Source organism: Triticum aestivum, chromosome 6B (assembly GCF_018294505.1).
Source record: "Triticum aestivum cultivar Chinese Spring chromosome 6B, IWGSC CS RefSeq v2.1, whole genome shotgun sequence".
NCBI lineage: Eukaryota > Viridiplantae > Streptophyta > Magnoliopsida > Poales > Poaceae > Triticum > Triticum aestivum.
In genome coordinates this window covers 698519947-698592035 of record NC_057810.1, presented here as the reverse complement: position 1 = coordinate 698592035, position 72089 = coordinate 698519947, and the positions used below count along the sequence as shown (strand labels likewise).

At 44.5% G+C, this 72089-nt stretch overlaps 2 protein-coding genes and 1 pseudogene across 2 annotated transcripts; 2 read left to right on the top strand and 1 right to left on the bottom strand.

Annotated features, from left to right (window-relative positions):
• The first annotated feature begins 12177 nt into the window (after window positions 1-12177).
• LOC123139668 (cysteine-rich receptor-like protein kinase 15) lies at window positions 12178-40490 on the top strand (annotated as a pseudogene).
• Window positions 40491-46633: 6143 nt separating this feature from the next.
• On the bottom strand, window positions 46634-53797 carry LOC123139667 (uncharacterized). Its single transcript, XM_044559401.1, has 5 exons — window positions 53722-53797; window positions 53573-53634; window positions 48495-48975; window positions 46933-47817; window positions 46634-46825 (listed from the first exon to the last, which is right to left on the bottom strand). Exons 1-5 carry the CDS (start codon window positions 53795-53797, stop codon window positions 46779-46781), a joined length of 1551 nt encoding a protein of 516 aa, XP_044415336.1. The 3' UTR covers window positions 46634-46778.
• Window positions 53798-59524: 5727 nt separating this feature from the next.
• Window positions 59525-65785, top strand: LOC123139666 (cysteine-rich receptor-like protein kinase 15). The gene is made up of 9 exons (XM_044559400.1): window positions 59525-59593; window positions 59706-59776; window positions 60223-60917; window positions 61025-61129; window positions 63101-63261; window positions 63672-63882; window positions 64053-64284; window positions 65024-65177; window positions 65444-65785. The coding sequence occupies exons 1-9, from the start codon at window positions 59525-59527 to the stop codon at window positions 65693-65695; spliced, it is 1950 nt and encodes a 649-aa protein (XP_044415335.1). The 3' UTR covers window positions 65696-65785.
• Window positions 65786-72089: the final 6304 nt, after the last annotated feature.

Sequence of the window (72089 nt, the reverse complement as noted above, 5' to 3'; positions counted from 1 at the left end):
ATATCCAATGAGATCAAAAGTAGAGCCCTTGGGGTACCATAATCCTAGTGTTGGTGTGTGAGCTAGATATCGAAGAATATGCTTCACAGCCTTATGGTGTGATTCCTTCGGTGCAGCTTGAAATCGGGCACACATGCAAACACTAAGCATTATATCTGGCCTAGATGCACATAAGTACAATAAAGAGCCAATCATGGAGCGGTATACCTTGTGATCGAAGTCAATACCATTTTCATCAGTGCATAGATGGCCATTTGTGGGCATAGGAATTTTGACGCCTTTGCAGTCTTGCATGCCGAATTTCCTCAGAACTTCCTTGAGGTATTTCTCCTGAGATATGAATATACCATTGTGCTGTTGACGAATTTGAAGACCTAAAAAGAATTTCAACTCTCCCATCATAGACATTTGATATTCTTCACTCATCATATAGGCAAATTCATCACTATAACGTTGGTCAGTACAGCCAAAGATAATATCATCAACGTATATTTGGCACACAAACAGTTCACCATCATAAGATTTAGTAAAGAGAGTAGGGTCGAGTGAACCGGGTGTGAAGCCATTCTTCATGAAGAATTCCTTCAAAGTGTCATACCACGCCCGAGGGGCCTGCTTGAGGCCATACAGGGCCTTGTTAAGTCTGAAGACTTTGTCAGGATTCTTTGGATCTTCAAAACCTGGGGGTTGAGCAACATATACTTCTTCCTCAAGCTTACCATTGAGGAATGCACTTTTCACATCCATTTGTTGTAAGATAATATTATGATGGTTAGCATAAGCAAGTAATATGCGAATAGCCTCAAGTCTAGCAACAGGTGCAAAAGTTTCATCAAAATCAATTCCTTCAACCTGTGTGTAGCCTTGAGCTACAAGTCGTGCCTTATTCCTCACCACAAGGCCATTTTCATCTTGCTTGTTGCGGTAGATCCACTTTGTGCCGATGATATTATGCTTGCGAGGATCTGGACGTTTGACCAGTTCCCAGACATTGTTGAGCTCGAACTGATGTAATTCTTCTTGCATGGCCTGAATCCACTCAGGCTCCAGAAATGCTTCATCTACCTTAGTGGGCTCTGTAATAGAGACAAAAGCATAGTGCCCACAAAAGTTAGATAAATGTGAAGCTTTTGAGCGTGTGAGAGGACCTGGTGCTCGAATGTCATCGATGATCTTTTCCACTTGCACTTCAATGCGGGGATGAGCTGGTTGTCGTTGAGGAATTTGATCAGCATTTTCTTCAACACCATTTTCTTCAGCATTTTCATTAGGTGCACCAGCTCGATTTTCTTCACGTTCTGGAATGAATTCTTCAACAGATTCTTCGGTAGGAATGACATCCTCAGTAGCCTTGAACTTGATAGAATCCTCAGGTTCTGGTTCATCTATCACAGAAGGTAGGTGCTCTCTTTGCGAGCCATTAGTTTCATCAAACCGCACATCTACAGTTTCAACAACCTTGTGAAGAACGTTGTTGAAGACTCTGTAGGTGTGCGAGTCCTTTCCGCAACCAAGCATAAAACCTTCATGTGCTTTCGGTGCAAATTTAGCATTGTGATGAGGATCTCTAATCCAACATTTAGCACCGAAGACTTTGAAGTAACTCACATTGGGTTTCTTGTCAGTGAGGAGTTCATAGGCAGTCTTCTTGAAGAATTTGTGAAGATATACCCGATTGATGATGTGGCACGCAGTATCAATTGCATCAATCCAAAAACGACGAGGCGTTTTGTATTCATCAAGCATAGTGCGAGCCATTTCAGCGAGGGTTCTGTTCTTGCGCTCCACGACGCCATTCTGCTGAGGAGTATAAGGAGCAGATAACTCATGAGTAATACCAAGTTCATCAAGATAGCCATCAAGACCGGAATTCTTGAACTCGGTCCCATTGTCAGTTCTGATGTGCTTGATCTTCACACCAAAGTTGGTTGAAGCCCTCGAGGAAAATCGTTTGAAGATTTCCTGCACTTCATGTTTGTAAGTGACAATGTGTACCCATGTGTAACGAGAATAGTCATCAAAAATAACAAAGCCATATAGAGATGCATCATTCGAAACAGCAGAATAATGATTAGGACCAAAGAGATCCATGTGAAGTAATTCGAATGGACGAGTAGTGGTCATGATAGTCTTCGCTGGATGCTTGGCCTTGGTCATCTTTCCAGCTTCACAAGCTCCACATAAGTGATCCTTGAGGAATTTGACATTCTCAATGCCAATGACATGCTTCTTCTTTGCAAGCGTGTTCAGATTCCTCATGCCAGCATGACCAAGTCGTCGATGCCATAGCCAGCCTTCTGAAGCTTTTGCAAGTAAGCACATTGCTGGTTGTGGTCCTGTAGAGAAATCAACAATATACAGATCTCCTCTCCTAAAGCCTTCGAAGACTTTGGAATAGTCAGCTTCCATGATCACAACACATCGATATCTTCCAAAGACAACAACCATATCAAGATCACAAAGCATTGAGACAGACATGAGGTTGTATCCTAAGGACTCGACAAGCATGACTTTGTCCATGTGTCGATCCTTTGAGATCGCAACCTTACCTAGACCCAATACCTGACTTTTGCCTTTGTCAGCGAAGATGATGTGCTTCAGATGCGACGGTGTTAAGGGAGCATCCATCAATAGACTCTTGTCACCCGTCATGTGATTTGTACATCCACTATCTAGAACCCACTCGTTGGCTTTGGGCTGATCATCCTGCAGATGAATTAGTGCAACTTACGATCTCATATACTTCATCAGTGAAGAATATGATATCAAGTTCATCAGATGAATTTCATCAAACAGTAAAACAGATATTTCAGTATGAGGACGTGTGAAATGAAAGTTCATTTCATCATGATTCGCCTGCGTCCTTTCAGGCACTTTGTCAGGCCTCCAGCAAATTCTTCAGACGTTAAGGCACGTCTGGAGACCTGACCCTGCATAAAAGATTAGTTCTTTTTCTTCACCACCCACATCTGAAGGGGTGGCAAAGAGTTCATCACTCTGCGAGCACCATATGAGAAAGGTGGCATAGAGGCCAATCCATTGCATTTCACATAAGAGGGATTAGGGTAAGCATATGAATAAGCAGAGAAGTTCTTCGAGGACTTATGAACATAATGATTTGAAGAATAATGCGCATATTCATAGCCCTTAGCTCTACCCTGCGAAACAGAAGGGTTAGCACGATGATGATCATATGAGACTTGACCATTGAGGATTGATCCATGTGAAGAATTAGGTCCATATGAAGAATTTGATCTGAGGTTCCTGTTCTTCACAGGTGGTGTCATGAGAACATTCACCTGAAGACTTTCAACATAACTTTTGGGAACCCAGATTTTCTTCATAGGGGAACCGTTCCTGCAGTTAGTCCCAACATATCTAGCAAATACTTCACCATTCTGCTTTTTGAACAGTTTATAGTTGGAGTCAAATGACTCATCAGAAGAATGAGAAGATTCACATGTAAAGCCAGATAAGTTAGATGGATCAACTGGAGGTCCCTTTGCAGCAACCCATGAGGTTTTGGGGTACTGCTCAGGCTTCCAATATGTTCCATCAGCATTGAGTTTCCTCTCAAAGGCAATACCCTCTTTCCTAGGGTTTCTGTTGAGGATCTGCTTTTTGAGCACATCACAAAGAATCTGATGCCCTTTGAGGCTTTTGTACATGCCTGTCGTGTACAATTCCTTCAGCCCTGCATCATTAGTAGTACTAGCAATGTCCTCAGATGAGGAATTAGTGATAGCAGAGGCAGGTGAAGAATTTGTAACAGTTGAAGCATTTGAACATTCAGGTGAAGAATTAGCAGATTCACGTTCAATGCACTTTAAGCATGGAGGAACAAATTCTTCTTGAGTAGCGCTGATTTGTTGAGCAAGTAATGAATCGCGATCCTTCTGAAGATCTTCATAACTCACTCTTAGCTTCTCAAGATCTTGCTTTCTTTGAAGAAATTCATAAGAAAGCTTCTCGTGATCAGATAAGAGAGTGTTATGATGACTTTGAAGATTGTCAAACTTAGACTGAAGTCTCTGAAGATTTTCAGTTAAGTCTTTAGTGCGGTCCATTTCATCACCCAACATATCATCACTTTTGTCTAGCATGTTTTGAAGTTTTTCAATAGCCTTTTGTTGTTTCACAGCAATCTTAGCAAGTTTAGAGTAACTGGGCTTAAGATTTTCATCAGATTCATCCTCACTAGATTCAGAGGAGGGGTATTTTGTTACCTTGGCACCTTTTGCCATGAAGCAATAGGTGGGAGCGTAGTCATCATTGTCTTTGTCAGCCTTGTTGGTGTGGTCAATTTCTTCAGAGTTGAAGATAGACTTGCTGACGAAAGCAGTAGCGAGAGCCAGACTCGCCACACCAGACTCTGACTCCTCAGATGCCTCCTCTTCTTCATGTTCCTCAGATTCAGCTTCAGAGTCCATTTCCTTGCCAATGAATGCCCGAGCCTTCTTGGAGCTGCTCTTCTTGTGAGATGAAGACTTCGAGGATTTTGATGATGAAGATTTTGAAGATTTCTTCTTCTTCTTAGCGTCATCAGAACTGTAATCCTTGTATTTCTTCTTCTTTAATTCCTTTTCCCATTGAGGACAATCCTGAATATAGTGACCAGGTTTCTTGCATTTGTGGCAGAGTCTTCTTTTATAGTCACTTGATGAGGAATCACTGCTTCTTGAGGATTTTTCAAAGCGACCATGTCTTGAGAACTTCTGGAACTTCTTCACGAGCAGTGCTAGCTCCTGGCTCAATTCTTCAGGATCACCAAGGCTACTACTAGAGTCTTCACATTCAGATTCAGACACAGCCTTGGCCTTCAGGGCACGTGGTTTGCCATAGCTTGAACCATAGAGATCTCTCTTTTCAGCAAGCTGGAACTCATGAGTATTTAGCCTCTCGAGGATATCAGCGGGATCTAGTGACTTGTAATCAGCTCGCTCTTGAATCATCAGTGCCAGAGTATCAAATGAGGAATCTAGCGATCTCAGCAATTTCTTCACCACCTCATGGTCGGTGATGTCAGTGGCGCCAAGCGCTTGAAGCTCATTTGAGATGTCAGTGAGGCGATCGAAGGTTTGCTGAACATTTTCATTGTCGAGTCTTTTGAAGCGGTTGAAGAGATTGCGAAGAACGTCAACACGAGAGTCACGTTGAGTTGAGACTCCTTCGTTTACTTTGGAGAGCCTATCCCAGATAAGCTTAGCAGTTTCCAAAGCACTCACTCTACCATACTGTCCTTTACTCAGATGACCACATATGATATTCTTCACTTGAGAATCGAGTTGCTTGAATCTCTTCACATCAGCAGCATTCAAAGAAGGTGTGACTGAGGGAACACCATTTTCCACAGCATACCAGAGATCGTTATCAATTGCTTCAAGATGCATTCGCATCTTATTCTTCCAGTAGGGGTAGTCCGTGCCATCGAAGGTAGGACACCCAGCGGAGACCTTGATCATACCTGCGGTCGACATAACTAGAACTCCAGGTGGTTAAACCAAAATCACACAGAACAAGGGAGTACCTTGCTCTGATACCAATTGAAAGTGCGTTATATCGACTAGAGGGGGGGTGAATAGGCGATTTTTATGAATTCTTCACTGAGGAATTTGCCGGTGAGGAAATTCCTTAGCGAAGAACTACTAGCAGCGGAATAAGTACTCAGAAGTAAGCATAACAGGATACAGACTTAGTCATCATGATGAAATGAAGACAAGCACAGAGTACAGAAAGCGTAAACACAGGATAACACAAGATGAAGACAAACAGACTGAAGAAATTGAACTGAGGAAATTGAGAAAGTCTTCAGTCAAAGTCTTCAAACACAGATATGAACAATCACTCAACACAGTAATGAGGAAATGAAAGAGTTGAGGAAATAGAACCAGTAAGGTTGGTGAAGACAATGATTTTGTTAGACCAGTTCCAACTGCTGTCTCAGATGTACGTCTAGTTGGAGCGGCTGAGTATTTAAACTCGAGGACACGCAGTCCCGGACACCCAGTCGCTGACACGCAGCTCAGGACACCAAGTCCTCACCGTATTCTCCTTGAACTAAGATCACACAGATCTCGTCCAATCACTCGTGGTAAGTCTTCAGGCGACTTCCAAACCTTCACAGACTCGGTCACTCGGCGATCCACAATTCCTCTTGGATGCTCTAGACCATGACGCCTAATCGTCTGGAAGAAGCACAGTCTTCAAAGGTAACAAGCGTCGGATCCACGCAGGATCAATCTCTTCAGTGATGCTCAATCACTTTGGGGTTTGTAGGTGTTTGGGTTTTGGGATTTTCCTCACTCGATGATTTTCGCTCAAAGTCCTCGGAGGATGGGTTGCTCTCAAATGACAAGTGTCAGTTTCTCTCGGAGCAGCCAACCAGCTAGTGGTTGTAGGGGGCGGCTATTTATAGCCTAGGGAGCAGCCCGACATGATAAGACATAAATGCCCTTGTCTGATATGACCGTTAGGTGGATAAGATATTTTGGGACAGCTGGCGCGCAGCACAGCAACGGTCGGAAATTTGACTCTCAAATTCCTCAGGGCTATCATGTTCCTCACTGTGTAGGCAATCCGCACTGGCGAATTCCTAACTCCTCAGTCAGAACAAATTCCTCAGCGACCAGAAGAACTTCGTCTCTGTCACTGAAGAAATGACTGAACTGTATGAGATTTCCAAAGGCTTCACTCGAAGGGTTTGGTAGGTGTAGGATTTTGAGTTGAGCATCACATGGAAATTTTTCCTTAGTATTTCCTCGACCCCCTTTAACAGTACGGTGTTTCCTATGACTCAAGAAAGAGAAAAACAAAACTATGAAAACGAAAGTCTTCAAGCTTCATATTCCTCGCATGAATATCAAGTCTTCACGAACACATCAATTTCTTCACTTTCAAAGTCTTCATGAAAGTCTTCAGAAATACCAAAGTCTTCAGTCGAAGATATACATTTTTAGGGGTCGACTTTCTCTGTAAATATCAAACTCCTCATAGACTTATAGACCTGTGTACACTCACAAACGCATTAGTCCCTTAACCTATAAGTCTCCAATACACCAAAATCACCAAGGGGCACTAGATGCACTTACATTTTGTAAATTTAGTCATGAATTAGGAGCTCCAATTTTGAGGCTCACAATTTATCGAAGCATGCACTTCCTGTAGGGCTTGGCCGCCGTGTCTGGTTAGGTCACCCTGAAAATCTTCCACCTGCCCCTGTAAACATTATGACGACTTAATAAAAGCTTCGTGAGATTGTCTCAAAAAAGAAAAAGCTATGCACGAGAGGGCCACGAGGCCCCGAAACTTTTATTTGTGGGTAGGAGTTCTTCTCGGCCATGACTTGACTGCACCCTCAACTCCTTAATAAATAGCAGCTAAATTTAGGCTTTAGACTCGGGTTTGTATTGTCTAGTCATCGCTACAATTTGCATCTACGAGACGTGTAGGACTACCGCCTTGTCAGATCCACAGTGGAACCCAACTTTTCATCGATTTCATGTGCTCAATTTTTCATATGCAATTTCAGATTGCAATTCACCTTTGTTCTCGCCGGTTCTTTGGTTGTTTGCAGGAACTCCAACCTCATTGTTCAGGTTGACCGTGCCTACGGCAAGATCAATAACCATCGGAGATTGGTTTAGCGATTGTCGAGACGTATCATCGGTTATGGTATAGCCGAATTGTCAAGGTCAAAATCCACCAAATTGATAGTTATCCCCACTCTCATCGAAAGATCGGCCGCCGTCACATCAAGTGGTATCAGTTTTCATGTTCATCGGTGAGAGAATTACAATTTTCATAGCTTAGTTTATTTTCTGTCCTATAACCCACAAAAAGCCAAAAAAAAAAGTTCATCCATTACACCTATCTTTTTAGCCTTTATCAATTCTTGCATCTAGTACTTGCGTAGTTGAGTTTTTGGTTGCATCCATCCTAGAATTAGTGCTGGTTTAGATTAGCTTGAGAAAAAAAATCCTACTAGATCCAACTTGTTTTTGTCCGTATAAGAAAATCTGTCGCAAGTTCTTCGGTGCTCTCGTCGTTGTGCGCCGCTTTTCACAAATACAAAATCTGATCCAGTTGCACATATCTTTTCGTCACGCAGTACCAAACACAGACAAAATAGCAGTAGATTTCCAGCGGTTAGAGCATCTCCAGCCGTTCGGCCCCCCAGGGTGCCGAAAAAGAGCGTCCTGGGGGTGCGCCGGTGACAAACTTGGCGCGGGGGCGGTTCGGTACCCAGCCATCGGCCCCGGGTCGTCCCCAGGCGCCGAATTCAGCCCAGCTATAGGCCTAAATATGTCCAAAAAACGGCCCGATAACTGCGTGAATAGACCCATTTTCGGCGCGGTTCGGCGGGTTTCGGCGTGAATTTTCACATACAAAAAGAAATCAATTAGTTCGTCACATAGTTCGGCCTGTTTCGGCGCGCTTCATCATATAAAACAAATAGTTCACAAATTATATAGTTTAACAAATAAAAACTCAAGTTTCATCACATGTCATTCTCGGCCTCGCCCTTGAGCCTCCATAGGTGCTCCACCGGATCGTGTTGCAGTTCTTGATGCACCTGTGGGTCTCGGATCTCCTGACGCATATTGAGGTAGTCAGTCCAGTTTGCCGGTATTTGATGATCAACTTGGACAAGAAGACCCCACGCGTAATATGGTTCAGTGTCAAACACTGGCTCTTCCTGCTCGCTCTCAATGATCATGTTGTGCAAGATGACACAGCAAGTCATGAACTCCCACATTTGATCTTTCGACCAGGTCTGAGCGGGGTACCGGACAACAGCAAATCGAGATTGGAGCACACCAAATACCCGCTCGACATCCTTCCTGCAAGCCTCCTGAATCTTCGCAAACCAGACGTTCTTGCCTCCTGGCACAGGGTTTGAGATGGTCTTCACAAATGTCGACCATCTCAGATAGATGCCATCAGCTAGATAGTACCCCTTATTGTACTGCCGTCCATTGACCTCGAAGTACACCGGAGGAGAATGACCTTCAACAAGCTTGGCAAAGACTGGGGAGCACTGCAGGACGTTGATGTCATTGTGAGTTCCTAACATCCCAAAGAAAGAGTGCCAAATCCAGAGGTCCTGTGTGACCACTACCTCAAGCACCACACTGCAACCGCCTTTGGCGCCTTTGTACAACCCCTGCCAAGCAAATGGACAGTTCTTTCATTTTCAATGCATGCAGTCGATGCTTCCAAGCATCCCAGGAAATACTCTTGCTTCATTTTGTGCTAGGATCCAAGTAGTGTCTTCTGCATTGGGTGTTCGCAAGTACTGCGGCCCAAACACTGCCACCAGTGCCCTGCAGAACTTGTAGAAACACTCAATGGTGGTGGACTCGGCCATGCGCCCATAGTCGTCGAGTGAATCACCGGGAGCTCCGTATGCAAGCATCCTCATAGCTGTCGTGCACTTCTGGATCGAGGTGAATCCAAGTGTGCCGGTGCAATCGTTCTTGCACTTGAAGTAGCTGTCGAAACTCCCGGATGGAATTCACAATCCGGAGGAAAAGCTTTCGGTTCATCCGATAACGGCGCCGAAATGTTTTCTCACCGTGCAATGGACCGTCGGCAAAGTAGTCCGAGTAGAGCATGCAATAGCCTTCCAGACGATGCCGGTTCTTTGTTTTCACCCGCCCAAGCGCCGAGCCACCTCGCCGCGGCTTCTCACTGCTCGCGAGCAGGCCGGCGAGGGCGGTGAGCACCATGAGATGCTCCTGCTCCTGGACGACGGCTTCGGCTTCCTCATCCAGCAACGCCGCGAGCGCCTCCTCATCTTCGGAGTCCATCGCCAGGCCGGGCAATTCACCGAACACCTTGTAGGCGAGGTGGGCGCAAGCCCACCGGCGTACATCCCTGTGCGCGGCAGGAGTTCTGGAAAAGGTGCCAGAGACGGCGGCGAAGAGGCTGCCTCGGCCAAACCCCTTCTTTTTTCCGGCGGGAGATGGTCTACCTAGCTGCTGCGGGTGGTGGTCGGCGCCGGGATCGGCTATGTGGCGACCGAGCGCGGGGAGGGGGGGGGGGGGGGGGGGCGAGGCGAATCCGGGCGGGCGGCTTGACTTTTTGCCTATCAATGCGGGCCCAGGAGCGCTTTTCCATTGCGCCGGAGCCCCCGAGCGCCCCCCAGTGCGCCGGGTTCGGCCTGTGAGCGCCGAACGCAAAAACGGGTCGAGCCGGTGAAATTCGGCGTCCTGGGGCATGACTGGGCCGTTTTTTTGGCACCAACGTAAATAAATCGCCAGGGAAGGCCGTCCTGGGGGCGCGGCTGGAGATGCTCTTAGAGTCCACCCAATCCATCTGTATGCCGTCTGTCCGCCTCACGCGTCTGCCTCGCGCGAGTCACCAGACATCTCATCATCTGTGTATGCCTTCACGCGCCACACATTCCATCATGCTGATCTTGTGCGCTCGTAGTACTAGCTAATCTCAACAACGGAAGCATATCTATCTTTCGGTGCCCGGGTGCATCTGCACCCGGTCAAAAAAAAATTCGTAAAAAATACAGAAAAATTCAAAAAAATTTAAAAAAAAATTAGGCGGTAGACAATTTGATGCGTGAAGTACGCTTCAATTTTCAAAACATTTGGACTTCTGTGCAGCTCTCAGCAAAAAAAGAGAAATCAGACTTCTGATTTCTCTTTTTTTGCTGAGAGCTGCACAGAAGTCCAAATGTTTTGAAAATTGGAGCGTACCTCACGCATCAAATTTTCCACCACCCAAAGTTTTTTTGAATTTTTTTGAATTTTTCTAGTATTTATTTTGATTTTTTTCGTGAGCGCAGGTGCAGATGAGCTCGGGCTCAGATTGGAATTTTCGATCTAGCTATAGCTTTCGTAGTACCATCTTTTATAATAGCTTTGCATTTTATATTTTTTATTCAGTTTTTTAACTTGTTCCGCGATTTCTGCTAGTAACCAGCCTAAAACCAAAAAGAAAAAAAAGAAAAAAAGGAAAAAGGAAAAAAAGAAAAATAAAAAATAACAATTTATTACCATCACTATAAATCACCTGAAAAGTATGTATTGGCACAATATAATTGGTCGTCTTCGAGGTAGCCATGTCCGCATCACATCTCCACGGATAGATCTTGCGTGTGCGTAATTTTTTTTTTTTGATTTTCCATGCAACGTTCCCAGTTCACATGAAGGTGATTTTGGCTAAGGATAACTTGGCAAAGCGTAGTTGGAAGGGTTGTCAATGATGCTGCTTTTGTGATCAGGATGAAACCATTAAACACCTCGTCCTCAATTGTCAGATAACCAAACTATTATGAGGTTCTATTCACATAGCCTTTAATCTCAAAATAGTATTCACACGTTATTTGAGACGCGGTTAAATGGAGTAGAGATGTATACAACTAGATATATTCGGATACAAGTATGCGCATTACTTTGGGCTATATGGAACGACAGAAATGAATTGATCTTTAACAGACAAAGTTGTATTAATTTTTAGCGGATTATCTACAGGGCCCACTACTTGGTTCGTACGTGGTCATTACTCACTCCTACGGATGTCAGGGAGTCTTTGTTTACCGGATCTACCCGATGGGAGATGGTAGTTCGGGATATCTACAACCGATTTGGATGGTTGTTCATTAATAGGCTAGGTGTTTAATTATCTCTCCCTATTTTTAGCCAGTTGTGGCAACTTTTATCTCTTTTCCGATACATTTTTTTTAGCTCTGAGTGAGCTTGTATCAGTCTTTTTGAAGACTTTGATTAATAAAATGGCTACATGCATCACTCAGATGCAGAGGCCGGGGTAATCATTTTTCTAAAAAAGTGAAAAAAAGAAGAGCCGACGCGTGAACGTCAGTTAGCTCCTTATAATTATGTACCTGCTCCCATCTTCTTCAGAAAGTCGTTCATCCTTTCAATATAAAGAGCTAAAGGTCGGAGTCACAGAACCTCAGGCCCTTGGAATACTCGCGGCAAATTCCGAACTGCCAAATGTCCATCACTAAACTGATAATCTAAGGAAATCAAGCTAGGTACAGCGCATCAAGCAACTTATATTGACTATCCTTTTCTGTTGGTTGGTAATGGTATTACACTATATATTGGACTGTTCTGTACGGAAGCTCCCGCGCGCTTCTTCAAACGCTCGAAGCTAGCTAACCAACTAATCGAACCTCAAACGAGGTATCTCACCACCATGCCCACTTGCCTCCTCCTACTAGCCTTGTGGCCAACAGCGGCGAGCGTTGTCACCGCCACGGTGAGCCCGCTGTACACGGACTGCAACCGGACCGCGGGCGGCAGCACCTATGCGGCGAACAGCACCTACGGGTCCAACCTGCGCCAGCTAGGAGCTATCCTCGCCGCCGGCGCCAGCGAGTCGGGCTTCGGGAAGGGCAGCTCCGCCGAGGCGCCTGACAAGGTGTACGCCGTCGTGCTCTGCCGAGGAGACTACACCCGCAAGATGCACCGAGGGCCTCGGAGCTGCTTTCCAAGACGTGACTGGCCGCGTCTTCTGCCGGAGCGCCGTCCTCTACTACGACCAGTACATGCTCCGCTTCACCGACGACGAGCAGTCCCTCTCGAGCACTAGCAACGAGCCGGAATGGCTCGCGAATAATATGAACTCCATTTTGGGTATAGAGGCGGCGCTGCGGTTGATGGAGAGGGTGGTGACGCTGATGAACAGTATGGCCGACTTGGCCACTTCCAGCTCCAGCTCCAGGTCGTACGCGACCGGCGAGGTGGTGTTCGGTGACCAGGGTATTGGCACTGTGTACGGGATGCTGCAGTGCACGCTGGACCTCACCGGGCCACAGTGCAAGAGCTGCCTTGGCGACATCACCAGGAAGATAGTGAAGCTGTTCAGCAATATCAGCGACCAAGCCCAGATCGGTGGGAGGATTATTGGAGTTCGCTGTAATCTGCGATTCGAGAAGAAACTATTCTTCGAGGAGACAAATGATACTATCAAGATCGACATGCCGAATAGTACGTACTGCTCTACTGTTTGCAGTGTCAATGTACTGTTTTCTTTAAGGAAAGACATTGGTATCGTACCTAAAATCGAAATAATCATAATTGGTTACAGTATGCAGATAAACCTGGACAAAATTAACCACGCGTAGTTTTCTACTGCATCATTTATTTACTTTTAGAGAAAAACATCATTTATTTTCTATAGAAGGACAAGTTATGGGCTGTGCAATCTCGATGTATTGATCGGTGCACCAGACACGTATATATAAATATAGAGGTGTGCCACAACCTCAACTATACAAAGGAAACAGGAGGTGGGCCCTACACACAAATATACACGTACACAATATACTCAACACCCCCTCGCAGTCGAAGCGGCGCCAGTGACGCAAAGACTGGAATGAAACTCCTCGAAGGTAGAAGTCGGCAGTCCCTTCGTCATCACATCGGCGAACTGTTGGGCAGTTGGCACATGGAGAACCCGAATGCGTCCAAGAGCCACCTGCTCGCGCATAAAATGAATGTCCAGCTCAATGTGTTTAGTCCGGCGATGATGAACGGGGTTGGCCGAGAGGTACACCGCAGAAACGTTGTCACAGTAGACAACCGTAGCCTGAGATACATCGTGATGCAGCTCCTGAAGTAACTGTCGTAGCCGGGTGCACTCAGCAACAGCGTTGGCCACAGCTCGGTACTCAGCCTCCGCGCTGGAGCGCGAAACTGTGGGTTGTCGCTTAGACGACCACGAGACGAGTGAAGGACCGAGGTAGACGCAGTAGCCAGAGGTGGACCGACGAGTATCGGGGCAGCCGGCCCAGTCTGCATCGGAGTAGGCCACCATCTCCAGAGAACTAGACGCCATAAGTGTCAACCCAAGTGTCATCGTGCCGCGGATGTAACGAAGGATCCGCTTCACGAGAGTCCAATGAGAGTCACGAGGGGCGTGCATGTGGAGACTCACCTGCTGAACAACATACTAAAGATCCGGTCTGGTGAGAGTCAAATACTGAAGAGCGCCGACAATGGACCGGTAGAAAGGAGCATCCGACGCAGGCGAGCCCTCAAGAGCAGAGACCTTGGCCTTCGTGTCAATAGGAGTAACAACAGGGTGACAGTTGAGCATGCCAGCACGCTCAAGAAGCTCATGTGCATACTTCTGCCGATGAAGGAAGAAACCGTCCGGACGCCGAACGACCTCAATGCCAAGGAAATAATGTAGAGCACCCAGGTCCTTGATAACAAACTCGTCACGCAGCCGGAGAGTAATCTGCTGAAGAACAGCTGTGGAGGAGGCCGTCAGGATGATGTCATCGACGTAAAGCAGCAAATATGCAGTCGTGTTACCGTGGCGATAGACAAACAGTGAGGTGTCCGAGCGAGTAACGCTGAAGCCCAGTGACGGTGTCCTGGACTAGGGGGTACTCAACGCGTCGTCTCTCGATCAGTTGGATTGGGCCGAGGACCCCCATGGCTGTATACTCATGGGCCAGTCCGGACAGCTGCCGCATACAAGAAACAATCCACAAGACTTGGCGATCAAGACAAGGACTCCTCCCCCACCGGCGTATTCGGCTAGGACTCTTGTTATCCTAGGCCTCTGGTGCATTATATAAACCGGGGCCAGGCTAGTCGATAGACATATACAACAACAATCATACCATAGGCTAGCTTCTAGGGTTTAGCCTCTATGATCTCGTGGTAGATCAACTCTTGTACTACCCATATCATCAATATTAATCAAGCAGGAGTAGGGTTTTACCTCCATCGAGAGGGCCCGAACCTGGGTAAACATTGTGTCCCTTGCCTCCTGTTATCATTGATTCTAAGACCCACTGCTTGGGACCCCCTACCCGAGATCCGCCGGTTTTGACACTGACATTGGTGCTTTCATTGAGAGTTCCGCTGTGTGTTTGGCAAAGGGTCGATGGATCGCCTGCAGATCAACTGCGACTTCGGCATCTTCGTCACCAGCTCGACTGGTCACCTTGGTTCGATCAAGGACTGTGCCCTGCCTCCGACCGTCATGTTCGGATGAGGGCCTTCATCAACATCAACTCCGATCTCTATCAAGATCGTGGAGGAATCATCCAAGGAGCCCGGGGGCTCGACGTCAACATTGCCCTTGGACGACCGTGCTGTTTTTCTGGACAGTGAACTTGTGTCCGCCGGCACCGCCTCCTCGAGCGTCGGTTCGAAGATTGCTTAGGTGGAATAGTGCGAAATTAAGTCTACAACAACCCTGCAAAAATTTTGTCGAGTTCCGATGGAGGAATCTCCGGCAATCTCCGATATACCGGAGCCCTGTTGAATCTGGACGAGAATCCGGACGAGTTTAGGGCGTGGTATCCAGCATCTAGCTCGGATGTCCTTTGGAGAATCCAACCGTTGATTTTTTGCAGAATTCCCATATCTACCACCTGCCAAAAATTCAGCTCGATCCGACCGTCCAAACTCCGGAAAACTTCCGATTAGTGCATCACTTTTTGGATCTGTTTTCTGCGCGAGAACGAATCCGACCCAAATTCATCTTCTTTATGAACGGGATCTTAGACATCCCTTTTGAAGGAGGTTTTCATATAGGGTGTTGTGTTTTATTCTCAAACACATCCCAGTAGTATTAAAACTATTCTTGCAATACGAACTTCACCGTCGCGCCGGTGTCAAACCAGCCCGACAACATCACTCCACGGCGACCGACCCGCGTTAGACACATCGTCGCTTTGTTGAGCCGAGCTCAATTTCTTCGGATCATCAACTCGGCCAGCCGAATAATAGTTCGGCATCGTCACTTCATCAAGCCGGCATCGACCACGTCACGACCTGCATCGCTGGACCGGGGGCTTCATCATCTCTTCATCAACCTACTCCGGAGACTTCGGCGTCGCTGGCCGACCAGCTCCGTCACGTTAGCTGGACCGAGGGCTTTGCCTCGGCGAGCCAACCTTTGCCAGCATCCCCATGTCGTTGCTTTATCGCCCATCAGGCGATAGGTGTGCGGATCGAGTCCCAATTTTGGGAATCACCTTTATTCGGATTGCTACAACAAATAAGCCAGGTGCTATTAATCCTAGTATTTTTTGCTTGTTAGGGTTCATTTTTCCTAATGAATTATTACTCTGGTTTGTCCGTCATATGTACGCAGGTCTATCAAATGATGGCCGCATTAACAACGATCGCATGGTGGTTCGGTCAGTTTCCGTACATAGTCCGGCGAACGCCGCATCCGGAACTCGAACCAACCTGTGAATTCAGGCCTTGCCATGCCTTTACCGCATCACGCTGCCGCCCTGCATCAACATTGACTTCGGCGTCAGGCCATATTTCTTTTATTACTCACTTTGCATAAATTATTTGTTATGCAACAATTTTTTTTATTTTTTTATTATTATTATTATCTCCGGTTTGCACTATTTTTTGTGCACAGGAAAATGATCCAGCCGGACTATATCCTTTGGCGTCACCTTGGCTGGACGGGGGGCTTCGTCAACACATCATTACCCCATGCCGGGGACTTCGGCATCACCCTGCCGTCCTGCATTGACCGTGCTATGTCACCACTTCGGAGTGCCGAGCTCTTTTCTCTGCCACCTCGGGACCGGCTCGGGGATGGAACCTTGTCCCGCATCAAGCTCGGACAGCGTCATCAATACCAAACACATTAACCAGCTAAGTTGTCTTCATGCTCAAAGTTTTAAATTTTTAACTTGCGTTCGGCTCGGCCAAGCATTATACTTTTTTGGAAAAAAGTTGCTTGTAAAAATTTCCTTGTCCAAACTTTGTTTGTGACGCGTTCAAATACGCCGTTTACTTGGGGGCTTCCTTCATGAAGCTTTTTCCTCTTGCATATGGTTATACTTGTACGGCTTCGTTCCTTGTTCGTGTATTACGCCACAATATGCATCATATTGACTTAAGCGATTTGTAAGCTGGGTTGCCTGGCTCCTGTGCTTACCCCTACGTTCCCGATTGTTCGGCTAGGGAGTAAAGGGAGCACCTCTGCGATTGCCACGATCGGGTCACCCGAGCCGGACCTTAGACTGGGTGAAGCCGAAAGCTAGCGCTCTTATTGTTTTCAATCATGGTCGGCACACAACGGAACTCATGAGTACAAAAAATCTATTGCACAAGTCTCATAATAACAATGAGCACCGAAGAAAGGTATCGGTGGGGGTACTATTTTCTTCGAAGATGCTTCTTACACTTCGCAGTAATATAGCATAAGTTCCCTGAGCGCGCTTTGTCTGTTACAGCCTTATGGCCTGATTGCCTGGTTATTGGAAACACCATCGATATTCTCGACAGATGGAGTACATAACACTTTTCGGTCCTTGACCGAAGAGGGAGAAGCCGATGGTCGGTTAAGACACGTTTAAAGTTCGGTTGAACATAGATATGATATAAGTACTTCGGTACATGCAATCATTCTTTTACCCAAGTCAGTTGGGGGCTCTTAAATTTATATGAGCCGTTTTATGATAAGTGTTTTTCTTCTTAGTCGTTGCAAAGCTTTTATTATTATTTATCACTCCTTTTTTCGACACAAGTGTGCGGTCACTAGCCGGGGAGCCTAATTTCTCTCTCAAAGCCGCTAGAGTTTAGTTTGCTAAACTGGCCTAGTAAGAAGTACTCCGCCTTCGGGATAGGAGGTTGAAGCCGTAGGCTGACCCGCTTGAAGTTTTGAGATAGGATGTGTCATGTTAAAGCACGGCAGAAGCACCTTTTTTTTTCTAAAGTCCAATTTTCGGGTTGCCAGCGAACACTTGATCTAGTTCAGACATTAACCTTTTGAATAAGTTTTTTGGCTTTTCCAGCCCATGGCACTTTTAGACTATTTGTGTGTTTTCGGCACAAGTCTCGCAGTGCAACGCCGGACACCTTTAGAGATTCGGCAAAAACATTCTCGGATATTGCTATATATGCATCTGTTTCGAATTGTGTCTTCGGTCAATAGTTGGGTTGCCCGGCTCCTGCACTTGCCTCCTATGTTCCGCTTTATTCGGCTAGGTGTGCAAAGGGAGAACCACTGCGATTGTGCTTCCAGCTCACATGGTTAAGCACCTCACTAGAGAAAGCCAAAAACTGACTGTTACAATAAGCGTAAACTGGTCGGCGATCTGATGACGGCGTTAAACGACGGGCCATTCATAACAATGGCCGAAGTGTTTACGGCTTGACCTCGACTGTCGCCGAACACTACCGGGGGCTATTAACTGGCCTCCCAAACTAAATCCTCGATATTTTGCTCTTACATTGGAGCTGAGGTTTCATGATCATGCTTAGCATGACAACCCAAAGAAAGGAACCGATAGCGGGACTATTTTGTTTGGAAGACATTTCTTCTGTTAAACAGTAATATAACATGTCTCTCCGCGTACCTTTGTTTATAAAACCGTATGGCCAGATTGCCTTGTTTGTTGTAAATCTTTGCCCTCATAAAGTCTTTATAAAGTAGGACAAACACTCCTCGGCTATTGGCCGAGGAGGTGGAAGCCGATGGTCGGTCAGCAAAGTTTTGTACAATGCGGATCCTAGCGTTAATGACGTAAAGTACTTGGATACATAGAGTCATTACACATAATTTGTGATTTTACTATGGATATCGATCCTTAATTTGGCCTCCCGTGCCCGCATTAAGGCTCGGGGGCTACTGGGCTTCGGGCTTATTATTTACAAATATTAAAGGGGCACATCGATCCACTGATCTGGTGTTGCCACCCGACCAGTGTCTCAGGGGCTACTACATTGCATGTTCTATGCAGAAAATTTTAAGTGCAATACAGTTTTCGAGGAGATTTTGATCCTCAGGTTGGTCGGCCGCACCCAACCTAAGTCTCGAGGACTGAGCACGCCGCTTTTTGTGTACCGAAGTATTCTGCCGAGATAGGACTTGATCCTCAGACCGATTTTGCAAATCAACCTAAGTCTCAGCGGCTACGGGGATCAGCGGTCTTATGTCATCCTTCATGTGCATCTCGGGTTTTAGACTGATACCCACCTTGAGGGCTACTGGCTATGTATCTCGGCAGAGAATAAATTGCACCAATCAAAAATATTGACAAAAACCGGCCCACATTCGGGGAGGTGCACCACCTCGGAAGCAGTCCAGCATAAAGCTCGAGCACTAGTGGCTGGCTCCATAGAGGGCATTTCCGGCATTAAGCTCGGCTAAACTCCTTCAAACTTCTTTGAACCAAGGTGATTTACGACACCTCGGATACAGTCCGGCGTTGGAGCTCGGATACATAGTCCGGTGTTGGAGCTCGGATACATAGTCCGGTGTTGGAGCTCGGATACAGTCCGGCGTTGGAGCTCGGATACATAGTCCGGTGTTGGAGCTCAGATACATTCCGGCGTTAGAGCCGGGAAGCAGTCCGGTATTGGTGCTCGGCTGCAAGAGATACCTTGAATGTAGTCCGGCGTTAGAGCTCGGATGCAAGAGGACACTGCCTCCCGGGAACAACTCCGAACCCGAGGTGTGGCATAAAAATAACAAGGCATTGATAAAGGCCGGAAACTTAAAGGGGCTCCTCGGATACCCGACGTGTAAACTCGTCGAATGCATTTCGGCGATCCTCAAGATAGAAGATGAGAAGATTTGTTGAACCAGTTTTCAAGACCGGCAACCAAAGATGAAGAACAGTTCGGAAGAATCGAGGAGCGTCCCTAACTTGAAGACCGGTTCAGGGGGCTACTAACGGTGTCCTGGACTAGGGGGTACTCAACGCGTCATCTCCCAATCAGTTGGATTGGGCCGAGGATCCCCATGGCCGTATACTCATGGGCCAGTCCGGACAGCTGCCGCATGCAAGGAAGAATCCACAAGACTTGGCGATCAAGACAAGGACTCCTCCCCCACCGGCGTATTCGGCTAGGACTCTTGTTATCCTAGGCCTCTGGTGCATTATATAAACCGGGGCCAGGCTAGTCGATAGACATATACAACAACAATCATACCATAGGCTAGCTTCTAGGGTTTAGCCTCTCTGATCTCGTGGTAGATCAACTCTTGTACTACCCATATCATCAATATTAATCAAGAAGGAGTAGGGTTTTACCTCCATCGAGAGGGCCCGAACCTGGGTAAACATTGTGCCTCTTGCCTCCTGTTACCATTGATCCTAAGACGCACTGCTTGGGACCCCCTACCCGAGATCCGCCGGTTTTGACACCGACACCCAGTGTCTGAAGAAACCCGGTGATCCACTGGTAGCAGGCACGGGGTGCCTGCTTGTGCCCGTACAGAGAGCGGGACAGCAGACACACATGGCCGGGAAGTGAGGCATCGACGAAACCGGTGGGTTGCTCACAACACACCTGCTCCTCAAGATGGTCATGGAGAAAGGCGTTGGAGACATCCATCTGGTGAACAGGCCAGCCGCGGGATACGGTGAGCTGGAGGATGGTGCGGATCATGACCGGTTTGACAACCGGGGCAAACGTCTCAGTGATGTCCACTCCAGCGCGCTGGCGGAAACCGCGGACCACCCAACGAGCCTTGTAGCGCTCGAGAGTACCATCCGAGCGGGTCTTATGGCAAAAGACCCACTTGCCGGTGATGACGTTGGCGCGAGGAGGCTAGGGAACCAGGGTCCAGGTGCGGTTCCGTTGAAGAGCATCGAACTCTTCCTACATCGCGGCAAGCCAATGAGGATCACGGAGGGCGACGCGAGCGGATGCGGGAATGGGCGACGGCTCCGCGGTGGAGGCGGCGAGGACGTACTTGTCGCTCGAGTACCGGAGGCTCGGACGATGAACGCCGGTACGAGCGCGGGTGACTGGGCCGGGCGGCGCCGCCGAAGCCACCGGCAAGGCAGCCGGCGAGGCGGCCGGCGTCGGGGCCGGCGAAGCGGCCGACGTCGGGGCCGGCGAGGTAGCCGGCGTCGGGGCCGGCGAAATGGCGGCGTTAGGGCCGTCGAGGTAGCCGGCGTCGGAGCCGGCGAGGGGGCCGGCGTCAGGGCCGGCGAGGTGGCTGGCGTTGAGGCCGCGGAAGAGGCAGCCGAGCCTACAACTCCCGATCCCGCGGTGCCCGAGTTGGGGGCGGTGGGTGAAGGCAGGGCGCCGGCTGCATCGTCAGAGCCGGCCGAGGAGGCCGAGGGGGCGGGTGCCGGCGTGAGGGCGCGAGGACCGCCAAAGCCCGAAGGCGGTCCACGAGCCAGACGGGACCGTCCACCTGACAAAGTCGTCGAAGGGCCGCCGGTGGCCGGCGGTGACGAGACGACAAGGGTACCTGCTGCTGAAACGGAAACACCATCTCATCAAAGTAAACGTGTCGGGAGGTGAAAACACGATGTGAGACGGGATCATAGCAGCGATAGCCCTTGGTGTTAGGTGGGTAGCCGAGAAAGATGCAGGTGACGGAGCGGGGTGCAAGCTTATGAGGCGCAGTAGCGGCGATGCTAGGGTAGCAAAGGCAGCCGAAGATGCGAAGCCCATCATAAGAGGGGGGTGCACCGAAGAGAAGATGATGAGGTGTAAAGTTCCCGCGAGTACGACATGGGCGTATGTTGATGAGGAGAGAAGCGGTGGCAAGCGCGTCAGGACAAAAGCGCGGAAGCACATTGGCATGAAAGAGAAGAGTCCTAACGCAGTCATTGAGAGTGCGAAGGATGCGCTCAGCACGGCCATTCTGCTGTGAGGTGTACGGGCAAGTGAGACGAAAAATCGTGCCATGTGTGGTGAGAAGATTACGAACAGCGAGGTTGTCAAACTCCTTCCCGTTGTTTGTCTGCAACGCAAGAATGGGACGACCAAACTGCGTGAGAACATAAGAATAGAAAGTGGCGAGAGTGGATATAACATCCGACTTGCGGCGCAACGGGAAGGTCCACACATAATGCGAAAAATCGTCAAGTATGACAAGATAATAAAGAAAGCCCGTATTACTGGCAACATGAGATGTCCAAACATCACTATGAATTAACTCAAATGGGTACGATGCAACAAAATAAGAAGCCCTAAACGAAAGACGAGCATGTTTGCCGAGGTGACATGCATGACACGAGTGATCCTCGTTCTTATTACATGTGAAAGAAAAACTCCGAAGTATGTGGCGAAGGGTGGTAGGATTAGGATGACCCAAGCGAGCATGCCAAAGATCCACTCCGGTGGCGCGAACGACATGGGCGGCGGAAGTGGTGGAGGTGGCGGAGTGAACCGGGTAGAGCTCGTCGAGGCTGTCACATCGGTGGAGCACCATCCGCGTGCGAGCGTCCTTAATAGAAAAACCACATTCGTCAAATTCAACGGTAACCGGATTTTCACGTGTAAGAGAATGAACAGAAACAAGATTTTTAATAAGTTCAGGAGAAACGAGAATATTAGACATGGATATAGGAGTGGAGTTAGACGGAAAATATGTATGACCAATATGGGTGATGGGAAGGGAAGAGCCGTCACCGACGGTGATGCGGTTGAAAGTGTGGACAGGATGGGTGGTGTGGAGGTTACCGGGGTATGTCGCCATGTGAGTGGTGGCGCCGCTGTCCATGTACCAGTCGCCGCTGCCGGTGTAGCTGGACGGGGAAGGAGTGTTCTGGAGAGCCGCCAGGAGGGCCGGGTCCCACGGTGCCAGCGGGAGAGGCGGCGCGGCCGTCAGGGGTAGCAACGGCGGCCCACCTGACGGCGGCTGCTGACCGTAGGGCGCCGCGTAGGGCTGCCGCGTGGCGTAGTACGCCTGGTGTGGCTAAGGCCGGGTGCCGAGAATGCCCGGGGCAGGGGTCCGAGGAACCGGCATAGAGTAGGCGTGGACAAGCCGGCCCATGGATTCTGGCCGGCGTACCACGGGGCCGACTGAGAAGCCTACTGTGGTGGGCGGGGCGCTCCTCCCTGAGCACCTGTGCCCCCCTGCTTGTGGCCGCCACGACGACCGCCGCGACGACCCCTCCCTCCCCCCCGTTGCCCGCCGGCTGGGGCGGCGGGAAGGGGGCGCCGGTGCGGGCGGGAAGCCTGGCGGGAAGGCGGGCGCTGCCGGCTGGGACGGCGTCGGGCACGGCGGTGGCGGGGCCGAACCCCCACGGGTGCCTGCTACGAGGGCGGTGTGGGTCGCGCGAGACCGCGCCACCCGCATCCGGCGCTCCTCCAACTTGAGGTACGCGACCACCTTGGCGAAGGTGGGCTCCGGGATGAGGGTGGGGTTGGAGGCGGCGTTCCCGAAGTCCTCGTTGAGGCCGCCGGAGAGGGTGCTGATGAGGAGCTCGTCGCTGATCTTTTCCCTGAGATCGCGGAGCTCATCGGCGAGCTTCTTGAGGCGCATGAAAAAATCATCGATGGATGAGTCAAGTTGCTGGCACCCATAAAACTTTCCATAGAGCAGGACCTTGCGCTGCAGCCGATTGTCGGTGAACAGGCCGTTGAGCTTGGTCCAGACCGCATAGGTGTCGTCCTCGTCGTCCACCACGGTGTGGAAGAGGTCGCTGGAGATGGTGAGCTAGAACCAACGAATGATGGTGGCGTCGAGGATCATCCACTCCTCGTCGTTGATCATGAGTGCCGAGTCCATGGTGCCGTCCACGTGGCCGTGCAGGAGGTACTCACGGAACACAAGCGAAAAATACCGCTTCCAAGCGGAGTAGGACGCAGTGGTGTGATCAAGCTTGACCGGAACACGTTCATGGATGTTGAGGTCGCGGACGAGGGTGACATCGGGACCGGCAAATGGGTTGGAGACAGTGGACGAGGAGGAGCTCATGGCGAGGGTTAGGGTTTAGGACCTGCGGGGCGGGTTGCGGCGCGGCTGGGAGGTGCGGCGGCGCAGGCGGCAGGTGGGGTGGAGCGGGTGCGGCGCGGGTGGGAGGGAAGGTGGCGGCGAGAGGGAGGGCGCGGGCGAAAGCGGGACAAGCGGCAGCGGCGTGCGAGGTGGTGGGGAGAGGCGGCGGTGACCAGCGGCGGCGACGGCGACCGGGAGAGGGGTGGCGGCGGCGGCGGCTGGTGGCGGCGGCGGGGAGTAGCGGCGGCGGCGGCGGCGCGTAGAGGCGCGGCGGCGGCTTTAGGGTTAGGATCGTGCTGCGATAGATACCATGTAGAAGGACAAGTTATGGGCTGTGCAATCTCGATGTATTGATCGGTGCACCAGGCACGTATATATAAGTACAGAGGTGGGCCACAACCTCAACTATACAAAGGAAACAAGAGGTGAGCCCTACACACAAATATACACGTACATAATATACTCAACATTTTCAATCCAAGCATAAGGGAAACAAGTTTTTTCATTAATTAATTTGCTGTCTGTTTCATACATATATCCAAGATGGACTGAGCACGGTGCTTAAGATTATCATATTTGGGGTTCCTCTTCTAGTTTTGCTCGTCATTGGCTTGCTCCTAAGGCCATACATCGCGAAGAAAGTTAGAGGTAAAGAGTTTTGGCCCTTATTATTATTATTATTATTATTATTATTATTATTATTATTATGCACTAATTTATTTTTCCATTTTCTTTCCATGTTAATATGATTTATTTTTACCTGGTAATTTCCATGGCAGAATCGTTATTGCAGAGGGATCTAGTCATCCTGAAAAAGGAAGTTGTAAGTAAAAGCGACTCAAGGTTTTTGTTGTTCAGCTATCTGAAGATAAGAAGTGCTACCGATAATTTCTCGCAAGAAAATAAAATTGGAGAAGGTGATTTTGGTCATGTTTACAAGGTAATTACATTTAATTAAATAGAAAGAGCAGGTTGCTTTGATCTTTACAATTGCGAATATTATACTTAAAAAATAACCCTCATTCCATCTTTTGCAACCCAATATTTGTGTTATTTCTGCAGTAGTTAAAAAAATCCAGTCACTCAAACATACGCAGAAGTCCTATTATGACTTCATTTTCTTAAAGATAACATAGCTCTATTTTCCCACGACGAAGCACCAATCACGCGCGTACATGAAAGATCATTATTTCTTATCAAAATCCTCTCAATATGGTATTATGAAGCATATCAATTGCCTTACCATGATGTTTACATAAACAATCCATCTGAGCCATCTATTGCTCTCTCATATAAATCTGGGTGCACTTTATTAGGGACGGTTGCCTCACGATCAGGACATAGCAGTCAAACGACTTTCTCTGAATTCTGTTCAAGGATTCCGTGAGTTCATGAACGAAATCAAACTCATAGCCAGCCTCCAGCACAAGAATCTTGTCAGGCTTCTTGGATGCTGCATCAAAAGCAAAGAGAGAATACTTGTATATGAATATATGCCAAATGGTAGCTTGGAAGAGTTCATTTTTGGTACGTCTACTTTCCGGATGAAATAACAAAGATAATAGCATTCTATACTTTCCCCACAAAAATAGCAAAATGCATAGAAAGCTTCTGTTTCTTTAATATATTGAATTACTATGTATTTCTACATTCACATTTGAATTGGAAACCATAGGGCCAGGAGCAAAGCGGAGTTGGCCCGAGTGTCGCCACATAAATTTTTTTTTTGCGGGGTAAATGGATTGTATTGATTAAATAATAGTCACATTACAATCCTGTAGGATGAGGTCTAATATTTCATGAGGCCCCGATCCTAACCAGACTACTGTTCGTTCCTCTAGACGACCAAAACGAGCAAGCAGATCGCTCGCTTGATTCATTTCCGGGGAGATTTTGTTGACAACAAAACGCCTCCCTTGGTTCATGAGATGCTTCACGTGCTCAACTAGATGACCCAGCTCTGAGCTATCTCGAGATGGAGTGTCGCCACATAATTGAAGGGATAGCAGAAGGCCTTCTATATATACATGACTACGCGCACGAGTGCATAGTCCACAAAGACATGAAACCAAGAGGGTGTTTGTTTTCAGGGACTTATTGGCTTAGGGACTTAAAAAAGTCCCTATAAGTTCCATCTAAACGAAACAGGAGGGACTTATAGGGACTTAAAGTGGGCATTTGGGACTTATGAAATAAGACTCTCAAGGAGGGACTTATAGGGACTTATAGTTGTAATATGGTCTTATAGGGACTTAAAAGTCCTAGTAACCAAACAGGTAGGGACTTTTTAGGGACTTGGGACTTATAAGTTGGGACTAAAAAAAGTCCTAGGACTTATGAACCAAACAGGGCCCAAGTAACATATTACTAGATCATGAAATGAATCCAAAAATTTCCGACTTTGGGATTGCAAGGATATGCCTCTCTAATGTAACGGAATCAAATACAACCACCGCCATCGGAACAATGTAAGGTTTTGATTTTATAGGCTTCACATTTTTTGGCAGACTTATATTTTTGTTAGTTAGCAAATCTTACTAAAAATACAAAAATACTTATTTACTTACGTGTTTTTTTCTTGAAGTAATCTATTGCACAAGCAAATATATTTGCTTAACGGATCTTCATACCTTATGACCTATATCAATGTTGACTTATTCAAGCCATTGCCATACTAAAATCAACTAGGTGTACATCATCTACTCCTTTCCGTGATGTTTCTTGCACATATGCAATAGCCAGAAGTACTATCTTTATTGAATAATAAAGGCAATCAGCAAAGAAAATGATTTGATCACCGACTACCTGTCACCTGTTGTTTTGCCATGATTTTTTTTTTTTGCCAAGAACCATGATAGTTTAAATATTTTCATTCCAGGGGATACATCGCGCCGGAATACTGCTTCCAGAATGTCTACTCAACTAGGTCGGATGTTTTTAGCTTTGGCATCATAGTTCTCGAGATCATAAGTGGGAAGAGGGCCGTCGGCTCCTACCAATTATCCGGAAGATCATACTTTTTTTAGAAAGGGGGGACTCTCCGACCTCTGCATCTGAGTGATGCATACGGCCACATATATAAATAAATAAGTGGTTCAACAAAGTCTTGCAATGTACTGCAACAAAGGAGGCTGGCTCACAAAGAGCTAGCGAAATCAAACAAGGCCCAGAAGCCACAACCGGCTGGCATACTAAAGAAAGATAGGTAAACTAATCGCCTATCCTACTACATGACCGCCATCCAAACCGGTTGAAGATATCTCGCGCTACCATCTCCCACCGGACAGATCCAGTAACCAAATGCTCCCTGGCCTCCGTCGGAGTGAATAATGACCACATACGGATTAGCGCAGTAGCCCAGAATACAACCTGCAAAAAATGAATAGTTGTTGCTCTGTTAAAAGCCAAATCATTTCTGCAGTTCCAAATTGCCCATAACAACGCACATGCTCCTACACGAATTTGTCTAGCTGTTTCGGCCTCTATACCGGCAAGCCACGTTCCAAAAAACGACTTGACCGAATTCAGAGGAGTAATGTTAAAAGCAATTTGCACCGAGCGCCATAACACCCTCGCCAACGGGCAATCAAAGAAAAGATGCTTGATATTTTCATCCCGATCACAAAAACTACACCTAGTAGAACCTGTCCAGTTGCGCTTAATCAAATTATCTTCCGTTAGAATGACTTGTTTATGGACAAACCACATAAACACTTTGATTTTCAGAGGAACCTTTACTTTCCAGACATGTTTGGAACTAGGAATAACAACAGAGTTGATGACATCAATGTACATAGACTTGATTGTGAATTCACCAGATTTAGTAAGCTTCCAGCACAACTGATCAGGCTGATGAGTAAGCTGAACCTCCATCAGTCTACTCACCAGATGAATCCAAGCCTCCCACCGGTCCCCAACGAGCACCCTCCTAAATTGAATGTTAAGAGGAGTGGATTGCAAACTTGTTGCAACCAGAGCATCCCGTCGCTGCACAATACGATATAGCGACGGATACTGAAGTGCCAGCGGTGCATCACCTAGCCAAGTATCCTCCCAGAAACGAGTGTTATTGCCATCACCGACAATAAACTTTGTTCTATTAAAGAAAGTAGCCTTTACCCTCATGAGCCCCTTCCAGAAAGGCGAATCAGTTGGTCTAGCTGTCACCTGCGACAAGGTCTTAGAGTACAGATACTTGTTACGAAGAATCCGTGCCCAAGTAACCTCACTCTCCGCAGATAACTTATATAGCCACTTACTGAGTAGGCATCTGTTCTTGACTTCCAGGTTCTCAACCCCAAGACCCCATTGGTCTTTTGGTCTACAGATAACATCCCATTTGGCTAGCCGGTACTTTTTCTTTGTTTCATCACTCTGTCAGAAGAAACGTGGCCGATAGAAGTCCAGCCTTTTCCTAACTCCAACTGGTACTTCAAAAAAGGATAAAAGAAACATCGGCAAACTCGTGAGCACCGGATTAATGAGAATCAATCGGCCTCCATACGACATGAGTTTGCCCTTCCAGCAGCTCAGTTTCTTCTCAAACCTGTCCTCAATACACTTCCATTCACTGTTAGTCAACTTACGATGATGAATGGGGATACCTAGGTAAGTGAACGGAAGAGCTCCCAAGTCGCAACCAAACAGTTGCTTGTAAGCATCTTGTTCCTCTTTGGCTCTACCAAAACAGAACAATTCGCTTTTATAGAAGTTGATCTTCAGACCGGTCAATTGCTCGAAAAGGCACTGTACCAGCTTCATATTTCTCGCTTTAGCCAAGTCGTGCTCCATAAAGATGATTGTATCATCAGCGTACTGCAGGATGGACACACCACCATCGACTAGATGAGGTACCAAGCCACCTACTTGCCCGGCCTCTTTTGCCCGACCTATCAAAATGGCCAACATATCAACGACAATGTTGAACATGATAGGAGACATTGGATCACCTTGTCTCAGGCCCTTGTGTGTCTGGAAATAATGACCTATATCGTCATTCACTTTAATTCCAACACTCCCTTTTTGTGTGAAGGATTCGACTTGGCGTCGCCAAGCTTCATCAAACCCCTTCATACGTAATGCCTGTTGAAGGAAAGGCCATTTGACTTTATTGTACGCTTTCTCGAAATCCATCTTAAAAACCACTCCATCCAGTTTTTTCGTATGAATCTCATGGAGCGTTTCATGCAGAACCACCACCCCTTCAAGGATGTTCCTGTCCGGCATGAAAGCAGTTTGAGTAGGTTGCACCATAGTATGCGTAATCTGTGTGAGCCTATTCGTCCCGACTTTGGTAAAAAATTTGAAACTAACATTAAGAAGACAGATTGGCCGGAATTGCTCTATCCGCACTGCCTCTGTCTTCTTTGGAAGAAGTGTTATGGTTCCAAAATTCAGCTGAAAAAGGTGAAGCTGGCCAGCGAATAAATCATTGAACAAAGGCAATAGATCTCCTTTAACAATGTGCCAACACTTCTTGTAAAACTCTGCCAGGACTCCATCCTGGCCAGGAGCCTTATTATTCTTCATGTGGGAAATGGCCTCATGTTCGCACACGAACACGTCACCGTGTACCCTCGACGCCGGGGGTGATGCACCGCAGCTCACGTCGAAGGAGACCCGTCGGAAGCGAGGTACGCAGGACAATTCGGCGGGTGCTTTTGAGGACCCAAAACCCCAAACACCCGGGAGGGACCCCGTCAGGGCGCGCGGCGGTTATGGGCTGCCCTAGGTCGGCCTGACCTCCCCTAGGGCCTCGAGGTTCGCCGCCCTGCAATGAACAAGAACAAATGAAGAACGAGGAAGAAGAAGAACAAGGGAGAGTGATAAAGATAAAGGTAAAAGATGTAGATAGATTTGTTCGATTGTGTGTTGTTATTCAATCGGCCGTCACCTCTTACATATATATGAGGCGGCTGGACTTTCCATACAAGAAAAGGACTCAAATCCCGTCCAAAACATCAAAAGATAACCTAACTCGGACTACGAGGGCCGGAACTTCCGGTCAGCCCGGAACTTCCGGGCTAAAATTACATCGAGTTGCCCTCTTGCACAGCTCCTGCAGGTCGCATATGGCTTCGGATCGCAATGGTCCCAAAAGCAAAGTTGTAGACCTTGCAATGTAGAAAAATTCGTTAGTTTATCACTTTTTCATCCGAGGTCATCTTGATGTCGAAACTGGCCCCGCAAATCTGCAAATAGTGTTAAAATTCTAGTTTTCGGGGTGCTCCGCGTGCAAACTTTCGGTTTAGCCCGGAACCTCCCCGGAAGTTTTGCCCGGAACTTCCGGGGCAGACTTATGCAGCACATTGTTTTGCCTCTAACTTTTGCATAGGAACTCCGATTTAGGCGTTTCTTATATCAAAATCCATCGTCTCGACGAGACGAAGACAATCCGTGTAGAAACTTTTCTCATATGAGGCCATCTTGGGGGCGTAATCAGCCGAACAGTGTTCTGAATACAAAATCTGAATACTCAAAACACAACTTCGGCCTTAAAGATGAGATCGGATGGCTACGGTCCAAATATCAAAGTTTCTCCTTTTGAAGATACGGAACTTTATCATTTTGAGCACTTCTCCATTTGAGCCCTTCTCAGTTATGTTTTTGACCATGCCAAAATCTGTTGTCAACACATGCCCTCCTGTTTTTCGGCAAAGCTTGTGTGCCGAAAAATAACTTCCGCATAGCTTGTTATAAGGACGATGTCAACACTCCATCGGCTATTTCTCATGTTCTTAGGACGATAATTATATATCGGCCATTGCTTGTTTGAACCTCTTGATGCAAACTTGGGTGAAAACTTCTCAGCTTTTATAACAATCCGATGGTAAGGTTCCGTAGATCAAAATCATCCTCCGAACCATAATGTTCACCCTTTCGCTAAGATATCGCAGATAATCAAGAATAAACTTTCTCCAATCCTTACTTCTCCTGCATAAAAGTTTCATTAGTGGCCGAAGCGGTGGGCTTCGATTCGGCCTTACCTATGTTGACAAGACCTAGCATAGGCTATTGATAGAAATGCAATACACCATGGTTAACATAGTAGCCGGATGCTTGTTGTGCCAACTCTTTCGAATTGTCATGTCTAGATATATGAACAATTTTAAAGCAACCCAAGATTAATCTTGCATCTAGACATACCTCAAGATAAACTATAAGTGATTCATCAAAACATTGATAACCCTTGGATATTTGTTGCAGTACTCATAACGAATCACCAAAATCCTCAATATGTTTAGCACATATGGCAAAAGTTCCAAACCGAATAACATTGCATATTCGGCTTTGATTATTGTGCAATAAATATTTTAAGAGGCATGAGGCTTCACAGAACAACACTATATGGAGATATATAAACAACACCAACACCATGGCCATTGTTATGAATTCAACTATCAAAACCTAATCTCCATAGTAATTGTCTCGCTCTCCATTCGAACTAAGGACGATGTTAGAATACTACACCGGCCATGCATTGACATACTCTTAGGACGATAGGTAAATTATCGGCCATTACCATGTAAGCTTCGTTCTAAGCACATATAGCTGAAACAAACAAACGTAATATCAAATCAAGTATTTCGGCCCTTTGGATCAGCAACAAACTTGTAGCTAACCAAATGTATATTGACTTGGTAATACCCTTTCAAGATGTAAGAAATTATATTGCATCCATGGATTAAAATAAGCCCATTGAGGGTTACCAATCATACTTGATAATGAATTCCATGGCATAAACGTTAATGGCATAGTCGAAGAATATGGATAATGTGTAGACCGAAGATGCTGAAACCTTCGGCTTGGTCCGTCATAGTTTTCACTCTTTTCATTCTTCACATTCGCCGCACTTATTGTAATGGAAGCTTGCACATAATTCTTATTTTGAGCACTTCCTTTGGGAACCCATGCCATGTTGCTATCTTCAAGTTCTTGTGCACTAAGTTTTTGTAATTTCTTCTTTTGCCAATATGATAAGCCGAGTGGTCACCCCGGCTGTGATTTTGTTTGAAGCAGTGGCAATTCTTGTTTTACCTTGTGCACTGTCAACTTCTTTTTTTCAGACTTTGCACTTTGGCTCTCAATAATTGGTTGATTCGTCTCATTGCCTTTAGTAGCCAATGTCAACGCTTTAATTGGCTCTTTTTCATTTGATATCAAATCTGAAGTTGCACTCTTACGACCATCTCTTTTAACACGATAAACTTGCTTGACCACCTCTTTCTTCTTCCTTGAGCTCTGGACCGATTCCTTATGATTGAAATGGTCTTTAACATGTGATTGTTCAAGTGTTGATCTTCTCGGAGCTGCATAATATTGATGAGATGGTCTGAAATAAGATGGAGAATGTGCCCTTGTATCATATCTGTCCCATGATGGATATGGATCTACATGAGCATAGGGAGGCATCCACGATATTGGCATTGGCGGCCCAAAATAAGCATATGAATATGTTGCATTAAAATTCTCACTTTGCCAATACCAATCCTCATATTTGCGCCTTGGGGGTGATCTTGGTTTCTTTGCATGATTTGGTCGACAAGCATTCTTCTCTTCACTCTTCTTTCAATATTTATCCAATAGTTCAGTGAAGGTGATTTTTGATCTCTTACACTTGCGCTTATTTCGGCCTTTGTTTTCTTTCTGTTTGCTTTCATTGATCATTGGATTTGCTTGCTGCCCCCCAGTCCTTGGCGTCTCCATTGTAGCTTCGATGGAATTTTCGCCCTCAAGATTATGTTTATGCTCTTCAACAACTTCTTTACTTGAAAGCTTGATCCCATCACCTGCATTTTTTACCTTCTCTTTAAATGGATCGGCTTGAAGCAGCCGATGCAAAAACTTTCTGCCATCGGGACCAATCGGAATAGACTGGTCATCTTTTGGTGTCTCAACAAATTTCAATCGTCCTTTATCAATGGCCGATTTGACTATTTGACGAAACATATTGCAATCCTCAAAATTATGCTTGGACGAATTATGCAACTTACAATACATTCGTCCTTGGATAGATGGCTTGACATGGTGATCAAGAATTCTAATGTAATTAGTTTTCAACAACAAATCAAAAATTTGATCACACATGTTTGAATCGAAGGTATACTTCTTGTTTTCTAGCCGATCTTGTTGTTTGAACGGCTTTGGAGATAGGCAAACGAATGGTTCAGATTTGGAATCTCCCCATTCGGCTACGCATTGTGTTTTCCACTCTATCTCCGATGTCTTTGGATAAGATATTATATTAGCATCGGTTTTCTCAATAGAATTTAACCTTGGCTTTAAATTTCTGAAACGAAGATATTTATAACATACATGCCTCAGTTGAGACCAAGTGCAAGCCAAGTACGAAATAAGCAAAGCTACCCAACTAGATATGAACTTTAGATAAAGCAACGGGGAAAGCTTTGGCTGTAACAATAAGTCATTATCGGTCTTTATAAATGGCGCAATGGGTTGACCGATATGTTCCATAACAATTTTATTGCTAACCAGTAAATTACCCTTCTTCATTGGTATTTCAAAATTACTTATGAGAATATTTCTTATAGATGCTTCAATAATGAAGTTGCGACCAAATCTGAAAATAGGTAAATTACTCACTATGCATACCTCTTCAAATACGTTGGGAGAGCATGATGGTGGTGTGACTTGAACAATATCTAGCTTTGTCTTTAGATGACTCTCCAGTGCCTTTTCATCATCTTTTTCTTTATTCCATGCATCATTACCTTGAAGATCCTTATCAGCCGAACTTTGTTCGGCTACTTGCTCTTGTGCTTGAGGTTTGTCAATTTCTACGGCACGGAACTCATAGGGAAGGAAGTAGGTTCCATTGACTTCAGAAAAATCAAGCATGGTTGTTTTCCTATGCTTGCCATGCCCTTTCTCAATAATGCTTGCCTCGTTGGATTTGATGAATTCAGAATATATACTACTTGATTCGACTTTTTCAACTGAAGCACTTTCATGTTCTGAATCATCCTTCTTTTCATTGATACTACCAATTGGCAATGCTTCTTTTATCTGAGCCAATTCTTTTTCTATTTGTTTCTGGCGGCAAGCGGCAAAATTAGCTTTAAGCTTTTTCTCAATTTCAGCCCACTCCGGATATGATTGCCCCCCAATGCTTTTAGATTCTTTCGGCAATGACACACGGGTGTTGCCGAAATTTTGCAATTATGTAGGGGGTGTATAATATGATGTAGTACTAGGTGAAGGCATATGCATTGTTGTAAGACCATACTTTTGCTCGTCAATTTTATCAATTGGCAAAGATTCATCTTCTTGTAAAACTCTAGCTTTTATTGCGGCATAATCAGGAAATAACCCCTTTTCATGTTGTTCAAGGCAAAGAGCGCTAATTCTCTTATTTTGGGCTAAACTCTTCAATGCAGCCACCACTACCTCATCTTCTACAATATTGGGCACAACCGCTCCTGTAAAATTTACATTTATTCGGCTATAACCAGGAAGGTGTGAAGCCGAATTATGAGCATCTACAGTTGTGTATGGTGCCGAAAAATTACTAACATGAGGTATAGCATATGACGGTTGAGAGTAACTGGCCGAATAACTAGTAGTAGCATGGCCAATTCTCCCATCCATCGGTGAGGTTGGATTCACATATTGCAAATTAGTTGCCGATGAACAAAAATGTGAAACACTTTCTTGTATGGTATTGGAAATTCTAACTTGGGGTGTTTCAAATTGATTAATCGAACTCATCATGTTGCTCATCGGCATATGGATTTGTGGGGTTGCCGATGCATGAGAGTTTGGATACATATGTTGTACGTTGCTAAAATCATTAGAATTTGAAGCATGAAGATTATTTTGCATCGGCCCTTGCACATAATTAGATGCATGATTGATAAAACTAGGGCTAGCCGATACATTATGCTCATTAGGCGACCTAGCAATAACATATGAATTATTTGCATCTATAAAGGGAAATTGGGTGTTCATATTACCTTTGTAGATTGCAAACCCTAGATGACGATCTCTTCGTAGCAAGAACGGGCCGGAGACCGTTCAACGCTTCGTCCCCAGCGGAGTCGCCAAAAAGTGTGTTCGCACACGAACACGTCACCGTGTACCCTCGACGCCGAGGGTGATGCACCGCAGCTCACGTCGAAGGAGACCCGCCAGAAGCGCGGTACGCAGGACAATCCGGCGGGTGCTTTTGAGGACCCGAAACCCCACACGCCCGGGAGGGACCCCGTCAGGGCGGCGGCGGTTATGGGCTGCCCTAGGTCGGCCTGACCTCCCCTAGGGCCTCGAGGTTCGCCGCCCTGCAATGAACAAGAACAAATGAAGAACGAGGAAGAAGAAGAATAAGGGAGAGAGATAAAGATAAAGGTAAAAGATGTAGATAAATTTGTTCGATTGTGTGTTGTTATTCAATCGGCCGTCACCTCTTACATATATATGAGGCGGCTGGACTTTCCGTACAAGAAAAGGACTCAAATCCCGTCCAAAACATCAAAAGATAACCTAACTCGGACTACGAGGGACGGAACTTCCGGTCAGCCCGGAACTTCCGGGCTAAAATTACATCAAGTTGCCCTTTTGCACAGCTCCTGCAGGTTGCATATGGCTTCAGATCGCGATGGTCCCAAAAGCAAAGTTGTAGACCTTGCAATGTAGAAAAATTCGTTAGTTTAACACTTTTTCATCTGAGGTCATCTTGATGTCGAAACTGGCCCCGCAAATCTGCAAATAGTGTTAAAATTCCAGTTTTCGGGGTGCTCCGCGTGCAAACTTTCGGTTTAGCCCGGAACCTCCCCGGAAGTTTTGCCCGAAACTTCCGGGGCAGACTTATGCAGCACATTGTTTTGGCTCTAACTTTTGCATACGAACTCCGATTTAGGCGTTTCTTATATCAAAATCCATCGTCTCGACGAGACGAAGACAATCCATGTGGAAACTGTTCTCATATGAGGCCATCTTGGGGGCGTAATCAGCCGAACAGTGTTCTGAATACAAAATCTGAATACTCAAAAACACAACTTCGGCCTTAAAGATGAGATCGGATGGCTACGGTCCAAATATCAAAGTTTCTCCTTTTGAAGATACGGAACTTTATCATTTTGAGCACTTCTCCATTTGAGGCCTTCTCAGTTATGTTTATGACCATGCCAAAATCTGTTGTCAACACCTCATATACCTATTTCTCAGAAAAAGGTGGCAGTTAAGATATCATTCTCAACAACCGTCAGTTGAGGCACATCATCAATCCTTGACTCATCCAGCGACACACAGTTATCCTCTGGAGGCCCAAACAGCTGTTTGTAATACTCAGTGATATACAACTTTAAATTTTCCTGCCCAAGAATCATTCCCTCATCTTGTTCAAGCTGAAAGATCCTCTTCTTTCTATGCTTCCCATTGGCAATCATGTGAAAGAATTGTGTGTTCGCGTCCCCCTGGACGACCCTTCGTACCTTAGCCCGAAGCGCCCACTTTAATTCTTCCTCATGAAGGAGCTCTTTCAGCCTCACTTCCGCATCGAGCTTGGCCTGAAGCTCTGAGGCTGGCAGGATCATGGTCTCGGCTTTTACATCAAGGGACTGAATAAGCGAGAGGAGCTTTTCCTTCTCAATCTTATAAACCCCACTGAGATGTTTAGCCCACCCACGTAAGAAACTTCTCAAGTGTCTAATTTTATTCTGCCAGCGCTCAAGTGCAGTTCTACCTCCTGCACCCCTAGCCCATTCTTTGGCTATGAGATCTAAGAAACCTTGTCTCTCAAACCACGCAAGCTCGAACGAGAAAACATCCTTATTTCCCACATGGGTAGCCTCCCCCGAGTCAAGGAATAAAGGCGTATGATTAGAAACTCCACGAGTAAGTGCCTGAACTGTGACACATGGAAATTTCTGTTCCCATTCGACGCTAGCCAGCACCCGATCCAGCTTTTCAAACGTCGGATTTGGCAAGGCATTAGCCTAGGTGAACTTCCTGCCCGAAAGCTCTATCTCACGCAGATCCAGGCTTTCAATAATCGTGTTAAACATGAACGACCATCTGTCATCGAAGTTATCATTGTTCTTCTCCTCACGCCTCCTGATGATATTAAAATCACCCCCCACCAGGATAGGCAGTTGCTCAGAACCGCAAACCCTAATCAGATCAGCCAAGAAATCCGGTTTAAGCTCAGGCTGTGCGGCTCCATATACCGCCACCAACACCCAGTTAAACCCATCGTTCTTCGACCTGACCCTAAACTTAACAGCGAAATCCCCCATAACCACGCTTCGAACTTCTAACGAGTCACATCTAACTCCGAGTAAGATCCCACCCGATCTTCCTCGCGGCGGAAGATCATACGAGCTCAGAAAATACGTGAGTAAAATAAAATATTTCGATGTAAAAGAATCCCCACATCATTTCGCTTCTGTTCCTGCAAAAGAATATCGCCATACCTTTGTCAATAATCATCTCCTTATTTCTTGAGAAAATGACCATTTACTTACTTCCATTGCAAGACATACATTTTTAACACATATTTAATATGTTCCTTGGATAATAGGCCAGACAACTTTGGAGAGACAAAGGTTACTTTGCTAACACACAACTTTTTTGGATAATAGGCCTGGCAACTATGGAGAGAGCAGAGGTGTGATGAGTTTGTCGATCATTCTCTGGGCGAGGAGTACCTAGAGGTGGACGTTATGAGGTACATCCATGTTGCGCTCCTATGTGTCCAGGATAGCGCGGAGGACAGGCCTAGCATGCGCGATGTCACTACGATGTTGAGTAACGGAAACAGAAGGTTGCTCCTGCCTGCACAGCCTGGTTCTTACCATATGAATATTGTAACCGATGCTGAAAAGGATCTCTGAGTCTGAACTAGATTATTTGTGTAAACATCGGTGATTTTTTTTATCTGTTCAAGAGAAGAAATGTGCAGATGGCACATGAACTGTTTGGATGATCCCTGTGTACGAGTTCTTGGCAATTTACATTTGTAGTAGCAGAATGGTTGTCTTGATCACCTCTAAGGTTGTCTGCTTCCACAGTGGCATCCACGATGCCTGTAGACTAGTGGTTGGGGCGCCACCTGATGGTGCCTCTTGAGGTGGGATTGTGCGCACTAATGTAGCTATCGTCTTTGTTAACGTGTCGGCTTAGTTTAGTGAGAAAACAGGCAACCCAAATGATACAACAAGAAAACTCCGTTACGGGCAATGCACATGTATAAAATAGACCAGGCTTAGAAGCACTGGCATGAGCATCTTGATGCTAGGAAAAATAAGATACAGTAAAATAAATGCATTATGGACAATACACATGCATAAAATCTATCAGGCTTAGAAGCAAAGACAAACATCATAGATAATTATAGGCACATATGAACACACATGCAACAGTTTTATAGCCTAGACGACTCATTACATAACAATAGGTGGTTCCAAAGTAATAGTTACTACCGTACAACTGTCTCTAGGGCGCTCCATTTGTAGAACACAAAGCTCCTGTTGATCACCAATATATGCTCATTCAGGAAGAATGGCATCCATGCTCATAGCACGGTTCATTTGGATATAATCACAAAACACAGAAAAACATGTGTCTGAGTAAGGCTTGATGACGACATGCAAATTTTTAATTATCAGAACTTAGAACCATAGATCCCCTTCCAAGAACATGACCGAGAGGAAGATTGCGAAGATACAGAGCATATGTAATACTTCCAGTAATACAAATCCCACTATTCTTGCATACCCTGGATAGAAGAATAGACCGTACCATCATTCTAACTTCTAGACTGCACTCCATCTGTGGTAAACTCCAGGAAGTAGATGGCTATTCTGGTGAATTTTCAACATATGGAAAGGCTACCATGTGAACTAAAGTTATGAGTAATATCAAAGATATATAATATGTAGTATGATAATAATAAGCCCCAACATATTAACTGAAATCTTCCTACATGTCACTGGGAAAGTACGAATGGAATTTCAATTTGGCCATCGCTCAATGCTAGAATATCACCAATAGAATCCATTTAGAGTTACACACCATGTCTAAGAATTCCAAAACTGCTCTATAGGAATACCAAAAATGTTGGGTTTCCAACTCATACTACGATTCAGATGCATACTGACAAGAAGATGTCACGCCATCATCCATATAACTACAGAGAAGAATAACCGACGAAACCTTGACAATGAAAACCAAAAATAAACTGCCGCAACAAAATAAACTTTCTAATCAATCAAGTTGGAGGCCTCTTCATATGAAGAAGAGAAGGATCATCAAAGGAAATAACATATCAAGAAAGAAAACAAAAAACATTAGACAGTAAACATGATTGCTCATCCATTATCTTCTGCTTCTTTTATCAACATAATTAATTTTAATTTGCTCTACTGTTTTTTTTCTATCAAACTGCAATTTATGGTTAATGAAGAAGCATTTACCTGAAGGCATTAATATCCTTTTCAGCTTTTTAGTTCCTAAATAGGTAAAAGGCCAGTGTGGGTGGAAATATTATAAAGATGCATACTCTAATTTCCAAGACTAAACTAAGCTTTCAAATGATGCTAACGTGGTATTGCAATGAACTCCGACATCCAAATGTACTTTAAAATAAAACAATTTAACATCTACTGTGATTGACCACAAGTATCAATCAGTTTTACAATTGCTGATTTAGATTCCAACAAGCTTTGTTTATTTATTCAACTGCTATCAATAAACTAAATAAGATGAGAGTGAGACTACACTCATTTTCGAACCACCTTGATCGAACCTTATATTCTTGTTATTGCTAGCCTTTTTTTCGAAAAGGGGGGTCTCCCCGGCCACTGCATCAGAACGATGCATACATCCAACTTAATTAATAAGCAAATAGGTTCAACACAGGTCTTAAAGTCTCAACGAAAAGGGAAAATTGCTCACAGAGAGCATAAAAAATAAGTAGACATAAAGCCACAACCGGCTGGCATAAGAAAGATAGGAAAACTAATTGCCTATCCTATTACATGACCGTCATCCAAACCGGTAAAAGAAGTGCATACCTCAGTGTGTGGCTTCACATAGCACATGCAATTCTCCCGCTTCTATCAATGCAATTATACGCATTTTGCGTATTCGAGAAAAAACAGTGAGACTACGCACAGAAAGCTGAATGTGCAAGATCGACATCGTGCCCTAAGTACTTCTCTTCTCAACTAGTTCCTTCTGGATGTTTTGAATGTTCAGCGAAAAGCAGAATTCAGAAATGCATGGTCAGATAATCGCAATCTCAGTTTGTTTGAAGAAGAATGGTATTAAAAGAAGTGCATCCAACCAAAAACCAGTATGCCAATCTGCATGTTGGAACATAATTTTCCACTCGGAGAGCAAGCAGAGTTATGAGACTCGGTAGTTGTTATCCTGGCTGTTGATGCAATAACTTCAGGCAAGTTTCAGAATAACATCGAAATGGCAGTAGATGTTTTTCTGAATTATTTCTCTGCCAACGATTTTCGAGTCTCAGAAATGCTGCTGTTTGCGAGCTAAACTTGCCTGACAATGGAAAACTCTTTGTTGGTGTGTATGTATGCAGGACCCTTCTGGTGCAGATCAGCAGGCTGCCGAACTGGAACAACCAGACCAACAGCTACATGGCCTGCCTGCGCGTCGCCAAGAAGCCGGCGACGACGGAGCAGCAGCAGCAGCAGCAGCTCCACCAGACGCCCTTCTGCCCGCTGGAGAGCAAGCTCAACTCCTTGGCCCTGAACGAGGCGCAGCACCACCATGCCGCTGCCGGCGCGCTCTCGCCCAAGGTCGCCGCGCAGATGAGCCCCAGCTACATCCGGGAGCTCAGAGCTTGACTGATTGGTTGTTACTGCTGCATTCTTTTTCTGTTGGTTGGTTGGTTGCCGTCGGTCACATGTGGTGACGAACTGACGACGATGTATCTCGTATCTGAAATGTATTCTTTGACCTGTGTAAAATACTAAGCTAGTCTGGCTTTGCTACTCGTGATGCAACCATGTTACAGACATCCCAAACAGTATGATTATGATAGATCGTCTAGCGGAGGGGAATGCACTTGATCGATCGGTTCGTTGCTTCCTGCCGTCTGGATACAGAAGTGGTAAATAACGCTTTTTTTACAAGGGCCTACGCAATGTCTTCCTGTCGTATGACTGAAAATTCTCAAAGGAAGCACCTTTTTCATACCTAGAGTTAACTGACAAACCACCTGTTCTAAATCTACGGAAGGGGTACATCATACCTAGCTCCATCTCATCTTTCCACTCGAGGGTGCGCGAGTACTGAAACGAAAGGAAGCCCCAAACATGTGGTCTATTTTGACACAACTTCGGTTCTCAACTAGGAGGAACGGCATGCCTGTCCAGGGATGCACCAGTAAGAGAACATGGCCGATGCTTCACAAAACAAAACGTGTTATTCATGCTCTTTCCTTCTGCATCTCTTGCTGCAACATCCCACACACTCCAACAATATACATTTTGTAACATCCAACCTTCATAGTGCAAACTCTAGAAACCTCTACAAAAAGTTTTTCAAACACTTGCTCGATATTCGGGGCCCTCGCACCCTGATCTGGTGCGGTGGTGGGCGCGCGGCCAGGGAGGCCCTGCGCGAGTGGCTAGTGCGCGGCGGAGGTGCGGATCGGCTCGGACCGTCGCATGTTATGCGCGGTGAGTGCGGTGAACGTGCTCACGACGGCTCTGGCGCTCGGCAGCGGCCTCCGGCAGCAAGGGGCAGCTCGGGCGCGCGGCTGTGGCGTGGGGGCGGCACAGCATGGATCTGGCGGGGCCGCTCGTCTTCTCCGGTGGGATGGCAGCAGGGGGCAGCGGCGCATAGGGGCGCAGTTTTGCTGTGCTGGGCGCGCAGCTGCTCAAGGGCTCTGGTACTGTGGTGCTGGCGTCGAGCGCAAGTGAGCTTGGTGGTCGACGGCGGAGGTAGATTGGCGCAGCGGGAAGGTGGAGTCGGTGGATGTCGACCATGGGGATTGTGTGCTTCGACGTGCTTTGGATCTGCTCGGATTCAGAGTTGTGGTGGAGCTCCAGGTGAAAGTCCAGCATTGACCTTGAGCCGATGCCGGCAACAGCGGTGCCATGGCCATGGTGTCTTTCCCCTTCTTGAAGGTGTTGCCATGGTGCTCCATTGCACGACTCTCCGGAAGAAATCCCTAGCTTCGGATGGTCGAAGCAGGCGATGACAGCGGCTACGTCGTTTCCTTCTTTGAGGCATCGCCTTGGAGAGTCAGCATGTTGCAATTTGCACGGATCTCTTCATCATCGGGGACAGTGGACGTCGGGGCGGCGGCTCCGGATGGTTTCTGATGTGCGTCGAGATGGCGATCTCGGGAACAATGTGAGTGGCAGCTGTATGAGGTGGGGCTCTATCTCGACATTTGTTGGGTGGCATCCTTGTCCCGCTTGGGCAGTAGGGGTGTCGGCTCGGTCGATGCGCCCCAGAGGGGGCAGTCTAACTTTACGTCGGGGCGGCAGCCCTGGATGTGGTGCGAAGTTCGTGGTCTGCGAGCGGTTGTCCTGAGCAGCGTGGGTTGCGGGCAGCTGGATTGTGCGGCGTTGCTGCTCGAGGGGAGCGGTGGTATGTCGGGGCGGCGTCCCCGGAATGCGGTGCCGGTTGATTGCGCTCGGCGCGACGGAGCGGTGGATGTCGGGGCGGCGGCCCCGAGAGAATCACGGTGGCGACCAGACTTTTGTGGCAACGATGATGGTGGGAGCGATGTAGGCGACGCTGCAATGGTTGCGGTAGTCGGCTCTGCTTCAACGTGTGCGTGGTTTTGCCTCGGTTTACTTGCTGGTATGGAGTCGAAGCTGCGGCGGCGGGACCCTGTGGTGTACTATGACTGGCTGCAGGTGGCCCGTTACAGCGGGACCCTGTGTCAACACTGAAGAGTTCAGATGAGCAGTCAACACTCAACACTGAAGATGACTAGTCAGATTAAGAGTTACGATGCATCTCCAGTCAACCAAGAGTTCAGATGAGCAGTCAACCAAGAGTTAAGATGCATCTCCAGTCATTTCCCTGTGATGCTTCAACATTGATTTTATGTCTGAATTTATTTCATTTTGGTGGTGCATCGCGGGAGTATTATTCGTAGAATATTTACTAAACAGAACCGGTTGTTTTTATATTCGGCATCCTAGTTCTTGAGATTGTAAGTGGGAGAGAATGGCTGTCGGTTCATACGAATTGTCTCAAAAATTACACTAGATTAGGAGATATGCACACACACCTGACGCAAAGAACCAGGGCTAGGGCATCTCCAACACGGTCTTCTAAAGTGCTGGTAAAGGTACGGACCACAAGTTTTGCCATCCTACATGGTCCCGAAGTCGTCCGCCGACCAGTCCTCATGTCCCTTTGCTTTCAAACCGAAAGCAAATTTGAAGGAGCTTTGCAGTAGTCCGGACATCATGCGGAGGTTTGCTTGACCCACAACCTACTGTCAGTTGGACCACATGTCCGCACTGATAGAACCTTAGATTGGAGTGGGCTAGGAGATCCGGTGAACCTACCTTCTCCTGGTGCGGACGAACTCGATCCAGCACCGGCCATGGTGATGGCGGAGTGTGGGCGAGGTGGTGGCGGCGGAGCTTTCCGTCGGCCTAGCGCAAAACCCTAGATCGGATTGGTGTTTCGGTGGTGTTGTGGTGCACGGTCAACCTCGTGATGCGTGCCCCGGCACCCCACCTTTTTATATTGCGCTGGCGACAGGGGCCCACCAAACATGGATTGGTTGGGCGCCCCCGATCAGGGCGCGAGTCAGGGGCCCGTTCGACCCGTTGGGTTCGAACGGGATAGAGATCAACCTAACATTCTCCCCCTTGATCTCAACTTTACTTTTAACCTTATACTTTCTAGTTTATTTGTTTCATCACATATTGGTACATAGAGCATGTTTCATCGTCACAGCTCAATTGTCGATAGAATCATACAGCTACAACATACGTTATGTTCAGAAACAAATTCTGTTCCTTTTGGGCCTATCCAGGAATCATAAGGCTTTCCCTTAAACCCATGCCGGCTAAGTGTTCCTTGAACACATTGGGTGGTAAGCCTTTCGTTAGCGGATCCGCAAGCATATCTTTTGTCTTTATATGCTCGAGACTTATAGTTTGATCCTGGATTTTATCTTTCACAACATAATACTTTATCTCTATTGTTTTGGCAGCATTACTCGACTTGTTGTGAGCGTAAAATACCGCGGGCTGATTGTCGCAGTACATCTTTAGTGGTTTGTGAATACAATCTACCACTTTCAAGTCGGGTACAAATTTCTTTAGCCATATCGCCTGCCCCGTGGCTTCGAAGCATGCTATGAATTCTGCATACATCATGGATGATGCAACTGTCGACTGTTTGGAGCTTTTCCACGAAATAGCTCCCCCAGCGAGGGTGAATATGTATCCTGACGTGGATTTTCTATCATCTTTGTCCCCCGCAAAATCTGCGTCTGAATACCCTTTTATCTCTAGGGAATCAGATCTCCTGTATGTTAGCATGTAGTCCTTCGTGCCTTGCGCATAACGCAATGCTTTCTTTACCATCTTCCAGTGCTCTATGGCTGGATTCTCTTGATATCTACCGAGTACCCCGGTGATAAAGGCTAAATCAGGGTGAGTGCACACTTGTGCATACTATAAGCTGCCAACTGCCGAAGCATATGGTACTCCTTTCATTTGATCGATCTCATACTGATTCTTGGGACATTGAATTTTCCCAAAATTATCGCCCTTAACTATAGGAGCAGGTGTGGCTTTACTCGCATGCATATTATACTTTTTAAGAACCTTCTCCAAATATGCATTTTGCGATAGTCCTAAGACTCCATTGTTTCTATCTCGGTGAATTTCTATGCCCAAAACATATGATGCTTCACCAAGATCTGTTATATCAAAATTCGAGGATAAGAACTTCTTTGTTTCTTGTAGTAGACTAACATCACTGCTAGCAAGCAGAATGTCATCCACATACAAGATTAGGAAAATATATTTCCCATTTTTAAACTTTGCATAAATGCAGTTATCCTCAATATTTTCTTTAAATCCAAAACTTTTAATCGTTTGATTAAACTTTAAATACCACTGCCTAGAGGCTTGCTTTAATCCATAAATGGATTTCTTTAGGCGGCATCCCATATTTTCCTTGCCTTCCATGATAAAACCCTTGGGTTGTTTCATGTAGACATTTTCTTTTAAATCTCCGTTTAGAAATGCCGTCTTTACATCCATTTGATGTAACTCTAAATCAAAATGAGCAACTAATGCCATTATGATTCTGAAGGAATCCTTACATGAGACCGGAGAAAATGTCTCTTTGTAATCTATTCCTTCTCTTTGTGTAAATCCTTTTGCCACGAGTCGTGCTTTATATTTTTCTATATTCCCTTTAGAGTCATACTTAATTTTGTAGACCCATTTGCACCCTACTGATTTGGCTCCTTTAGGAATTTCCTCTAAGTCCCAAACATCTTTGGAACTCATTGATTTCATCTCGTCTTCCATTGCCTTCATCCACATCGATGAATGAGGGCTTCTCATGGCTTCTTCATATGAGGTGGGATCTTTTTCCATATGAACCATTTCTGTGTTATAAACTTTAAAGTCAGTAGAAATAGCTGACTTTCTTGGTCTTGTAGACCTCCTAAGGGCCTCAGTTTCTGGCACATTCTGTGCCTCAACTTCTGGCACTTCTTGCTGCTGCACCTCCCTTTCATGCTCAACAACTGGTTCAGTCGGCTCCTGACGGACAGGTTCCGGGTCTGCCCCCATAGTTGTCATGGGTGGAGTTGCAACTGGTAGTGAGAAAAATGGCTCCTGAATCATCGGATTAGGTGCATGCACCCTCTTCTCCTCAAGATCAATTTTCCGAGCTACCAAGCTCCCCCTCATCATTTCGTCCTCTAAGAAGACTGCATGTCTCATTTCTACAAACTTTGTATATCTGTCTGGGCAGTAGAAACAAAAACCCTTTGATCTGTCTGGATAGCCAATGAAGTGGCAACTCACTGTTTTGGGATCTAACTTTCCAATGTTTGGATTAAACATTTTGGCCTCAGCAGGGCACCCCCACACCTTGAAGTGTTGTAGGGATGGCACCCTTCCTGTCCATAGCTCGTACGGTGTTTTGGGCACCGACTTGCTTGGTACTCTATTGAGAATGTGAATGGCGGTTTTAAGCGCCTCCATCCATAATCCCAATGGCAAGTTGAAATAACTCATCATGCTGCGCACCATATCCATAAGTGTACGGTTGCGTCTTTCAGCTACTCCATTTTGCTGAGGTTCGCCCGGCATTGAATACTGGGCAACTATGCCAGTCTCCTGCAAGAACTTTGCAAAAGGTCCAGGGACTTGGCCATATGGAGTGTGCCGACCGTAGTACTCTCCCCCACGGTCAGACCTAACTATCTTTATTCTTTTATCATGCTGATTTTCAACTTCAGCTTTGAATATTTTAAATTTATCCAACGCTTTAGATCTTTCTTTGATTGGATAAATATATCCATAGCGAGAGTAGTCATCTGTGAATGTTATAAATATATCCATCCACACTTTTCACCAGAAATGGTCCACAAATATCAGTGTGGATGATTTCTAGTGTGCCTGTGCTATGGATTGCACCTTTTTTGATTTGTTTTATGTACTTTCCTTTAACGCACTATGCATTGTTCTAAGTCTGAAAATTCTAACGGAGGAAGAATTTCACTTTTGACTAATCTTTCTATTCTCCCCTTCGAAATATGGCCCAAGCGACAGTGCCATAATTTCGATGAGTCGAATGTTCTTTTTCTTTTCTTTTGCTCTTTATTCGACACGAAAACATTTTCTTTCACATTGCAAACGGAATAAACTTTTTCACGAAGTGATAACAAATAAAGCTCATCATGTAGTAAAGCATCACCCACATAAGCATTATTATACCAAATGGCACACTTGCCATGTCCAAAATGACATTCATAATTATCTTTGTCCAAACAAGAAACACTAATTAAGTTTCTATGACATGATGGAACAAATAAAACATCTCTAAGTAGAAGATTGAATCCGCCAGCTAACTCCAAGGAGATATCACCGACAGCTTCAACTTCTGCTTCAACTCCGTTTGCCACTTCAATGCGTCTTTCGCTTCTTAGCGTAGTTCGCGTCGAATGGAATCCCTGTAAAGAATTTGCAACATGAACAGTTGCTCCGGAATCAATCCACCAGGTGGATTTTGAAAACTGTGTATACAAGGATTCATTGACAAATGAAACTATGTTGTTACCTCTTTTTGCCATGACTGACTTCAGCCAAGCAGCGCAGTCTTTCTTGTAATGCCCTTTCTGCTTGCAGTGGAGACACGTGTCTTTGTCCACTGAGAAAGGTTGTTGCTGATGCTGATGCTGATAGGGGGCTTTTCCATTCTTTGAAGGAGAACTTTTGTTGTTTTGATTGTAGTTCTTTTTCTTCCAATCCTTCACATAGTTGATTGAACCACCATGTGCGGCTTTGAGTCTGTCCTCTTCTTGGACACACATTGCTATTGTCTTTTCAATGTCCCATGTTCCAGGTGACATATTATAGTTTACAACAAAAGTTGCAAACTCCTGTGGCAGTGAAGCCATGACCAGGTGGACCAGGAGCGCTGGTTTGATCTCCAGATCCGCATCCATGGGCTTGAGCTTTGCTGCCATATTACTCATCCTGAGGATGTGCTCTCTTATTCCACGACTACCACCTGTGTAGCGTTCTGTCACCAGTTGCTCTAACACCTGGGTGGCATAGATCTTTGAAGAGCCAGTGAACTGGCTCTTTATCTTTGTAAGCAACTCCCATGCGAAAGTGCACTCTGGAATGGAGCCCACAATGGCGCTCTCAATTGTATTCTTTATAAAAGCCATGCACTTTTTGTTTGCATTGACCCACTTTTGGTTATCTATGAGGTAGGACTGCTCCAAAGGAGCATAGTCCCCCTTCTTTTTAGCCCATGCAGCATCATCATCAGTGGCCTCTCTTACTGGCTCTGTGGGTCTGACCGGCTGTGGTTTCACCACAACCCAGTCAAGATCAGTACAAATAAATGCCAGTTCAACTTTCTTCCTCCACTTAGTGTGGTTGTTACCTCTGAGTGTCGGAACTTCTTTTAGGCAACTCATCAAGTGAAAGCCTCCTGAAATCACAATTTAAGTGACATCAATAAAACAATCATATGCAATAATCTAACGTTGGTCAAATTAAACATACAATTGTCTATGCAATTAAATCTATATTACCGTTGGGCAAAATATTAGAGATAAATGCACCTTTAAATTTCAATAATAAAACATGATCATGTTATTAACAACGTTGGTCATAAAAGTAACATAATCATATTCATTTCAATAATCACTTTAACATGCTCTTAAAAACAAAATTCCTTTTCAACTTTTATTTTCTTTTAAAGAGCACTAATTATTTATTTACGCAGCGGAAAAATGTGAATAAAAATTCACGAACTTTTTACTTTTTACAGGAACTTTTCTTTGACTAATTAAAAAATTCATGAACTTTATTATTTTCTTTATAAAATAAAAATAAAAATCATGAACATTTTCTTTTTCTGGAAAATTTCTTTTATATTTCCAGAAACTTTTCTACTTTTCTGTTTTCTAAACAAAATATTTCGTTGGAAAAAGCTTTGCATAGAAAAAACTATTTTCAATCTGCCCAAAACACTGGACAGACAAACAGAAAAAAGGAAAAACTATAGGGTGCGCCGGCCTTGGCCCAGCGCGGGCGCAACGGCCCACGACCTGCTTCCCCGCGGGCGCGAGCGCGCCGAGCAACCTCGATCCGGCGTGAAATGACCTGCTTCGGCCTGGCCCGCGGTCACTTTCGGCCCAAAAGCCCACAGGGGGTTAGGGTTCCGATCCGGGCCGTTCATGGAGATCTGACGGCCGACCGTGCGCATCGCTGGATCAAAACCAGCGCCGACCCGTTCCTCCCGAACCCTAGCCCCATTCTCGATCTCTCTCTGTTCCTCTCGCGCGCCGCTCGGCTTCTCCGCCTCTTGCTCCACGGCGGCGGTGTCTCTAGCGCCCAGCTCGCCGGCGACGGCGGCCAGCGCCACTGCGCCGCTGCGCGAGCCTGCCCTTTCCCCCTCCTTTCCTTTGACAGCGAGCGCGAGAGAGACTCTGCCAAGCCCTCTCCCCCGTGCCGCTCGGGCGTCTCTGCGCCCACCGGCCACCGCGTCGTGCGCCTGCCGCCGGCGACGGCGGCGACGGCCACAGCAGCGCACTGCGCCGCCCTTTCCTTTTCTGATGTTTTCCCCTTCCCTCTCCCCCCTCTTCTAGCAACACACACACACACACAGAGAGAGAGAGAGAGAGAGGTGTGGATCTCTGATGCGGCGGCGCTGCCCCCGTCCCCCTTGCCGGTGTGCGCGAGCTCCCGATGGAGAGCGCGCCGCCGTCAAGCGGTGCGGTGGTGGTGCCCTTTTGCCCCCTTGGGAGGCTGTGTTCTTCTTCCCGGATCCTCGGCGTGCCGATGCGATTCAGGATCGAGAGGAACGACGCGGCCGGAGTGGCGGCGCACTTTGCCGGCGAGGCCCGAGGCCCTCTGCCGGTGAACTTTCCTTTGCCCTCAGATTAGGGTTCTTGGGGAGGGGAGGTCTTTTTCTTTTCTGTTTTTGTTTCTCTGTACCGAAATCAACTAGCCCGATCTGGCTGATACCATTGATAGAACCTTAGATCGGAGTGGGCTAGGAGATCCGGTGAACCTACCTTCTCCTGGTGCGGACGAACTCGATCCAGCACCGGCCATGGTGATGGCGGAGTGTGGGCGAGGTGGTGGCGGCGGAGCTTCCCGTCAGCCTAGCGCAAAACCCTAGATCGGATTGGTGTTTCAGTAGTGTTGTGATGCACGGTCAACCTCGTGATGCGTGCCCCCGCACCCCACCTCTTTATATTGCGCTGGCGACAGGGGCCCACCAACCATGAATTGGTTGGGCGCCTCCGATCAGGGCGCGAGTCAGGGGCCCGTTCGACCCGTTGGGTTCGAACGGGATAGAGATCAACCTAACACGCACAGCTTATGCGGTTTGCCCTCTAAGTCCGTTTGGTCGATCCCTATTGTCCGCATTTGGTGCCTACTTGAGAAAAAAAATTGGATGATGACTCCCGTATCATGTTCATGAACTTGTTCGGACATAGGCTGCGGATAAATATTGTATATGTTTTAGGGATCCGTGTTGAAGATGCCTTTATGCCGCCCCTTCGCCGCTCAGATGGCCGGCAGTTGGGAGATGAACTCATAGTTCTGCTGACGGTCGGAGGTATGGGTCTATGGGACAGGTTGCTTGCCGTTTCATGTCTCAGACTATCACTATCAATGTACACTAAATAATCTGCTCTGGTAATTATATAATAACGAAAATGATAGCGGTCAAGATTAAAAATCAACTTTTATTTTAAGCATCACGATGGACAGGACAACCGGAACGTGGAGCTTACCTGTTTCCCATGTGAGACAGTCAATGGCACGGCAATCCGGTGAGATAGCCATCGTCTAGTATATGAGATAACGTCATTGCTGATGCCAGAAACCAACAAGTGGATCCGGTTGCTTTCTGCTTAGTCTGGGACATGGACGTGCATGAACTAGATACAATCAACTTGTCTGACAGCTGGATGGAGAGTACGGGTAATCATATAACACATCAAAATTAAGAATAAATATTCTCATAAGGACTTCACATATTACATATTAATAGATAAATTCTGGAGGAAACTGGTAGTTTGAATGTATATGAAACTAAATATAAAACTGAAATGTAGAATACATATTTTAAAAGGTTTAATATAGATGAATATGCATTCAAGATCTTACAACAGGCACTTGGACTATATAGACTATAAAACCTAGATGATACCCCGCGCGCTGTGGCAGCATTGGATATCTAATTTCAAAATATTGTATAGAATAATAATTCAGTCATTAAAGATTCAACCTTTATAGTAGAGGTCATGTTGCAGAAATGTCGTCGTGCCCGCATCGCCACACCATTGTGTTTCCACTACAACATCCTCGTGTTTCAGAAACATGTACGATGTTGCAATCCCAAGACTTGTATTGATCGGCTCCTTTGCATCACTGGAGCTCGGAGCATCAGTGGTGGGTGGCAGGAGGAGGAGGGGAGATGGGGTGACAAGCTTGAGGCCGGTGCAGAGAACCGCCTGTTGTGCCCCATCCTCTGCTTGCATCAGAGGAGGAGACGCAAGGGGAGACGCCTACAACAGCTTGCGACGGCTGTCGTGACGAGGTCGTGGTGGTGGACGAAGGCGGGTTGATGACTTCCCACAAAAGGGTGGGGTGGGGTGGGATAGGAGAGGGATAGTATCAAACACTACAAGAAATATGCTATCTTGTGACCTCCACTATTGGTCACTGAAAGGTCATAGTTTTTCATTTGCGACCTTTTTATGACCAAAAACAGAAGGTCAAAAGCTGAGGGTCGTAAACTGACTATAGTGACCTTCTCTGTGAGAAGGTCGTGGACGTTTACGACCAAAATATTCCTACTGTGGCGTTTTGGTCACTAGCAGCCTCCCCAGTCCACGTAGGCATCCAGCGTGGCAAGCTGATGTGGCACAAGATTCAGCCCGGTCCAATTCGGTTTTCTACATGGGCCTAGCCCAACAATTCGGCCTTTCTATATTTTTTTCTGTGCTTTTATTAGCTACATGGGCCTGGCCCAAGAATTCAGCCTTTTTATTTTCTAGGCCATGGCCTTTTTTATTTTATTTTTTCCAAAATATGAGCCCACTAGTGAGATGGGACCCAGTTGTCAGGTTTTAACAAGTGGGTCCCAATTGTCAGTGTTATATTCTTCAGATCTCAATTTTCCTGTAAATAAATAACAATATTTAAATCCAAACAGAGAGAAAATAAAATGCTTCAAACAGAGCATGACTAATCAGGAAAAATATGGTACACATCACGAATACAATCAGAAGGAGCCAAACTTGGCACATTATTACAATCAAACTTGTTCACCCTGGTAACACAGCAAGGATGGTTCATCCTGGTAACACATTATTACAGAAAAATATGGTTCACATCAAGTTTACAATAAAAAATGTTCACATCAGGTAACATAACTATCACAGTATAACTAGCTCCAATGCTTCTCCCAACTTGTTTATCCTTGACCTCACGACAAAACATGAATGAAGGCCAACATCTACAAGTTATCAAGAAAAATGGTTAGAACAAGCAAAATGCGACATTTTTACCATTTAAGCATAGAAGAACAGGGTCAACAACATTTCGATCTTTGAAAATGAACCAGGATTTCAATCTTTGAACAACAAAAAATTGATACAGTAGATCATTTGCGGTTTAAAACAACCCCTAAGGAGAGACATGTTGACGCATTCATTTGGCAACATCTGTAGAAATTGAACCTCATAAACATGCAATGTGGAATTTGTATCTCAAAGAAGTATACATACTTATCCGGTTTAATTAGCACATAAACATGCAATGTGGAATTTGTATCTCAAAGAAGTATACATACTTATCAGGTTTAATTAGCACAGAGAAGCCAAATGCTAGTAACTCATGATTAGTACACAAGACAGGATTCAGCAAAGTAAACAAGAAGGTGGCTACAGTACAAAAGTAAGCTCATCACACAGAATAAATGAGTGGAACTACAGTACATCCTCTAAATTAGCATGTTCACAAGATTAAAAGTAAGCGCAACATAAGCATATGAGTTTTGTTTGGCATAGTTTGTTCGGTAATTTAGAAAGAGGGGAGATGAGGCACAGAACTTTGAGGCACTGTTATGAGGTAGTGTCTGATGAAGGTTGCCCTTTGGGGCGGCAGCGGTAGCTCCGCCAAATGTAGCAGCAGCACCTCCGACTAGCACATCGGCAAATACCAAGAAGAATGTCATGACAAAAGCAACACAAAAGGCTTTTGTGATGGCGTACCTGAAAATAGCAGCAGTAGGTTAGTGTGGTTTATGTATATTTGCACAGCACACATCATAACAGATAAACAAAGGCCAAGAACCCATAGGCGCCAGAAAACAAAAATCTTTTTAGCCTAATTAATAGTACTTCACAGTAGATAAACATTTGTTGATGCTAAAAAAGACAAAGGCGTGTACCATGACATGTCCAGCAAGCCTAACTAATAGTGTCAAACTGTAGCTATAAATAGCACATCAGCAGCAACATAATACAGTCAATGGTACACTCTGATGTATAGTTGAAACCAAAGGATAAGTCAAACGAAACTGCAAAGAAATAGATGATTTCTCTTCTATAGTTAAAAGTCACTCAACAGGAAAATAATACAATCAATGATACACGTGAATTAGAAATGCCCATTATACACAGCCCGAAATGCCCATTATACACAGCCCGGAGTCTATTCTACAGAAAAACACTAATCAACCAACCAAGTAAAACCTTCTAAAAGTAGATGATCTCTTATCCGTCCTTGATATATTATGACTTCTACTAGAAATACATTTACTATGAACTGCAACACTATGGTAACCTGTAAGCAACAATGATTACTATCCCTGGTAGATATATACTACACCTCCTGATTTTGATGAACAAACACTCATACATTCATGAAATTTACTGAACATAAGAAACTCATATATATGACATGTTTGTAATGGCAGTTTGGTACTAGTGGCTGTAGAAATATGGAAAGAACACATTCAGGGTTGGAGGTCAGACACTTGCACGCCCATCTCCAAGGTTGGCTGTTAGTGCTCCATTGATTAATATATGAAATTTGAAAGGGGCTAATCTGACCATCAACCTAAACATCCTTAACTACTCTGTAAATACAGTAGCACGAAATCTGGACCTGACCATGGCTGGAACACACACACACACACACACACACACACCTCTTACCATGACCTTCCTTCCATAGCGATGGCCTCCTCCTTGACTTGTTCCATGGTGATGGTGATGGCCTACACAAACAAACTGCACAAATCAGATGGGCAAATCCAGAAGAAGAAGAAGAAGAAAAGACGAGGGGAAGGAGGGGGCGTACGTACCTTTGGCTTCGCCGGAGTCGAGGGCCACCACATCAGCAAGCTCGGGTCCCCGCCGAGGAACAGAGAAGAGCTCCATGGGGATGGGGATGGGGATGGGTGGGTGTGGGGCTAGGGTTTCACCCCGGCCATCCATCCATCCGTCCGTCCATGCGTCGGTTGGGGTCGGGCCTCCATGGTCGGCCGGCCTCCCTCGAGGAACTGGTGGACAACAGCGCGTCGGTCCCGGTTCCCCATCCATCCATCCAAGAGGTCATGGCGAGGGAGGAGTGTGGGTGGTGGATACGAGGTCGGCGTTGGGTGGAGGTGGCGGCGTTGGGTGGGGGCGGTGGCGGTGGAGCTTTTCGAAGGAGAGGGAGGCCGCGCGCTGGATCTTGCCGGAGGGGGAGAGAGGGAGGGAGGAGCAGAGCGTGGGGATCTTGTCGGAGGGGAGGGAGGGAGGAGCAGAGCACGGCGATTTGGATCGAGGAGAGTGAGGGGAGGGGCGGGTGGCGGCGACGCGAGGACGGCGGCCATGGTCGGAGCCGCGGGGGGAATGGGGAGGAGCCACCGCGGGGGGTTCGTGCGCAAGCGGGAGAGGATGAGGGGGGAAGAGTGAGGCCGGCGGCGAGATTGGATCTGAGGAGGGGATAGGGTTTGGGTGGTTGGAGGGGATGAGGGGGGAGAAGGGGGCGGCGACGATGGATCTGGCGAGGGGATAGGGTTTGGGTGGTTGGGCTGCCCCGGGGGTGGGGGTTCTTTTTCTTTCTTTCTATTTTTTTCTTTACATGGATGAATGGATGGATGGATGGATGGATGCCATGTCATCGATCCATGGCACAAACATTTCAACCAATAAGAACAAAGCTTATGTAATTGTGTTTTTCTATTTGTTTCTCTTGTATTTTTTGCACGAGGGTGCATTTTAGAATGGCATAATTTGTTCAAAATATATCATACTTTGCATTAGGGTGCATATTGGATGCCATGTCAATTGCCTAAGGAAGTTTTCATTTTCTTTGCACGAAAAATTTATTTTTCATTTTCCGAGTGCCCAAAAGGAGGTTTTTTTGTGAAGGAACTACCAAATAATTGTTGCAAAATTGGACCAAATCATTTTTATAAAATACTAGGCCATATATATTGCACAATTGACAAAATGGTTGGGTGAAAAAAGTTTTGATCTACCTCTGGTGAAAAAGACAAATTGCCGTCGATTTAGTTGGAAACGGGTCAAATTTGAACTGTAGCTGCCTCATAGTTTGCTCTTTATTTTTTCCAAAAATCATTTCTAGGTACATAAGTATCTATTTAATCATAGAAACACCAAAAAATTTCCAAGATTCAACCACTAGCTAGGAACGGTCAAGCCCGCCGTTTTGACCGCATTTTGAAACGGGCATAAAAAATTCAAAAAAATTAAAAAATCGGAAAACCTTCGCATTGTGTCATTATATGTGACCAAGTTTCCATAAAAAATAATAAACTTGTAATACGGTAATTATTTTAAAAAAGTGTTCTCAGAAAGGAGCTATCAAGCGTGAAGATTCAGGGCTTTCAAGCCAAATGATCAATCTTATGGCCACATTCATGGCATAGTTTGTTCAAATGATCTCATATTGTGCACAAGGGTGCATCTTGGAATTCCAAACAATGTTGCCTAAGGAAGTTTTCATTTTCTTTGCACGGAAAATTCATTTTTCATTTTCCGAGTGCCTAAAAGGAGGTTTTTTTGTGAAGGAACTACCAAATAATTGTTGCAAAATTGGACCAAATCATTTTTATAAAATACTAGGCCATAAATAATGCACAATTGACAAAATGGTTGGGTGAAAAAAGTTTTGATCTACCTTTGGTGAAAAAGACAAATTGTCGTCGATTCAGTTGGAAACGAGTCAAATTTGAACTGTAGCTGCCTCATAGTTTGCTCTTTATTTTTTCCAAAAATCATTTCTAGGTACATAAGTATCTATTTAATCATAGAAACACCAAAAAATTTCCAAGATTCAACCAATAGCTAGGAACGGTCAAGCCCGCCGTTTTGACCGCATTTTGAAACGGGCATAAAAAATTCAAAAAAAATCAAAAAAATTGAAAACCTTCGCATTGTGTCATTATATGTGACCAAGTTTCTAGTAAAAATAATAAACTTGTAATACAGTAATTATTTTAAAAAAGTGTTCTCAGAAAGGAGCTATCAAGCGTGAAGATTCAGGGTTTTCAAGCCAAATGATCAATCTTATGGCCACATTCATGGCATAGTTTGTTCAAATGATCTCATATTGTGCACAAGGGTGCATCTTGGAATTCCAAACAATGTTGCCTAAGGAAGTTTTCATTTTCTTTGCACGGAAAATTCATTTTTCATTTTCCGAGTGCCCAAAAGGAGGTTTTTTTGTGAAGGAACTACCAAATAATTATTGCAAAATTGGACCAAATCATTTTTATAAAATACTAGGCCATATATAATGCACAATTGACAAAATGGTTGGGTGAAAAAAGTTTTGATCTACCTTTGGTGAAAAAGACAAATTGCCGTCGATTCAGTTGGAAACGGGTCAAATTTGAACTGTAGCTGCCTCATAGTTTGCTCTTTATTTTTTCCAAAAATCATTTCTAGGTACATAAGTATCTATTTAATCATAGAAACACCAAAAAATTTCCAAGATTCAACCACTAGCTAGGAACGGTCAAGCCCGCCGTTTTGACCGCATTTTGAAACGGGCATAAAAAATTCAAAAAAAATCAAAAAATTGGAAAACCTTCGCATTGTGTCATTATATGTGACCAAGTTTCCAGGAAAAATAATAAACTTGTAATACGGTAATTATTTTAAAAAAGTGTTCTCAGAAAGGAGCTATCAAGCGTGAAGATTCAGGGCTTTCAAGCCAAATGATCAATCTTATGGCCACATTCATGGCATAGTTTGTTCAAATGATCTCATATTGTGCACAAGGGTGCATCTTGGAATTCCAAACAATGTTGCCTAAGGAAGTTTTCATTTTCTTTGCACGGAAAATTCATTTTTCATTTTCCGAGTGCCCAAAAGGAGGTTTTTTTGTGAAGGAACTACCAAATAATTGTTGCAAAATTGGACCAAATCATTTTTATAAAATACTAGGCCATATATAATGCACAATTGACAAAATGGTTGGGTGAAAAAAGTTTTGATCTACCTTTGGTGAAAAAGACAAATTGCCGTCGATTCAGTTGGAAACGGGTCAAATTTGAACTGTAGCTGCCTCATAGTTTGCTCTTTATTTTTTCCAAAAATCATTTCTAGGTACATAAGTATCTATTTAATCATAGAAACACCAAAAAATTTCCAAGATTCAACCACTAGCTAGGAACGGTCAAGCCCGCCGTTTTGACCGCATTTTGAAACGGGCATAAAAAATTCAAAAAAAATCAAAAAATTGGAAAACCTTCGCATTGTGTCATTATATGTGACCAAGTTTCCAGGAAAAATAATAAACTTGTAATACGGTAATTATTTTAAAAAAGTGTTCTCAGAAAGGAGCTATCAAGCATGAAGATTCAGGGCTTTCAAGCCAAATGATCAATCTTATGGCCACATTCATGGCATAGTTTGTTCAAATGATCTCATATTGTGCACAAGGGTGCATCTTGAAATTCCAAACAATGTTGCCTAAGGAAGTTTTCATTTTCTTTGCACGGAAAATTCATTTTTCATTTTCCGAGTGCCCAAAATGAGGTTTTTTTGTGAAGGAACTACCAAATAATTGTTGCAAAATTGGACCAAATCATTTTTATAAAATACTAGGCCATATATAATGCACAATTGACAAAATGGTTGGGTGAAAAAAGTTTTGATCTACCTTTGGTGAAAAAGACAAATTACCGTCGATTTAGATGGAAACGGGTCAAATTTGAACTGTAGCTACCTCATATTTTGCTCTTTATTTTTCTCAAAAATCATTTATAGGTAAATAAGTATCTATTTAATCATAGAAACACCAAAAAATTTCCAAGATTCAACCACTAGCTAGGAACGGTCAAGCCCGCCGTTTTGACCGCATTTTGAAACGGGCATAAAAATTCAAAAAAAATCAAAAAAATTGGAAAACCTTCGCATTGTGTCATTATATGTGACCAAGTTTCCAGGAAAAATAATAAACTTGTAATACGGTAATTATTTTAAAAAAGTGTTCTCAGAAATGAGCTATCATGCGTGAAGATTCATGGCTTTCAAGCCAAATGATCAATCTTATGGCCACATTCATGGCATAGTTTGTTCAAATGATCTCATATTTTGCACAAGGGTGCATCTTGTAATTCCGAACAATATTGCCTAAGGAAGTTTTCATTTTCTTTGCACGGAAAATTCATTTTTCTTTTTTCGAGTGCCCAAAAGGAGGTTTTTTTGTGAAGGAACTACCAAATAATTGTTGCAAAATTGGACCAAATCATTTTTATAAAATACTAGGCCATATATAATGCACAATTGACAAAATGGTTGGGTGAAAAAAGTTTTGATCTACCTCTGGTGAAAAAGACAAATTCCCGCTAATTTAGTTGGAAGCGGGTCAAATTTGAACTGCAGGTGCCTCATAGTTTGCTATTTATTTTTTCGAAAAATCATTTCTAGGTAAATAAGTATCTATTTAATCAGAAATACATGGTTTGATGGCGAGACATCGAGGTTTGGACGATGGCTGAGGGCCCCAACTCTAGAGCGCATAAGCTCGCATGCCCGCCGCGTGGTCACCGCGTGACCGTGGTGTTCCCATGCATTCTGGGAGGCCTAGGCATGTCTAGTTGGGTTGTTCATTCTCCAGGTAGATGCTAGGAAGAAAATTATAACATAAGATTCTCACGAGGACACCGATCGATGCTCAAACATGAATAAGCAGCCAAGTGTTTGATTTGCGGTACGGGAAATGCACATGGCTAATGGGCATGAGTTTTGGCTGAGGATGATCAGTTACTAAGAAGGCCGTCTTCACAATTTTTTAGGGAAATCAAGAATATATAAATAACACTTCCTTCACAAAGTGCTGCTCTGAACAGAATAGGAAAATGAATATTGTTGAGTTATTTTTGAACTAGGCAAGGAAGGTTTTTGACATATTTGATGAAGATATGATGCAAACAATTTATGAGATTTTTTTGGGAATTTTTGGAATGACAGAAATATAGGTTGCTTCACAACCTAGGGCAAAAACTGCCACATGGACATGACACATAGGCAAAACTGATGAGGTGGCGCCTAGTCATCACAACCAACCATAATCTACAAGGCTATGACCATCTATTTTGGTCGTTAACAACTAGAAATAAGGCAGCGGCCAGCCCTGTTTGCTTTGTGACCATTTGATGTAAGGAAATTACGACCTTTCTGACCAAAATGGTCGCAATGGTTTAGGGTTTGGAGCCCCCGAACAGTTTTTGACCAATTGGTCTCAAATGGTCATAGATCTATGACCAATTCTTCCAGGATCACTGACAAAAGGTCACTAGTTAACATATTTCTTGTAGTGAAAGAAGTGGAAGCTGCCATTCCTGCACGATCCACACACAAGCGCTCGCTTGTGGGGAGAAGATACACCCTCCATTCCAATGAATAAGGCGTATTTCATTTCGTTAAGACAAGACTTTGACTACAATTACTCTTTTGATATTTGATTCATGTGATACAAAATCACTATCGTAACAAAGTATTTTTAAATATAAATCTAGTGACACAAATTTCATGTCATAAAACCTTGTATTTATTGGTCGAATGCATGTGCCTTAATGAAACAAAATACGCTTTACTTTTAGGGTTTGGATGTAGTAAGGAGGAAGGGGGAGCTGTGGTGGGCCCATGGGGGCACGTGGTGTGCAGGCAAGGCCGCGGATGCGGGGCTGCAACCCGTCGGGTGACCACCTTGAGGTAGACCAAGAACTAGCCCAAATCCAAAAATTAATATACAGGATGCAATGTAAAAATAATGTCGACGCTATCTGTTCAATCATTGAACATTGACTTCAAGAATTGTATACAGTCCGCATCCAATATAATCCAGAATGTAGTATGCATATCCATGTCAGAAGTCAGAACTGAGTTGCATTCGACGTACGATAAAGAACAGAACGTCAGAGGCACAAAACTTCCGCTCTAGTCCCTGGAATACGCGCGGCAATTTCCTACGTTCCCAATGTCCACCCTTGAACAGAAAACACAAGCCAAGTACGTCCCATCAAGCCTAATTTTGTACTCTTAGTTTGTCACGGTATTGGTTAGAAGACCCGTTGTTTTGGTTGGTCACGGTGTGATGTCGGCAAGCTCCAGCTTCCAGTCAAAGGCTCCAAGCTATATCTGATCTAATTAACCAAACACTCGAATGTATCTTATCACCAGCAGTCACCAGTCACCACCATGCCCACGTACCTCCTCCTCCTCTTCTTCCTCGCTTTGTGGTTGTGGCCACCGGCGGCGAGCGTTGACGCCGCCTCCGCCACGGTGAGCCCGCTGCAGACAATCACCAAATTTACCGCTGACACCTACACGGCAAACAGCAGTTATGGGTCCAACCTTCGAGCTCTCGGAGCCACCCTCGCCGCGGCCGCCGGCGCGTCGGGCTTTGCACAGGGAAGCTACGGCGAGGCGCCTGACAAGGTCTACGGCTTCGTGCTCTGCCGGGGTGACTACACCGGCGCCAACTGCGCCGACGGCCTCAGAGCCGCCTTCCAGGGCGTGCCCGAGCGCGTCTTCTTCCGGAAGGCCGCCGTCGTCTACTATGACCAGTACATGCTCCGGTTCACCGACGACGAGCGGTCCTTCTCGAACACCAGCAACGAGCCGGAATGGTCCGCGAACAATATGAACTCTGTCAGCGGCTCCGAGGCAGCGGCGCGGCTGATGGAGACGGTGGTGAAGCTGATGAACGACCTGGCTGACCTGGCCACCTCGGGCAGCCCCAGGAGGACTAGCCCGTACGCGACCGGCGAGGCGGGGTTCGGCGAGCAGGGCGTGAGCACCGTGTACGGCCTGGTGCAGTGCAGGCCGGACCTCACCGGGTCACAGTGCAGGAGCTGCCTTGATGGCATTATCAAGCTGTTGCCGACGCTGTTTATGAGCAATAATAAGAGCAACCAAGAGGCCTCTTTAAGCCGCGTCGGGGGCAGGATTTTGGGGGTTCGGTGTAATCTGCGATACGAGAAGGACTTATTCTTCGAGGAGACAAGTGACACTATCAAGATCGACATGCCTAAAAGTAAGCACTGGTTTGCTGTTTACATTTCCTATGACAGTATATTTCACGGAAAACACAATAGTGGTACTTAAAATTTAAAGCGATTTGCCGTATTTTGTATATCCAAGATGGGAAGAGCGCTGTGTTTATGATCGTCATAGTTGGAGTTCCTCTCCTAGTTTTGCTCATCCTCGGCTTACTGCTAAGGCCATACATCGTGAAGAAAGTCAGAGGTAAGAGTTTTGGCCAAGTCATCATCATCATCATTAGCATGGTGCTCCTTATAATTGCGAGGGCATCATCCTTGGTGTATTGGAAGTTGTTAAGTATTTATTTTTATGTCATGTAGACATATTTTGTACTCCTCTTTACCCTTTTCGTTGCATAATTCATGGCATTTACATATTGTATATATTATGCAGTATAAACCCCGAATGGGAAATCAAAATGGCTAATTTTTTAAATAATTAAAAACATCTAACTCATGGTATTTAGACATTGAAACATTTCTAAAGGTGTATCTTTGACTTTATTTTGCATATAAATATTTGATCATGTTTCCAAGAAATAATAAATAATAATTGTGAAACATTTATTTATTCAGTCAAGTGTTGAGCTGTGACGACAACAACCGAACTAACCCACAATCTATGTGCTCTCTAGAATAGTTATTGTATGCTGTATAACTCTATGTTCATTTATCATTTTGTGCTGACTACTCTATATGGCCTCCTCGCATGGTTATCGGCCCATGCTTGAACATATAATTGAATCCATCTTTTATAAATAAAAAATAAATGACCAGCAAGCCTCATGCTTTTGGTTCCAGTAACCAACTCTCATTTATGTACTCTGTCGATACTCATGTTAGTGCGTAATCACTCTCAGCCATTTTCTTTTTGTATTACTCTTGTGGAATCTGTACGCCGATAGTACGAAGTGTCTACATATATAGCATATAATAGTAAGAGGAGATTTTTCCATTGACTAGTTTTTCGTTGGGTTCCACTCACGTATCTATCCGTCGTTTTAGATTAGCATTGGAGTATGTGATTAGAACCAACATGTTCAAAACAGGCGTAAAATGTACTCCCTCCGTCCGAAAATACTTGTCGGAGAAATGCATAAAAATGAATGCATCTAGAACTAAAATACATCTAGACACGTCCATTCCTCCGACGAGTATTTCCGGACGGAAGGAGTACCTTTTTTGTGCATAAAATGTACTTGTAGTTTATAGTTCACCTAATGATTAACATGTGCGCTTAATTTTTTCTGTGTGAGATTTGTGTAAGTGCAACTATGATGATCCATCGGCTGTGATTTTTTTTGAAATAAGAAAATGTACGTGCTATGATCTTATTAGGTATAATTATGGAGATCTAACAGATGTGGTCTGCTTAGCTATTGCTATGTGCAGATACTCCCTCCCTCCGAAAATACTTGTCGGAGAAATGAGTGTATCTAGATGTATTTTAATTCTAGATACATTCATTTTCATCAATTTATGCGACAATTAATTCCGGACGAAGGGAGTACATGCATACGTACAACAAAAATTGGCATAAGAAAAGTAAGATATGTGTCATAAAAACACAAAATTTATATTTATATGTATATTTTCTACTATATTTTTACATTCATAATTTTATGTCACATAAAATATATTTTTCGACCAACATACATTTCCTTACTTTCTCGTTTCACATGCAATGTAGGAAAAAATTTAGGCGATGTGAAAGTATGGTGTAGTGATGTAATAAGAGAGGGGTGAAGAATAACTATTCCTCACCCATGATGACGAATAGCGCGACCCAGGTTGTTGTAATATGGTGTAGAACTAGCTATTTTGCTTCTTTGCGAGAATTTCATGCACATTTCTGTATTTTCTTCTCTATTGCGGTTTGAGTATATTAGTCCATCTTAAATGCAATGTTCTTAGAGAGGTGTTTATAAAAATAAACCAACTTTCTCTTAAGCACCAATGCTGTTTTTCAATAACAAGGTTCTTATTTAAGCATCTGCACTTTATAAATATGAATCAATGCTGGAGCAAAAAGAGTTTATTTTCTAAGAAACCCTCCAAACACCTGGAATTCTGTATCACATAATAATAATAATGTTATTTTATTTGCACATATTAAATTATTCATTAATTTTATTTCCACATGAATATGATATTTACCTACCTATTCCTTGTGCAGAATCGTTATTGCAGACGGAATTAGACACCCTGAAAAAGGAAATAGTAAATGAAAGCGACTCAAGGTTTTCGTTGTTCAGATTCTTGAAAATAAGGAGTGCTACTAATAACTTCTCGGATAAAAATAAACTTGGAGAAGGTGGATTTGGCATTGTTTACAAGGTAATTGCATTCTCTTGAATCAAAAGAACACATGGCTTCAATTTTCGCATTCATAAATATTAGACTTGCCGAGAAAAATAACACTTTTTTCTTTTGAAACGCAATATTCCAATTCTTTATATTTTCAAAAATGTTCATCAAATCAAACATACACAAAATTCATAATGCGGCTTCTTTTCCCTAAATTCAAGAAAACTTTGTTTTGTCCCAATGATTCATCAATCACATATCTACATGAAAGACCATTATTTCTTACAAAATGCACCCAACATAGAATTGTGAAGAAGCATATTAATTGTCATAATGCAGAATGTTTGCATAAATAATACTACCTAAAATGCTATATACTCAAGCTAGTATCATTTATCCATTTGATCTGCATATATAAAAGTTCATGTACACTTCATCAGGGCCATTTGTGTCACGATCAAGACATAGCAGTCAAACGGCTTTCTCCAAATTCAGTGCAGGGGTTCCGCGAGTTCATGAATGAAATCAAACTTATAGCTAGCCTACAACATAAGAATCTTGTCAGGCTTCTTGGATGTTGTATCAAAAGCAAAGAGAGGATACTTGTGTATGAATATATGCCAAACGGTAGCTTGGAAGAGTTCATTTTTGGTACGTCCACTTTCCTGACAAAATGAAAAATATAATGCCCACACCCCTGCCCCCCCCCCCCCCCCCACCCAAAAATGAGAAAAAGGCAGAAATAATCTCTATTTATTTAATGTAGTGAAATAAATAAATTTGTATCTTGATATTCACATTTGCATATTGGAATTAAATAGGGGTAAGAGCAAAGAAGAGTTGGCCCGTACGTCGTGGCATAATCGAAGGGATATCAGAAGGCCTTCTCTATCTGCATGACTATGCGCATGAATGCATAGTCCACAGAGACATGAAACCAAGCAACATCCTATTAGATCATGAAATGAACCCAAAAATTTCTGACTTTGGGATTGCAAGGATATGCCTCTCCAGCGTGACAGAATCAAATACGACAACGGCTATGGGAACATTGTAAGGTTTTGATTTTACAATCTTCACATTTGAGACTGGAATTATAGTTAGTTAGTAACAAAATCTAATTGAAATGATGGATATATTTCAGTGTTTTTCTTGAAGTGCCATGCTAATCCAGAGTAAGTTGAGTTCCATGATTCATCATTGCCCCCTGGTTTCAAAATATTTCAAATATTAGATTTCATTTGAACAGGGTTACCAACAACTACTCTGTTAGTATGGACTTTATGTGACATAAAATCGACGTATTAGATTCATGTTGCAAAATGCTTTTTATTTTTATTTTTTGCAACACAAAAGTTACAAATAATAGCATAATTATTGGTCAAAAGTTTGTCCTAACTAGACCTAATATGTGTGTGTGCAATACATGCATGTATAATATCATAGTGTAAAGGTCATGGAGCCGAAATTTAGTAGTCTATGTGCATTCAAAACGTATTGCACAAGCCAAGGGAGTTGTCTAATGCATGAATCTTCATACCTTATGACGTATATCAAAGTTTACTTGAACAAGTCATTCTCATACTTAAGTCAATTAAGTGGACAACTTCTCCTCATCTCCGCGATTTTTCTTGCAGATCTGCGATAGCAATAGTACTAGGTTTATTGAATAAAAAATTCAATCAACATTGAAAATGATTTGAGCAAATGAGTGTTTGTCACCAGTCATTTTCCCTTGATCGAGATAATAATGTTTATAGTGAGCTTACTGCCATATATTGTTTCATTACAGTGGATACATCGCACCGGAGTACTACTCCCAGAATGTCTACTCAACAAGGTCTGATGTTTTCAGCTTCGGCATCCTAGTTCTCGAGATCATAAGTGGGAAGAGCGCCGTCGGTTCGTACGAATTATCCGGAAGATCATATGAGCTCAGGAAATATGTGAGTAAAATCAAATATGTCAAAACCAAAGAATTAGCACGTAGCTTTGCTTCAATATCCCTACTAAGCCAGTAATCATTATGTACTAGCTAGTTCCTGCTTCAATCTCTATATATAAGTTCCCCGCAAGGCCGCACAAGATAATCTCTGTACATAGGTTCATCTCCTTGTTTTCCTTTTCAGAAAAATGATCGTTTATGTACTTACTTTGACTGCAAGACATACTTTTTTATAGCACATACATAATCTGCTTTGTACAATGACAGGCCTGGCAGCTGTGGAGAGAGCAGAGGTGCGACGAGCTGGTGGATGATTCGCTTGGCGAGGAGTACCCGGAGATGGACGTTATGAGGTGCATCCAGATCGCGCTTCTATGCGTCCAGGATAGCGCGGAGGACAGGCCTACCATGCGCGACGTGACGATCATGTTGAGCAATGGAAACAAGAGGCTGCTCCTACCTGTGCAGCCCGGTTCTTGCAGCGTACACATCGACGTCGGTACTGAAATAGAGTTGTGAGCCTGAACCAAGCAAGGACTTGTTTGTGTGGACATTGGTGATGTTTGCAATCTGTTGTAGAAAAGCAATGTGCAGATGGCACATGAACTGTTTTGATGATCCCAATCAGTAGTACAACGAAACTATTCCCGTTACTGAACAACAACAACAACAACAAAGCCTTTAGTCCCAAGCAAGTTGGGGTAGGCTAGAGGTGAAACCCATAAGATCTCGCAACCAACTCATGGCTCTGGCACATGGATAGCAAGCTTCCATGCACCCCTGTCCATAGCTAGCTCTTCGGTGATACCCCAATCCTTCAGGTCTCTCTTAACGGACTCCTCCCATGTCAAATTCGGTCTACCCCGCCCTCTCTTGACATTCTCCGCACGCTTTAGCCATCCGCTATGCACTGGAGCTTCTGGAGGCCTGCGCTAGATATGCCCAAACCATCTCAGACGATGTTGGACAAGCTTCTCTTCAATTGGTGCTACCCCAACTCTATCTCTTATATCATCATTCCGGACTCGATCCTTCCTCGTGTGGCCACACATCCATCTCAACATACGCATCTCCACCACACCTAACTGTTGAACATGTCGCCTTTTAGTCGACCAACACTCAGCGCCATACAACATTGCGGGTCGAACCGCCGTCCTGTAGAACTTGCCTTTTAGCTTTTGTGGCACTCTCTTGTCACAGAGAATGCCAGAAGCTTGGCGCCACTTCATCCATCCGGCTTTGATCCGATGGTTCACATCTTCATCAATACCCCCATCCTCCTGCAGCATTGACCCCAAATACCGAAAGGTGTCCTTCTGAGGTACCACCTGACCATCAAGGCTAACCTCCTCCTCCTCACACCTAGTAGTACTGAAACCGCACATCATGTACTCGGTTTTAGTCCTACTAAGCCTAAACCCTTTCGATTTCAAGGTTTGTCTCCATAACTCTAACTTCCTATTTACCCCGCCCGACTATCGTCAACTAGCACCATATCATCCGCAAAGAGCATACACCATGGGATATCTCCTTGTATATCCCTTGTGACCTCATTCATCACCAATGCAAGAAGATAAGGGCTCAAAGCTGACCCCTGATGAAGTCCTATCTTAATCGGGAAGTCATCAGTGTCGACATCACTTGTTCGAAAACTTGTCACAACATTATCGTACATGTCCTTGATGAGGGTAATATACTTTGCTGGGACTTTGTGTTTCTCCAAGTCCCACCACATGACATTCCGCGGTATCTTATCATAGGCCTTCTCCAAGTCAATGAACACCATATGCAAGTCCTTCTTTTGCTCCCTATATCTCTCCATAAGCTGTCGTACCAAGAAAATGGCTTCCATGGTCGACCTCCCAGGCATGAAACCAAACTGGTTTTTGGTCACGCTTGTCATTCTTCTTAAGCGGTGTTCAATGACTCTCTCCCATAGCTTCATTGTATGGCTCATCAGCTTAATTCCACGGTAATTAGTACTAACTCTGAACACCCCCCTCGTTCTTGAAGATTGGTACTAATATACTCCGTCTCCATTCTTCTGGCATCTTGTTTGCCCGAAAAATGAGGTTGAAAAGCTTGGTTAGCCATACTATCGCTATGTCCCCGAGACCTTTCCATACCTCAATGGGGATACAATCCGGGCCCATCGCCTTGCCTCCCTTCATCCTTTTTAAAGCCTCCTTGACCTCAGACTCCTGGATTCGACGCACAAAACGCATGCTGGTCTCATCAAATGAGTCGTCCAGTTCAATGGTAGAGCTTTCATTCTCCCCATTGAACAGCTTGTCGAAGTACTCCCACCATCTATACTTAATCTCCTCGTCCTTCACCAAGAGTTGGCCTGCTCCCTCCTTGATGCATTTGACTTGGCCAATATCCCTCGTCTTCCTCTCTCGGATCTTGGCCATCTTATAGATGTCCCTTTTGCCTTCCTTCATGCCTAACCGTTGGTAGAGGTCCTCATACGCTCGACCCCTTGCTTCACCAACAGCTCGTTTTGCGGCCTTCTTCGCCATCTTGTACTTCTCTATGTTGTGTGCACTCCTATCCAGGTATAGGCGTCTGAAGCAATCTTTCTTCTCTTTAATCGCCTTCTGGACATCATCATTCCACCACCAGGTATCCTTATCTTCGCTTCTCCTTCCCCTGGACACTCCAAACTCCTCTGAGGCCACCTTACGAATGCAAGTCGCCATTTTCATCCACACATTGTACGCATCCCCTCCTTCCTCCCAAGGGCCCTCATTAATGACACTCTCCTTGAACGCCTGAGCTACCTCCCCCTTGAGCTTCCACCACTTCGTTCTAGCGACTTTAGCCCACTTATCCCGCTGGACACGAATCCGAAAGCGGAAGTCAGCAACCACCAACTTATGCTGGGGTACAACACTCTCTCCAGGTATCACCTTACAGTCTAGGCACACACGCCTATCTTCCCCTCTCGAGAGGATGAAATCAATCTGGCTAGAGTGTTGGCCACTACTAAAAATCACTAGATGTGATTCTCTCTTTCTAAAGAGGGTGTTGGCTACAATCATGTTGTAGGCCAGAGCAAAGCTTAAGACATCTTCTCCTTCTTGATTCCTGATGCCATAGCCAAAGCCCCCATGTGCCCCTTCAAAACCTGTGTTAGATGGACCCACGTGGCCATTGAGGTCTCCTCCTATGAAGAGCTTCTCACCAATCGGTACACTTCTAACCATGTCTTTCAGGCCTTCCTAGAACTCCCTCTTGGTGTTCTCATTGTGGCCTACTTGCGGAGCATACGCGCTGATAACATTGAGAACCAAGTCCTCAACTACCAGCTTGACCAGGATAATCCGGTCCCCACGTCTCTTGACGTCTATTCCCGTTACTGGCCGGCCAAAAATGCCCTTAGTGGCGCTCTTTAGACCCATCAGTCTGTCTCCGAACAGCACAAAGAGACTATATATTCCTTGTTGTCAAAAGGATGATCATAAACAAAAGGACATTTTTTAAATACATGGATACTTCTTTTTAAAAATTTCCCTAACATTTTTTTCCAGTTGCAAGGTGCTAAACTTTCCTTTTCCCTTGTTATTACACTTTTTATAAAAAATAGTGAAAATATATGCATACTCCCTTTGTCTCATAATATAAGAGCGTTTTTTACACTAGTGTAGTGTCAAAAATGAAGATTAAGCTACTCCTAAAACTCCGTAGAACTATATTACTCATGTTAGATGTTCACAGAATAAGGTTAGCAATTTTTAGCTATTTTTGCTCGTATGGAAGGTAGAACCATGTCATGGTTAGGGTCTGGACCTCCTAATGTAATTGAGCTGAACATTGTTGATTGTATTCCTCCGATGGTGGAGTAATACAATTGTTTTACCCGCAAAAAAAGTGTAAAAAAATCTCTTATATTATGAGGCGGAGATAGTATTTGAGATCTATATAAAAAGGGAAAAAATCGTCACACCAAGTGACTCATGCAGGCGTAGTTTTGCTGGTTGCAACACCTACGGACCAAATCCTAGGGAATTAAGCCTACAAAAAATGTTGAGGTGGCAATATCTGATTGAAAATAGGCGGAAGGGGGGTCACAAAGTAAAACTATGGGAGATTAGTGAGGACAGGACACATCTGTAACCCATGTCCGTAGGTTTAGGATTTTCGATATTTTTAGGCAAGTTTATGATTTTTGATGCAAATGATTAGGCGATGTCGGCGTATTGCTCGAAGCAAAGCTCTTTCACGGATTGTAGGCTCACTAGTACGCGGCCTGATGTCAACCTTTACACTTCACATGTAGGAGTATGAAATAATTTTGCTCCGTTTTTCAGCAACCCGATTGGCCCCTAGAGACCTCCACCTCAGCGGCCGCCGCACCACGTAGCGAGGTAGTGCTCGCCGCCACCTCATGTTGGCCGACCCAACAACCGGCTACTTGTTTGTTTTCTTGGTTCACGAGGTAGCGAGGCAGTGCTCGTTCGATTGGTTCACGGTTCACCGGTTAACAATTCACCAGGGAATCCTTCACTTTTTGAAAAAAATTCTTAGATTTGAATCTTTTTGTAATTTACAAAAAGGTTAGCAGATTTGGAAAAAATCATGGATTTCATGGATTCGAGATATATTCATGGATTTGAAAGTTCATGAATTAACAAACATAAATAAGAAAAAAAGGTTTATAATTTTTACAAAACTTCATCAATTTGAAACGTTCATAAATTTGAAAAGTTCATATTTTTAAAAAAATACCAAGTTTGGAAATATTTCATACAATTAACACAGTTAGGGAATTACTAAAAATTTCTTAAAATTGAAAAAAATTCATGAATTTGGGAAAGAACAAAATTAAAAATGAAAATTTAAGAATATTTTGCCAAAATATTAAACCAAGAATAAAATAAGAAAATGAAAAAACACAAAAACAAAAGAATAAATAAATTGTTCGGAACAGTTCACCATTGTGGATCAGTCCAATTACTTATGTATCGAAAATAACTTCGGCATTAGGCACAATATCAAAGACCTGTTAGAAGCGTTTAAGGGATGTGAATTGCGTGCAGGTATGCCTATAACGGGCGCTTAAGGCGTTGAATGGGAATTGGGTTCCCCTGTGGACCCAAAGCGCACCAATTTCTGCCTATGTAGAAATAGGTATCTCTGGCTTATTTATTCTTGTCCTTGTTGTTGTTGTTGTTGTTGTTGTTGTTGTTGTTTTTCGATCTTTTCTCTATTTCTTGTTTTTGTACCTTCTCCTTTTTATTTTTCAAAATATGTTTCCCTGACTTTTGTTTATATCTAATTATTTATTATTAATACTTTTTTGAGTTTTTGGTAAATACAAAAATATTTTCCACAAACAAATGATTGTTTCAAAATATATGAACATTTTTTTAGTAAATACAGACATTTTTCTTGAAGTACAAGATATTTTTACCTACGTCACAAAATATTTTGTGATTTTATTGGAAGATTTTCAAATATAGCATGAATATTTTATTCAATATAGGTTCAAATTTGCAAATTATATGCACAAATTCGATATGAGCTATTTTTTCTATACAAATGCAATTTGATGTATTTTAATGCTTTATTATACTTCTAATAACTTTGATTTAGAAAAGATGAACATAATATTCAGCCGGTCGGCCCACCCTTCGCGTTAGATCACTAAAGTAGTGATCTAAACACTTTTATATTTTTCTTTACAGAGGGAGTGATTTTTTTGTGTTAGAGTAGTGTTTTCTTGAGGCGGTGAAAGCACATCAAAAGCCGACCACCAATCAGGTGTGCTAATTCAATAACCAAGCTTCGCATCAATGCATCATATATAAATCTGAAACAAGAACAAAAAAAAATATTGTAGAAGGATGGTCTTATATAGCGGCTTAGCGGGCTAAATGACTCCAATTTAGCGCTATAGCATGAAATGGCAGGCTATTAACGTCATTTTCAATTGAGCTTTAAAAGTGCATAGCTTTAGCGGGAGAGCTCTCAAAGGCTATAGCTGGTTCCATGCAAATTTCCTTGCTAAAAGAAAAGCAGAGACCACCTGTGTTGATATCGTCCCCAAGTACTTCTTTGCTGAATTGTAAATCGTGGGGACAAGGAACCCTTCTTGTGTTTCGTGTGTTAAACTTGACCTAGGTACGTCTAATAATACAAGTTTCAGTATTTGTTCACACCACTTTATCTCGATGAATTGTGTGGGTATGTGATGTTTACTTATAATAATTCCACACTAGTAGGTGACCCCAAACCATCGCTGGTTGTAGCTTGTACTATGAAAAGATTATGCATCCCGCTGTTGGTCGATACCACGGTGCCAACCTCGATCTGTTCGACATGCTCCTGGTGGTCTACATATTTCATTTAATTTCTGAATATTGTATGTGCTAGAACCATGCATTATTGTGCTATAATGTAGACACAAGAAAACATTTCATGTTTATGAGGGCCAAATCATCTAGCATTTACAATGTCATGTACAATACCCACCCTAGAAGGTGCTAGCCAATTGCCCAAAATGGATTTTGGATATTATTTCCTTCAACAAGCACGCCTTTATGCCTATACTACTTGAAGGAAATATGCCCTAGAGGCAATAATGAAGTTGTTATTTTATTTTTACTTATTCATGATGAAGGTTTATTATTCATGCTAGAATTGTATTGATCGAAAACCTAAATACATGTGTGAATATATAACAAACACCGTGTCCCTAGTGAGCCTCTACTTGACTAGCTCGTTGATCAAAGATGGTTAAGGTTTCCTAACCATGGGCATGAGTTGTCACTTGATAACGGGATCACATCATTAGGAGAATGATGTGATGGACAAGACCCATCCGTTAGCTTAGCATTATGATCGTTCAGTTTTATTGCTATTGCTTTCTTTATGTCAAATACATATTCCTTCGACTATGAGATTATGC

Coding starts and splice junctions, on each gene's coding strand:
- LOC123139667 (XM_044559401.1), bottom strand. CDS start 53,797: ATGGAGCTCTTCTCTGTTCCTCGGCGGGGACCCGAGCTTGCTGATGTG. Junction 53,635..53,721: donor CGACTCCGGCGAAGCCAAAG/GTACGTACGCCC, acceptor TTGTTTGTGTAG/GCCATCACCATCACCATGGA. Junction 46,826..46,932: donor GTCAGTCATGGCAAAAAGAG/GTAACAACATAG, acceptor AATTCTTTACAG/GGATTCCATTCGACGCGAAC.
- LOC123139666 (XM_044559400.1), top strand. CDS start 59,525: ATGGGGGCACGTGGTGTGCAGGCAAGGCCGCGGATGCGGGGCTGCAAC. Junction 61,130..63,100: donor CATCGTGAAGAAAGTCAGAG/GTAAGAGTTTTG, acceptor TTCCTTGTGCAG/AATCGTTATTGCAGACGGAA. Junction 63,262..63,671: donor GATTTGGCATTGTTTACAAG/GTAATTGCATTC, acceptor ACACTTCATCAG/GGCCATTTGTGTCACGATCA.